Genomic DNA, 72089 nt, shown 5'->3' with positions numbered 1-72089 from the left:
AAAATTTTAACTCTAAGGGTATTGTATATCTATAAACCAAGAGACCAGCAATACATTTCTAGCCCAGTTGTGTTTTTTAACTTAGCTAGTTTGAGACACAGTGTCCCGAATAATCTCAGCTCCATCAATCAACCAACCAACAAGTATTTATTAAGTATCTACTATGTTCAGGCACAGTTTGGGGTTACCAGCAATGTGAGCTTGTTGGAGGTATTGACTGTGTATTTGCCGTTTTTCTTTTGTATGTTCAGCACGTAGCACAATGTTTTTTTTGTTTTGTTTTGTTTTTTTTAGCAGATTTGTTGTTGTTATTCAGTCATTTCAGTCTGTCAGACTCTTCATCCCTTTTGGAGGTTTTCTTGGCAAAGATACTGGAGTGATTTGCAATTTCTTTTTCCAGTTCATTTTACAAGTGAGGAAACTGAGACAAACAGGGTTAAATGATTTGTCTAGATTCACACAACTAGTAGGACCTGAGATTGAATTTGAATTCAGGTCTTTCTGACTGCAGGCCTGGCACTTTAGAGATACAAAGACAAAAGCAAAAGAGTTCTTGTCTTCAAGAGACTTTATAAACATTTGTTTTCAAAATTAATTTTTAATGAGCAAGTTAATTCTTTAACAAGTTCATCCTTGAACTCCTCACTTGCACACTTGTCATATTTAATTAACCAGTAAATCCGGTTGCTCTCTCCACAATATCTCTCCAAGCAGTTATCCTTCTATTTCAGGCCCTCATCAGCTCTCACTGGCACTGTTGCAATAGCCTTCTAATTGATCTCCCTGCCTCAAATCTTTCCACATCCCAATACATTTCCTATTAGCTACCAAAATGATTTTTCTATCATACAGGTTTGACTATATCCTCTCTCTCCCACCACATTGTTCAATGATCTCCAGTGACTATTATTTTTAATTGTTTTATTTTATTTTTAAATTATAAAATAAAATAAGCATTTTCACAATGTAATATAATTTAAAATGCATAGGAAACTACAAATCTATTGTGTACAACTTGACATTCCTTTTAATATATAACAAATTTATTGTGTAAATTTCCTCCTTTTTTTTCTTCTTCCTCCTCCTTCCAGACATGGCTATCTTTATCTTAATATATATATGTATATGTATATGTATATATATATATATATATACACATATATATATATATATAATCATTGTATATTTCTGTTTATCAGTTCTTTTTCTAGATGCAGATAGCATCTTCTTTCACATGTCGTTTGCAGTTAATTTAGGTAGCTATAGTAGTCAAAATGACATTCCCTCAAAGTTGTTCTTAGAACCATATCACTGTTACTGTATGTAACATTCTCTTGGTTCTGGTCATTTCACTTTCATTATTTTCAAGATCAAATATAAACACCTCTGCTAAACCATGGAAACGCTTTATAACCTTGACTCATCCTAATTTCTAGTCTTCCGTACACTTTATTATCCTCCACACATCCCATGGTTCAGTGCCTGGGGCCTAACTACAATCCCACAAATATGATACTCCATCTCTGAATGCCTTGGCAATGGTTTGTCTCCATGAGTGGAATATTTTCCCCCTTTCTGCCTCCTAGCTTCCCTGACTTTCTTTAAGACTCAGCTCAATCCCATCTTTTACAGAAGACATTACCTGGTGTCTTTTTGCTGCTGGTGCCTTCCTTTTTGAGATTACCTTCCATTTACTCTGTATATTTATGTATTTATATACACCTTGTATATAAATAAGTCCATAGAATTAAGTTTTATTTGATTGTAAGCTCCTTGAAGACCCTGTCTGTTTTTGACTCTTTGTAACTTAACACAATGCTTGACAGCACATAACAAGAGCTTAAGAAATGCCTTTGATTGATTTATTGAAAGTTCCATATGTGAATATACTTTTTTTTTCCTTTTTCCTTGTTGCCACCATAGTTGTTGGATCCCTAATTGGATCCTAATTGGAGTGGGAAGTAAATACTATTAAATAATTAACTCTAAAGAGACTTCACAACAGGATAAATGGACTTTATTTCATTTGTCAGTGTGAGGTCAACAAACAACAATTCTTATTGAAAAGACTAACAGTCTCACCAAGCTATTGCCCCAGAGGCAGAATACAACTCTATCTCTCTCTGACCAGATCTCAATTTCTCTCTTCCTTCTTATCTCTCTCTCCTCTCTATCTCTCTTTCCTTTCTCTCTTCTTCATTCCTTCTTTTCCCTCTTCTTCCCTCTCTGGCTTTCCCTCTCTCCTCCTTCTCTCTCTGTCTCTTCCATATCTTCTTAGGGTCTTAGAGGAAAACTCCACCTCTACCTGACCTTTCCAGATACCTCTCTTTTCCGCTCTAATTTAATATACTGGTCTGAATGCTGAGGTGCTACAGTGATAGGCGCCATTAAAATGAGTAGAGAGCAATGGAGAGATGTATCTTTATTTGATAAGTCAAATCAGATTAAGCTAATGACATTCAGAGATTTTCTGAATATATATTTTTTTCTCTAGAAGACTTTTATAATAAGATTGATTGCCACTTGCCAGGCTAGAATAAGGAACCTCTGGCCAGTAAAGTCTGGTGTCCACAAGGTGATATTATTGTTGTTGTTATCATTATTAGTAATAATAGTATATATTAATTTAATAAATTTACATGATACGTAACATATAAAAGCAGTGGCTCTGAAATCAGAGGACCTACGTTCAAATTCTGACTCTGATATAAAGTACCTATCTGACCTTGAGCATTGTCTGTCAGACAATCAATAAATATTTATTGAGCAAACCTTCCTGGGTATTTATTTTTAATCTGTAAAATGATGGTCTTTGACTAGACTAGAGAGTTTCTGAGAGCCCTTTCAAATCAAATTGTATGATCTGAGGAAGAAAAAAGGAACAAAAGAAAGAGGGAAGGAACAGAGGGAGAGAAGGAAGAAAAGAAAGAAAAAAGAAAAGGAAAGAAAGAAAGGAAGTAATGGAAGGAGAGAGGAAGAAAGGAAGGAGAGAAGGAAAGAAGAAAGGAAGGAAAAAAAGAAAGAAGGAAGGAAGGAAGGGAAGGAGGGAGGTAATAAGGAAGGAAACAAGCATTTATTAAGCACCAGATACTGTGTTAAGCACTTTACAAATATTATCTCACTCTTAAAGAAAGGAAAGGGACCTGTATGTGCAAGAATGTTTGTGGCAGTCCTCTTTGTAGGGGCCAGAAACTGGAAACTGAGTGGATGTCCATCAATTGGAGAATAGATGAATAAACTGTGGTATATGAATGTTTGGAATATTATTGTTCTGTAAGAAATGAGCAGCAGGATGATTTCAGAAAGGCCTGGAGAGACTTACATGAACTGATGCTGAGTGAAATGAGCAGGACCAGGAGATCATTATATACTTCACCAACAATACTCTATGATGATCAATTCTGATGGACGTGGTCCTCTTCAACAATGAGATAAAACAAATCAGCTCCAATAGAACAGTAATGAATTGAACCAGCTACACCCAGCGAAAGAACTCTGGGAAATGAATGTGAACCACTACACAGAATTCCCAATCCCTTTATTTTTTTCTGCCTGCATTTTTGATTTCCTTCACAGGCTAATTGTATACTATTTCAAAGTCCGATTCTTTTTGTGCAGCAAAATAACTATATGGGCATATATACATATATTGTATTTAACATATATTTTAATATATTTAACATATATTAGTCTACCTGCCATCTCGGGGAGAGGGTGAGAGGGAAAGAGGGGAAAAATTAGAATAAAAGGTTTTGCAACTGTCGATACTGAAAAATTACCCATGTATATATATCTTGTAAATAAAAAGCTATAAAATAAAAAAAGAAATATCATCTCACTTTTTCCTCATCACAATGCTGGGAAGTACTAGATATCATTATCTCTATTTACAGAGAAGGAAATTGAGGCAGAAAGAAGAAACTTTCCCAGGATCACACAATTAGTAAGTATCTGAAACTGAATTTGAACTCAGATCTTCATGACTCCAGACTCGTGTTTTTCTCCCTTACCTATAACCATTAGATGAACTTGTCTTTAAAAGTTGATTTGTGAGCATATTTTGTGAGAGGTATAAAAATTGCTACTTGCAGCTATGCTCTCTGGCACTCTTGTTAATCTGGGGGAAAGGTGGGAAAGCCCCAAGTTATGAAGGGCTGTAAATGACAAATAAGTTTACATTTGATCCTGGAGGTAATGGGAAGCCACCAGCATTCACTGGTGAGTAAGAGAAAAAGGGGATAAATGGTTTTATTGCTTACTATGTACCAGACATTGTGCTAAGCAGTTTTTTTTACCAATATCTCATCTGACCCTTAGAGTTGAGGAAATACAGAAATAAAGTGACTTACCAAAGGCTACATAGTTGGCAAGTATGTGAGGCTAGATTTAATTCTGTTCTTTTTGCTTAGGCCTATTTCTTTAGCCATTACACTACTCAATTGCCTCTACCTAGAGGGGTGACATGCTCAGACATATGCTTTAGAAAAATCATTTTGGCAGAAAAATGAAAATGAAATGAATTGAATTGGGAAGACATGAAACAAGGAGGTTAAATAGCAAACTGTGTGCAAATTATTGCTTCAGGTATCCACATTCTAAGAAACTTCTTGTGGCAAAAACAAAATGACCCAAAATATCATAACCAAAAGAAATCCTTTTTCAAATATTACTGCAGCTTAATAGGAAACCTGAGGGTAGCAGAGATGAAGCATAAATGTGCTTTTCTTTTTAAGAAAGGTAATGTCATAGAAAGGAAAATATCAGGGAAAGATATGAATTGGAAAAAAAAGATTTTCAGAAATGGAAGGAATGAAGGGCGAAGAGGAAATGGTTGAAAAAAAAGGGAAGAAATAGAGAGCTAAAATTATAGATGAATTTAGTAATCTCTTTTTGCTTATTTATTAATTTTTGGTTATGCCTTGTTAAATGCTGAAGGTTCTATGTCAGATTTTATTTGTTATTTTTTGTTTTTTGTTATGTATGTATACATGCTATATATGTGTGTGTGTGTGTGTGTGTGTGTGTGTGTGTGTGCCTATATATAGACACACACAAATGTGTATGGAGCTTGTATCTTATAAAGAAGAGAATGAAGAATGTGAGAGATCCCAGGTAGGTGATTGACATTGGAGGGACACCTTAGGCTGCTATGTACCCAGAACAGATGGAGGCTAATTCAGAGAATTTTTGTAGGCTGACTCCCAGAAGACTCTAGTGAATTATGGTTAAAGTGTCTGGCAGAAGAACAGTTTTGATGTGAAATTGAGGGTTGAATAAGAGATACAAAAAAGATGTTACTTCCTCAGAGACCAATACACTGAAAAAAAAATTAACTATGGCCTTACACTAGAGGGAGGAAGCAAGGTGAACTTGCTTCCAGAACAGTGATCTGCTTGCTGTGGGTTAGAGCTGGAGTAGAAGTCATCTAATTGGAAAGGAAACAAAACAGAAAAACTGGAAGTGATAAATCAATGCTTTAAACTTCTACTTAGTTTTATGAGTAATGGGTGACTATCATAATATTATATATGTGTGTGTATCAATATTACATATGTGTGTATATATTCATCCATTATACATATGCATGTATGTACTTTTCAAACAATGGTAACCTAGATATGGTTTGCCTTCCCAGTTCTCTTGAGCTAGGCACTTTAAAACAACTTGATAGCATGTGCTGTGCCATATTAGATATTATCAGGAAAGGAATGAGAGAGAACAAGGAAAAACCAAGAATCCTAATTCCAAGAGGAAAAATTCACTCCTTTCAGTAATGACAGCACAAACAGAACACAAAAGAAGCAATGGCAGCTATCCCCTTCCTAGTGGAAATCTCTTTGTCTAGGATAAAAGCTCACCTTTGACAATACCTGTTCATTAATGCCATTTGTTTTTTTTTTAATTAAATTTTTTTTGTAATTTTTGTGTTGTATATTTATATATTCATGTAATAAATAGAAAAATTAGAAGATATTATTCTTACTCCAATACTTTCTTTTTTTAAAAAAACCTCTTTTACAAAGATAAATTTGCTTCAAAAATACAGGAAGAATAAATGTCCAAACTTTTTCCTCATGATCTCAGAAGCACAATCTCCCCTACAACATTTTTTCTCCCACTTAATGGTATTTAACTTTTTCCAATTACATATAAAGAAAGTTATCAACATTTACTTTTATAACATTTTGATTACCTTTTTTTCCTTCTCTGACTCCCTTTCCCCCTCCCCAAGTCAGTAAGCAATCTGACATAGGTTATATATGTTCAATAATATTAAAAATATTTCCACATTTCACTAATGCCATTATTAACCATTCACTAAGACCTCTTGGACTCTGAAAATGCCTTCCTCTTCTTTGATTTTCCTGGACTTGGTCTCTTAACTGCTCAACCATTAAAAACTACAAGATGTGACCAGCCAGCCTTGGTTTAACACTCAATAGCCACATAATACTAAAACAAGGATTGAGTTTTTTAAACGGCTGGCTGAATATGACTAAATGTTTTGGCACTATGGAGCTTATGGTCAGATAGCTAGGTGGCATAGGAGATAGAATATTAAGTTTGGAACTGGGAAGACTCATCTTCTTGAGTTCAATCCAGCCTCAGATACTTACTCAAAGTGACCCTGGGCAAATCATTTAACCCTGTTTGCCTCAGTTCCCTCATCTATAAAATGATCTAGAGAAGGAAATGGCAAACCACTTTAGTGTCTTTGCCAAGAAAACCCCCAAATGAAGTCACAAAGTTGGACATGGCTGAATGACAACAACAGTAACAGCAACAAAGCTAATGGTTTCCATGTAATCAATCAATACTTTTAAATACAGACATGTATATCTGTCTGTGTGTGTATATATGCTTATATACAACATAGTATAGTAGAGAAAGAGGGTTGGTTTTAGAATCAGAAAGAACTAGGCTTGTATTTTTGCCTCCAATATACAGAGGTTCTCTAACTCTTAGCAAATCATTTAATTTCTCAATATTCTCTAAAGTGAAGAGCAGGTGCCAGCCTGCATTGATGGAGAAGCATCCTCATCTAGAACTTGCCAATGAACTTGTTGGTTCAGTCTCTCTGTATGTTCAAATATATTTTAATGTTTCATAGATGCTTTTTATTTTTAAACCACAGTCATTTTCTAATACATTTCACCCCTAATTAAACCCTCTATTATACCAAGAATAATTGGTTTAGCGAAACCAATCAGCATAGTAACTTCATCTGATAGCACAGTCAGATTTTACTACCTATACAGCTACCTTTATCAGTCACATTTATTGGGCTTCTCCTATTCTGGGAGTATTGCAAGAAAACAGCAACAAGACACACACGTATCCAAGAAAAAAGACAATTCACCTCTACATCTCTTGGCTCCATTTTCCTCATTTGTAAAATGAAAAAGTCAGACTCTGATCTCAGAGATCTCTTTGTGCTCCAAATCTATGATTCTCTACATACTGATAAAACAATGTAGAGAGGCGTACAGATAAATAACTTGAGGCAGGAAAACTTCCCTAAGTCAAATATCCAAGTATCTCTCTCTGAAGATTCTGCTTAATAGTTGTCTATATGTAGGTAGTTATTTATTCATCTGATAAAATGTGTAACACAGAAGTGGATGGTCTGAGTAAAACAGATTTATAGACAGATCTGAAATGCCCTTCTCCCCATCTCAAGAGACTAGCATTCATTTTTATGGGGACAGGGACTGAGTGATCCTTCATTTTATCCTGTGTAATTGGGGGTAGAATTATACTGATATACCAATCATTAAATTTTCAAGTCGAACTATATAATTGTTTTGAGGGGTTCCAGAGACAAAAAAAACCAGGAGAGTAGTTCCACCCCAGATCTAGAAGATAATGTATTAATCTCAGACAATTAAATTGTACCTAGACTAAAGGGAGCTCTGTGATCCAGGGATGAGATGAAATCTCAACTCAACTGGAAAAAAAAAATGATTTCACTCAAGTAATCCAATATCAGCTATCTCTGTAGGTGTAAGTGCTGGGAATCAGTGGGCATGTTGAGGTACTGACTTTCTCTTATTTGCTCATGGCTTTGAGAGAAGTCAAATTCAAGTCCATTCAAAGTCCATACTTTCTTTTCTCTTCTTGTCCATTGTTTCTTAGCCAATCAGGAGTCATCTGTCCATACACATGCACAGCATCCCAGGGCTGTCCAGGGAGCTGCCAAGCCTGCCTGAGTATAATGCTACATGTAGTACAAAGCCCCCAAAAATGGTGGTTTTCTGAATATCTGTGATGTGGCCCTTTAGTAGTTTCTCCCTTGGTAGGTAATATGTTATGGGTACGAATGGAATGAAACATTATGATCACACTAAGAAATAATAAATATGAAGACTTTAGAGAAATGTGATAAGATTTATATGAATTATGTAGGGTAAAATAAACAGAACCAAAAGGACTATATGAACAATAATTACAGTAATATAAAAGAAAAGAACATCAAAATGAAGTTGGATTCTGAGTAATGGAATAATCGATTAAAGGTCCTGGAGAAGAGAAATGAACAAATCATATCTCCTACTTCACAGTAGACAGGATGGGGGTGGGAGGGAGTAAGGGGATGCTGCTAAGACAGACTTTTACCTATGTTTTCAGACAAGGTTCCTGTATCAGATATTTTTGCCTACTTGATTTTCTTTGTCACAGAGGATAGCTCTCTGTTGGCAAGAGAGAAATGGAAAAAGTAATTACTATGTTAAAACAAAAAATACTGATGAAATGAAGATTTTCAAAACTGCATTTGAATAACATACACAAAGCAAAGTAAGCAAATCCTCATGACCACAGGCTATTAGGCAATTCCTAGGGACTCAGTCCCCACTTCTCCCCCTCAGTGCCTTGAAAAGTCCAAAATGACAGGTTAGCTCATAGGCCACTTAGACAAATGGCCTGTTGTTCTCTCAGGGAAATCCAGCCAAATTTGTTCCCTGCTGTATAATCGCTGACCTTTTATCTAGTCTGCCTCAAATCTGTTTCTATGAAGAATGTTGCTCTGAATAAGAGGAAATGCTCTGAATCTCTCCAATTCTAATAAGACCTATATGTGAGTTGACATCTTGTTCAAGCAACGTGGGCTCTGCTATGGGACTCTGGTCATCTCTGTTGCAGACTAAACTATGAATCTTTTATTCTCCAGAGAGGCAAATTTAGGTGATCCCACCACTTCCACCTACTTTTATGCACTGGCTGAGGCTACATGCATGAGTTCAGAGTAGGAGTTTGGTGGAGGCTGGGAGGAGGGAGACCAGATATGCTGAAAACAAGCCAATGGTACAAAGAGAGTGAGCTTTGTTTCATCTCTGATGTTAGGCGCTTCCTTCTGTTCCTTCTCTAGGTTGGTTGGCTTACTTAAGCCTCAGAAAACATTTGAAATTCCATAACCATAAAAATAAAATCATTTTCACCAGACTCCTGTGTCTCAGATCTATATCACCATTATTTTCATTATTGTTATGCATTTAGGATCACAACATCTCACTATGATGCCATAAATCATGGACAGAGAACTGGGCATGGAATCAAGAACTGAATTACTATCCCACCTCAGATCCTTGGCAAGTCACATCACTTTTGCTCTCTCCAGTTTTCTCAACTGAAGCATCATAATAGCATCTATTTCTGTGAGGATCAAATGAGATAATGTTTGTAAAGCATTTAGCACAGTGCATGGCACATAGTATGCACTCAGTAGATGCTTGTTTTGTTCTTTACCTCTTCCCCTTCCCAGGCAAGCCAGTGGAGGAGGTAGTGTGGGCCCTAAATGTTGGGACTTGACTTTGAATCCTACTTCAGGTACTTACTTGCTGTCATTTAACTGCTCTGATCCACAGATTCTTCATCTATAAAATTTTGGATTTAAGGGACTCAAAGATCCTTTCCAGGACCTAAATTAATGATTCCCTGCATTCTTATTCCTAAGCAGCTTCTTTCCTCCTTGACCTTATCCCTGGAGGGACTCTGAACTTCTATCCTTTACACCTCACTTCAGTCTGTCCCAATTTAGCCCCAAGTACCAGAATTCTCAGTAATGCATTTAAGGACCATGGCCAGTTCAAGGATGGCTGAGTGAAGTGAAAAGCCTGGCCCCAGGAAGATGTGGAAGAAAAGTATTAAGGCTTGAGTCCAAACTATAAGACTAAGCAAATTATTTCTCTTTTCTAGGCCTCAGTTTCTCTCTCTTTTAAGTGGAGAGATTGAATTAAATGATTTATGAGGTCCCTTCTAACCCTAACATTTTTTGAAAATAGTTTTTTTTTAAATTTACAAAATATATGGAAAGATAATTTTGAACATTCACCCTTGTAAAACTTTGTGTTCCAAATTTTTCTCTCTCTCTTTCCCTCATCAACTCTCCTAGACAGAAAGTAATCCAATATAGGTAAGACATATGCAATTCTTCTGAACATATTTCCACAATTCTCATGCTGCATAAGAAAAATCAGATCAAAAAGGGGGAAAAAAGAGAAAGAAAAGCAAGCAAACCTGACAAATCTGAATACAGTCTATTGGAATTGGCCTGAATCACCTCATTGATGAAAAGAGCTACATCCATCACAGTTGATCATCAAACAATCTTTTTGTTGCTTTGTACAATGTTCTCTCACTAACCCATATTCTACAATATACAACTCCCATCCTAAAGTCCATGGGTCTCCTCATGGTTGAGATGAAGGCCCAACTCTTTATGCAGGGCAGAGCACAACTTATAAAAGCTTCAGTTCTCAGTCTGTCCTTTGAGAGTCTTCTTCAAGTCTTTTTTGGGACTACCCAAGATCAGCTTCCACCTTCAAGAGAAAAAAAATGGAAGAAACAAATCATCCTTCAGGTTGCTGAAGGAAATCAATCTAGGAAGGCATGAAAAGAGGGGTAGTCTTCATTACGTCCCTATTCCCAGCTTGCTGCCCTAAGTACTTTGGGGAGTTTCCCTTTGGGTCACTTGAGATCTAGGGTACTTTATCTTGAGCTGAGTTATTTCTTTCCTAACGGGAGAGCTTCTTCATTCTGTATTGTCTGATATATATTGTTCAATATATGTATATCTTCCTTCATTTATAAATTATGTTTTGCATAAATGGGCTTCTTTGCTATTGACTAGGTATGTTCATTGTGCAAATGTTATTAGTGGAGAGAGTACAAGCTTTAGATATAGAGCCTGGTATCCCCTTCTTCCCAGAAATGACAAAGAGATCAAAAGTTAGATGGAACCTGATTACAACTCCTAGACTAATGATATTTAAAGGAGCAGATAGATATCCTTCTGCCTCAGTTACTCCTCTCTCTCTGAGGTAAACAATGTTGGCCTCCAGTAACAGCTTTCTGTTTCCCCTTCTAACACAAGTGAAAGTTCTCTTTGGAGAAGAGTGGGGATGTCTATTCTGTCTCCCTTTGGATCACAAACTACAGCATCCTTAGCCACACATGCAAATCTTTTCCCTATTCATATGGGACCCACATTTTTTCCTACTACTACAGACACTAAGGTAAATTGTGAAATAAGCAAAACTGGTAAAATAAGCAAAATTTCTGAAGCTTCTACTGTGTCCCTAAACTCAAATTTATGACCTTAGGCTTTTTCCCCTTTAACTCATGAAAGCTTATTCAAAGATAATTTCATAGATAAGGAAGTCTAAATGATTGATAACAGCTTTTTCAGGAATTCCATCTTAGCAGGAAATGACACTTAAGTAAAGTTAAATGGAGATCTAGTGGTAAAATTACAAGAGTTGGTCAAAAGAGAACAAAAGATTTTAAGGGAAATAAAATTGCAACATGGAGATTTATCAGGATTATATCTGTTTTGCTACTGTTTGTGTAGTCTCTCAGGCAAATCACTTCATCCTCTAGTTGTCACTGTCACCAACTATACCACTCAAAGAGGTATAATAAATGATATAGCTCAAAGGTTTCTTCTGCTCTCCTATGATAATAATCTTAGAAAGATCTTTCTTGCTTCCTTTCTTGCTTTCCTGCTTCCTTACTTCCCTCCCTCCTTCCCTCCTTTCTTCTTTATTTCCTCCTTTTCTTCCTTCCTTCCTTTCCCTCTTTCTTTCTTCCCTCTTTTTCCTTCTCATCCTTTCTCATCTTCTTCCCTCTCTCACTCCTTTCCCTTCCTTCCCTCCCTCCCTACTTCCTTTCTTCCCTTCTCCCTCCCTCTCTCCACCAGAATAAACTGCAGCTCATCTGAAACTTATAATTAAGAGAATTGCCTGCAACATTGATATACTTGCGGCAACTTTGCCCAGGATCACATAATAACTAGGTAGCAGGGCTAAGACTTGATTTCATACTATCAATTCCATCTCTGAAAAAATAATAACTAGCATTTATTTAGTATCTTCAGGTTTACAAAGCACTACAAATACCTCATTGTATTCTCACAACAACTCTGGAGAAAATATTCTATTGTTATCTCTATTTTCTAGATGGGAAAACTAAGGCAAACTTTTTTTTTTAATGACTTACATAGTCATACAGTTAGGAAGTGTCTGAGGACAGATTTGAGCTCAGAACTTCCACTCTCTGGCCCATTATTCTATCTACTATGCCATCTAGCTCCATGATATATTTATTGCTTCCCTGGCCAATATCCCAATAGACTTTTTTTTTTGAGGCAATTGGGATTAAGTGACTTGCCCAGGGTTACACAGCTAGTAAAGTGTTAAGTGTCTAAGGATGCATTTAAATTCAGGTCATCCTGATTTCAGGGGCAATGCTCTATCCACTGTGCCATCTAGCTATCCCCCTTCTAGACTTCAAAGTGGATGTCCCATAGACATCTCAAATTTACCATGTGCATCTATAGCATAGTGCCTATAACATATTAAGTGCTAAATAAGTAATCTCTCTGTGTATGTATATATGTATGTGTGTATTTATTTATGTATGTATGTGCAAAACAAAGCTCATCATCTTTCCTCCCAAATCCTGTTTTTTCCCTCAGCTTTCCTTTTACATTCGGAACATTTCCATCCTTCTTGTCAATGGGGTTAACAATAGAACAGTGTTTTTCACTCTCTTGCTCCCCCTATCCTCCCCCTTCTCCCATATCCAATCAGTTGGTAAATCATATCTAGCTTATGTGCCCTTCTCTTTGCTCACATAAATATCACCCTGGTTCAGACTTTTATCATTTTTCACTTGGACTATTGCAATAACCAAATCTCACCCACCCCAAATTGCCACATAGCTATTGAAGCAATTTTCTTAAAGCACAGATCTGATTAGATCATCTTCCTACTCAAGAACATCCCTATTACCTCTACGATACATTATAAACTCCTTTGTTTGATATTTTAAAGTTTTCTCATCCTAACCTAATACAAACTATTTCTGTAGTATTGTGTTTTTTTTTTTAATACATTACTGACTTCCACACTTTACAGGGGTCCTCAAACTACAGCCAGTGGGCCAGATTCGGCAGCTGAGGATGTTTATCCCCCTTACCCAGGGCTATGAAATTTCTTTAATCAAAGGCCCACAAAACAAAGTTTTTGTTTTTACTATAGTCCAGCCCTCCAATAGTCTGAGGGACAGTGAACTGGCCCCCTATTTAAAAAGTTTGAGGACCCCTGTAATCTAAGATCTGTACAACTGGGCTACTTGCTATTCTCCACACATAATACACATGTCCCTCATCACCTCTGCCTCTAAGAATCCGGGGCTTCCTTCAAGACTCACTGCAACTGAGACCTTCTGTAGGTGGTCTTTTCCTGGTTCCTCCACTTATTAGTGCCTGCCCCTCTATACTTGATTCTATACTTTATGGATCATGAATACAGTTATATATGTACATATTGTCTCTCCATTGAAATATAAGCTTCTGATAGACAGGAACTATTTTGTGTTTGTCTTTGTATCTTTGGTGCTTAGAGTAATGCCTGACACATTGGAAATACTTAGTAAATGTCTTAACAAAGGTAGGTTCTAAATACAACTATTAATAATACATTAATAGTCTATTATATATTGTAATTAATATATTATTATTAGGCATTATATATTCATATATGATATGTCTAATAATATATTGACTATTTTATAATAATATATTACTATTAATTATGGCTATTAGATAGAATTATAATAATACAATATAACATTACTATTAATAACATTAATTTATTGATGTTTATATATGTTGACTATTGTATAATATATAAACAGTATACTAATATAATATAACATGATATGCATAATATAATAAATATAGCATGTATTATATTACTATTAAGAATATATTTACTATCATATAATATATTACATATATTATATATGAATTATGTAAAATATTACATATATATGCAATAATATATAATATAGCAATATGTTTTATGATATATAATACTTTATAATAATATATGGCTAGTAATAATGTTGACTTATATGTAATATATGATATATGATGATGTGTGATCATTACTAATATATTAACATGATATATGATTGTTAATAATATATTGGCTTTTAGGTATATTATAATAATATAACACATCACTATCAATAACATTAATTTATCGGTGATTACATATAATATATCATATAAACAGTATATTCTATATAATGTAACATGGTATATATTACATAATAAAAATAGTATATAATATATTAAGGTATATTGGCTGTTATACATAATAACATATTGACTATGACATAATATATAGCACATATGATATAATGCCTACAGTAATACAATACAATATTATGTTATATATTATGTAATGATATATAATATATGACTGGCAATAATACTGTTATATGCATTATACATGACCATTAATATATGATTATTAATAATATATTGACTATGACATATCATGCATTACTATTAATACACTATTACATAATATATCTGACTGTTGTTGTTTAATTGTTTTTCAGTCATGTCCAATACTTCGTGACCCCATTCAGGGTTTTCTTGGCAAAAGTCTTAGAATGGTTTGTCATTTTCTTCCCCAGCTCATTTTGCAGAAGAGTTAACTGAGACAAGCAGGGTTACACAGCTAGCTAGGAAGATCAGCGTTCCTGACTCCAGGCTCAGCGCTCTAACTATTGTGCCCTCTAGCTGCCATATGTGATTATTAACAATATAATAATAATGACCAATGATAATAAATAATATTCTAACCTCTTTCTAGTTGACCTCCCTTTATCCAGGCTCTTCCTTCTCCAAATCCTCTCCCTCATATCTGCCAAACTGATAGCAATTCCTGAAGCCCAGGATGGTCAGATTCTTAATGAAGAATCTCCAGGATTCCCTCTCACATCCAGGATAAAATATCAACTCCTCTGTTTAAAACCCTTCCAACTGAACTCCAGCCACTCCTTCCAGTCTGATGGCATCCTCCCCTCACACACACTCCATTTAGACCAAACTGACATGCTGGCCATTAATCATATACTCCATTTTCCCCTTTGCCATGTCTCTGCATAGTCCTTACCTTTCCTGGAATGTTCTCTTTTTTCATTTCCTCTTGGAACCTTAATTCCTTCCAGGCTAAGTTCTAGTGTTCTCTACTACAAGAAGCCTTTCCTTGTTTCTCCAGTTGTTGGTGCTTTCCTTCTCCCCCAATTAAATTAATTTGTGTTGATCCTGTATATGGTGTTTATTTAATTGTGAATATGTTCTCTCTCTATGAGAATTTAAGTTCTTTAAAGGGAAATGCCTTCCATTTTTTATTTTTAATCCTCAATACCTTAGCACAGTGCCTTGCACATAAGTGGGCACTCAAAAACTAATTCCTTATTATGTTCTGTAAGAAATGACCAGCAGGATGAATACAGAGAGGTTTGGAGAGACTTACATGAACTGATGCTAAGTGAAATGAGCAGAACCAGGAGATCATTGTACATGGCAACAACAATACTACATGATGATCAATTCTGATGGGCGTGGCTCTCTTCAACAATGAGAGGATCCAAATCAGTTCCAATTGATCTGTAACAAACAGAACCAGCTACACCCAGAGAAAGAACACTGAGAAATGAGTATGGACCACAACATAACATTTCCATTCTTTCTGTTATTGTTTGCTTGCATTTTTGTTTTTTTTCTTCTCAGGTTATTTTTACCTTCCTTCTAAATCTGATCTTTCCTGTGCAACAAGATAACTATATAAATATGTATACATATATTGTATTTAACATATACTTTAACATATTTAACATGTATTGATTTACCTGCCATCTAGGGGAGGGGATGGAGGGAAGGAGGGGAAAAGTTGGAACAGAAGATTTTGCAAGGGTCAATGTTGAAAAATTACCCATGCATATGTTTTGTATATAAAAAGCTATAATAAAAAAATAAAATTAAAAAACCTAATTCCTGTTAGTGTAATAATAGTCAATAATGTGATATGATTTGACTGACTCAAGGAAAGCCTCTTACAACCAATCTCGTTCATCCATATACTACAATGTCTGAACTTTAATGAACCACTTCCTTAGCCCTTTTTTCCTACTCCCCATTATTAGAATGCAAATTTCCTCTGGAAGTAGTAACATATTGTCATCCCTCTATGAATTATTTTATTAGTTGACTTCCTTCAATGACTGTATTGGGAAAAAAAAAAGAGCAATGAGGGTGGGGGTTACAAGTGTTGTACAGAAGATACCTAAGGGCTGGAGAGAAGGGATAACTATAAGGAAGGGGAGCTTGGACCACAAACTAATTATGAGTTGTCCACTCATAACTTTGCCTAGATTGACTCTGAATATATACATAAGTAAGGAACATTTTGATCAGATTCATAATTTAGTTTAGCATTTTCATTCAATTCAACAAACATTGATTAAGTGGTCCACTAACACCATGACTCATCTAGATTTTCAAAACCTTTCCTGTGAGCAAGCCTATTTATGAATAACACTTAGACTTTAAATGACAGGCAATGTGTGCATGTATATATGTGTGTGTTCTTGGGCAGCAGTGGACTAGCTATATATGAATTGTAGTAGACCCTTGGTCCCTAAGTAGCACCTGGCTGTGATTACTCCTCATTTTTGTCTCTTTTCATGACAGGACTTCCTATAATATCTAAATGATGCCCCAATGCTGCCTGCTGTCTGTGCTGAGCTCACAGCCAGGCTGGTGATTGGGAAGTGCAAGAATATGCTGGAGAAGATGCCTGATGCCTGAGCATTGTGTTTCCTTCCTTTCTCTTCCTTATCCTCCCACTCCAGATTTAGGAGGGCTTTAGGATCTCTTAACTAAATAGCAAAAAGTAATGGTGATGATGATGGGGGTCAGAAAAGCAGGGGAAAGGAAGAATAATCAGTGAAGCAGGGTTCTGATTGGGGTTAGCATTAAAAGTAGAGGATATTTACTTTATATCTAAGATAGATTTTTTCCTTCCTCCTGATCCTAAAGGGAAGGAAGAGAGTGTCATAAAGGGAAGGAAGAGAGTGTCAGTAAAGATGGAGAGAAATCTGAGGTTTTAAAAAAGGGAAGTTGAAGGAAGATCATTCAGGCCAGTTCCAATGCACTTGTGAAGGAGAGAGCCATCTGCATCCAGAAAGAACTGTGGGGACAACATAGTATTTTCACTTTCTGTTGTTGTTAGCTTGTTTTTGTTTTCTTTCTCATTTTTTCCTTTTTGATCTGATTTTTCTTGTATAGAATGATAACTGTGAAAATAGATGTAGAAGAATTGCACATATTTAACATATATTGGATTACTTGCTGTCTAAGGAAGAGGATGGGGGAAGACAAGAAGAAAAAATTGTAACACAAGGTTTTGCAAGGGTGAATGTTGAAAACTATACTTATATTTTGAAAATAAAATGTTTTAAAAAAGAAAAAGAAATGTTAGCTTTAGCAATAGAAGAAGAAAAATATAAAGGAATTAGAATAAGTAATAAAAAAGGGAAGTCGAAGATAGGAATCAGATGGAGGCCATAGGTCTTGAGCTTGAATAGACCTCAGAAGCCATCTAATATGACCCCTTCATTTTAGAGGGAAATTTAGTGATGTTTCCAAGGTCATAGAGGTAGCAAGCAGGATTTGAACACAGGTTCTTAGACTCTACTGTAGTATCATGATACCTATGATGCTAATATCAGATTTCACACGATTGTTATAAAGACAAGAGAAGAGAAATATCTTCAAGAAGCTGTAAGTCTTTAAAACATTGAGAAGCCAATGAGGGAAAGTACCAGTCTAAATATGATTCTGACTCATAACTAGAAATAGGTTGCTGAAATGGAAAACATGGAGAATATGTGATCATGCCATCATAGAATTCATATTAGTCAAAGCAGGAAAAGGTGAGCATGGTCTGACATATAGTCTAAGTCCAAGGAGAATAGATTTCATAAAATGCTGAAAAAGGAGAGAAAGGATTCCTTGTCTAAAATTCTACTGGAGACAGACATCTCTCAGGAATGAAATTCTGATGCACAAAAGTCAAGTCGTCAAATATTTATTAAGCACTCACTATGTGCCAAATACTGTGCTAAGTACTGAAAATATAGGAAAAGGAAAAAAACAAGGTCTCTGCCCTGAAGGAGCTCTCATTTTAATAAGGAAAATGCATTTAAATAATTAAGTACATGTAGATTTGTACAGAATAGACTGAAGGGAATAGAGGGTATTAGTAACTGGAGGAATGAAGAAAAAACTCTTGTAGAAAGTTGGAAAGAAGGGATGGAACATATTTATTTTTATCAACTACACATAAACATTTTAAAATTTTTCATCTTTAAAAATTTTGAGTTCTGGGCAATTAATTGGTATAGTGGATAGAGCACCAGCCCTGAAGTCAGGAGGACCTGAGTTCAAATTTGACCTTAGACACTTAACTCTTCCTGGCTGTGTGACCCTAGGCAAGTCACTTAACTCCAATTGACTCAGCCAAAAAAAAAAAAAAAAAAGAGTTCTAAATTATCTCCTTCTCCCGACTGTCTTCTCCTTGAGAAAGTAAGCAACTTGATATAAATTATATATGTGCAGTTATGAAAACATTTTCACATTAGCCTTGTTGTAAACACACATACACACACAGAAAAATAAAGTGAAAAATAGTATCCTTTGATCTGCACTTAGATTCCTTTCACCCATTATTTCTCTAGAGATGAATAGCACTTTTCATTATAAATTCTTCAGAATTGTCAGAGATTATTGTTTTGTTGAGAATAATAATAAGAAGAATTGATCATCACACATCATTGCTGTAACTTGTATATGGTTTCCTTGGTTCTGCTCATTTAATTTTGCATCAGTTCAGATAAGTCTTTAAAGGTTTTTCTAAAACTATTTTCTTCCTTATTTCTTATTGCATAATAGTATTCCATGATATACCACATTTTGGAACAAGCATTTATTAAGCCTCTGTTATGTGCCAGGCACTGTGCTAAGTATATTATAAATATGATTTCATTCAATCTACTTAACAACATTGTATTTTTATTATCTCCATTAAGCTGAGAAAACTGAGGCATAGTTTAAGTGACTTGTCCAAGGTCACACAGTTAAGATCTGAGGCTAGCTTTTCCAAGGATCTTGTGATAAAGAGAGCCATCTACACCCACAGAGAGGACTGTGGGAACTGAGGGTGGATCACAACATGGCATTTTCTCTCTTTTTGTTGTTTTTTGCCTGCATTTTATTTTCTTTCTCATTTTTTATCTGATTTTTCTTATGAAGCAAGATAATTGTATAAATCTGTATGCATATGTTAGATTTAACATATGTTTAACATATATTGGATGACTTGCCATCTAGGGGAAGGGATGGGAAGAAGGGGGGGAAATTTGGAACACTTGTTTTGAAAATGTTAATACTGAAAAATTATCCATCATATGTTTTAAAAATAAAAAGCTTTAATAAAAAAAAGATCTGGGGCCAGATTTGAAGTCAAGTATTTCTGACATCAGTCCTAGCACTCTAATAATGAAGGAAAACTAAGAATCAGAGATGAAAAAGGGAAAACATTCCAGATAAGGTGAAAGACTATGCAAAGGCATGAAGATGGAAAATAGAATGTCATGTGCAAGTAAGCCAATATGACTATACAGCAGAGTATGGGGAAGAATCTGAAGTACAAGAAGCCTGAAAAGATAGCACAAAGCTAGGTTTTAAAGAGCTTTAAATGCCAAATATAGAGTTGAAGCCCAAGTAGAATGGGGATATTTTAAGACAGGATCTAGCAGGCTTCCAAATAAGCTCAACTTAAACTAATCTGTACAGAGAATGTAGATTACTGGTGTGTCAAAGCACTACAAGAAATAGAGGGTATGAATATTGAGCCATTGTTGGTAATGTCAAAAAAAATCATGGTGAATGAGAAAAACTTTGTAGGATTAACTGAATGTTATCCCATTGGATAAAAAAGGAAAGTTTTAGAGTCTTCTAATGATAGGTCAAAAGCAGAGTCAGACTTGAAGTCAAGAAGAATCATCTTTCTCAGTTTAAAACTGGCTTTAGACACATTGGCTATGTGACCCTGGGCAAGTCACTTTATCCTATTTGCCTCAGTTTCCTCATCTGTAAAATGAGCTGGAGAAGGAAATGGCAAACTACTCCAATATCTTTGCCAAGAAAACCCCAAATGGGGTCACAGAAAGTTGGACATGATTGAAATGTTTGAATAGTCTCAAAGAGCTCACAGTTAAATGGAGCAAATGATATGCAAACAACTATATACAAACTGCAATAAATTGGAAATAATCAGAGAGAAGACACAAGCATTATGGAAGAGCAGGAAAGACTTCTTGTAAAAGGTTGTATTTTAGCTGGAAATTTAAATTTGCTAAAGGGAAGTAGAGGAAGGGAATCAGAATTTATAAAGCACCTATTTTGTTCCAGGCACTGTGCTAAAGGCTTTATTATTTATTATTTCATTTAATCGTCACAACACTCCTGGAAAGTAGGTACTGCTATTATCTCTATCTTACAATTAAGGAAACTGAGGCAAACAGATATTAAGGGTCACATAGCTATTAAGTATCTGAGAGTTGATCTTCCTGATTTCATGCCCAGTGCTCTATTCATTGCACTACTGACTACCTATAGGTAGCCAGGAGAAGGAGGGAAATTGAGGAATTTCCAAGTAGGAGGGACAGGAAGTCAAAATGTCTGATATTGGGACATGGGATGTTGTGTGTGAAGAACAAGGAGGCTATTGATACTAAAAGAAAGAGTACATGGAGTGAGTGAGGTGTGAATAAACTGGAAAATGAGGAAGGGACCAAATTATGAAGGACTTTAAAAACAAACAAAAAAGAAAAGCATATAAGGTAAGGAAAGAATTGTAGATAAGGAGACCAAATGTGGTGAGGGGTGATCCTCGTGTGACTTGAAGGAAGGCAGCGTAGATTGTTTTTTTTTTTTTCCCCTTCTCCTCCCTTCTCCAAATGAGACTTTTATTCCTACCAGGAGGAGAAGCAGGAGGGTAGGTTTGAAGGCCATCACCCTGTCTTCCTAAGAGAAAAGGACTAGTGGGCTAGAAGTACATTGCAAGCAAAGAGATCCCTGTAAGCTTCTTCTGATTTAGCTGTTCAATCCCCTTACTCTTTGTGGGCTGACCTCTGAAGATAATGGCAACTAATTCAGAGGCTTCTGGTTTGCTGGGGCCCAAAATGTCCTGGCTTGGCCTGCACTAGATTTTTTTTTTAATTATTATAGCTTTTTATTTACAAATTATATGCATGGGTAATTTTACAGCATTGACAATTACCAAACCTTTTGTTTCAATTTTTCCTTCCCCCCATCCCCTCCCCCAGATGGCAGGTTGACCAATACATGTTAAATATGTTAAAGTATAAATTAAATACAATATAAGTATACATGTCCAAACCGTTATTTTGCTGTACAAAAAGAATTAGACTCTGAAATAGTGTACAATTAGCCTGTGAAGGAAATCAAAAATGCAGGAGGACAAAAATATAGGGATTGGGAATTCTATTAATGGTTCATAGTTATCTCCCAGAGTTCTTTCACTGGGTGTAGCTGGTTCAGTTCATTATTGGCTTTAGACACAATGGAACTGATTTGGTTCATTTCATTGTTGAAGAGGGCCAGGTCCATCAGAATTGATCATCATATAATATTATTGTTGAAGTATATAATGATCTCCTGGCCCTGCTCGTTTCACTCAGAATCAGTTCGTGTAAGTCTTTCCAGGCCTTTCTGAAATTCTCCTGCTGGTCATTTCTTACTGAACAATAATATTCCATAATATTCATATACCCCAATTTATTCAGCCATTCTCCAATTGAGGGGCATCCACCCAGTTTCCATTTTCTGGCCACTACAAAGAGAGCTGCCACAAACATTCTCTGCACTAGACTTTTTACCCCCCTCTACTCACAAGGCATCAAACCTTTCTTGCTGACCTTCTATGTTATTTTTGATGTCACTGGATTGAGAGTTAGGAAACCACCCTTGTTGCCACTAATTCAGAGGTCCCAAGGACTTATGGTTTGTGGGGGCAGTCATTGTACTCTACTTTTACCCTCCTGATCTATGTTGTCTTCAGCAACAAATTGCTTCACACCATCCCTTTGTGGGTTCTGATGTGCTAGAATTTGGTTAGAGTCATTATTTGGAGGCATTTCAATGAGTTTGGGGGAGAGTTCAGACGAGTTCCTGCCTTTACTCCACCATTTTGGTTTCATCTGCTCTTTTTAGATCCTCTGAAAGGGTTTCAGAAACCTCCAGAATATGATTGGATTCCATCTAACTTCTGATTGCTTTGTTACTTTGGGCAGAAAGGGGGACTCCAGCTTGGTCACTTCTTCACTAAGTACCAGTTCCATAGTAAACACATATAGAGAAGAGTAAAGAAGTCCATTTATCAAAATCATAGCAGAACTGAAATCAGAAAAAGCATACATAATATATGCTCAGGAAAATAGAAGAAGAAGCTCTTCCATTGGGAGCGGATGACTCAATTCAACCAAGACAGAATGTCATGAATCTCCCCCAAGGGGACACTCCCCAAACTCTCCAGTTTAGCAAAATGGAAAGAGGGACATGATGCAGATTACCCACTTTAATCATGTCTTACCGAAGATTTTTCCTTCAATGACATGAAGTAGAATTAGCTCTTCCATTTTCTCTCTTGAAGTTAGAAGCTGACAACATTTAAAGAAAACTTGAAAATTAATCAGCTTCAAAGAGGACACTGTTAAGAACTGAATATCTCTCTCACTAACTCTAACTTACTCCTCATTTAAGTCAGGGCCTTTATATCCACCAAAAAAAAAGAAAGAGTCCCCTATCAATGAGTTTGAGACAGGGTTACTAAAATAACTGTTGTCAAAGGTTCTTATAATAATTGTTTGCTCATGGAAATCAGAACTTGAAGCAATATATTCGAACTATAACAAGGCAGATTTTAATTTTAGAAAAATTTCTTCAAAATTATCCCAATGTGGAATGGATTGCTTTAGGAAATAATAACTTTTCATAATATAATAATAATAATTGTTATTATTATTATTATTATTATCTTCAAGAAGATATTGGGCAAATACTTATTACAGAAATAGGAGGGGGCTACTGTACTGATTTGAGTTGGACTAGATGTTCACTAGGTCACATACGAAATTTTGTGGTTCTTTTTGAATGTTGTTCTATGTGGAATAATAGTCCTTTCTTTTTCACACGAAGGAATATGGTCCCAGTTAAGCATGTAGGAACTCAAAAGATCTGGCCGGAGTGTTACTTTCATATGGTCATATATATCGTGGATTTTTATTTTTTCCTCTGGCACAAAACAGCCATTTATATTATTGTGCTAAGGGCCATTACCAAAGGTTTCTATCCAAGTGTTTCTAAGAGAAGGAAGGGAGACCAAAAGGAGAATTTGGGAGAAATAAACACATAAGATCTAAAACTAAGACTTTGAGTCAGGGTTTCCTAAGAAAGATTGAATCAAAAGAAAGGAAAATGGGACTTAAGTGTTCCCTAAGGCAGGCCAACATATCAAAACTGTGTCATTTAGAATCACTTCAGTGTCCTGGATTCTATTTGCAATTTTTAAAATCTTAGTTTCTTAATAAAGGTATTTTAAAAGGAAAATCATGCACTCACTCAAACACACAATCCTCCATCTCTTCTCTCAGGTAAATTGAGAAAAAAAGAACTATCCTCTATTTTAGAGGGTAGGTAGAAGAACCCATTTCTCAGATCTGGGTCAAGGGATTATGGGTAGGAAGATGTTACCTTGTCCTAGAGTCTGAAGCAAGCCTTCCCAATTTTAAGACAATAATAACAATGAAAGTTAGAACACAGGAAAAAAAAGTCAAAACCCATTGTGATTGACAAAGAATGTGATTTATGTGAAAACAATTTGAGGAAACCAGTTTCCAATACCAGCTCTACCATTTACAAAATGTGTGATGTTGGGAAAGTCCCTTCATTTCTCTTGGGCTTCAGTTTCCCCATCTATAAAATGTGAATTAGGAAAAAATTGAGGTCTTTTTCAGCATAACTCCTTTGATCCTGTGACATTAACTGTTTCTTTTCTAGTACAGAGAATCATACATGTAGAGCTAGGAAGAAAGTCTAAATACTGTGTAGTTCAAGTTCCTTCTATTACAAATGAGGTTCATCATTTTTCAGGTTCATCAAGATGAAGTGACAGCCCCAGAGTCACAATCTAGTAGAGAAGAAGAGTAGAATTTTGAATTCTCTTACTACAAAACTAGGGCTCTTTTCACTGTTTCCAAATGTTAATGATGATGCTAACTGATCATTTTCCTCTTTTGTATCAATTCTCATACCCTGAAATGTGCTGTTAAATAGGTGTCAAATAGTGAATAGAGTGTTGGATCTATAGTCAAGAGTTCAAATTCTGCCTCAGATACTAGCTGGGCAAGTCACTTAGCCCCTATATGTCTCAGTTTCCTCAACTGTAAAATGGGGAGAATAGTAATAACTACTTCTTAAGGTTGTTATGAAGATCAAATGAGGTAAAATGCCTGGCATAAAATAGATACTTTTAAATGCTTGTTCCCTTTCCCCTACTTCTCAGACTAAGAATACTCAGATATTCAGAAGGTTTACTTGTACAGTGCACAAGAAATGCAATGCCCAAGCTCAAAGTGCTGGATAAATACAAAGAAACACATCTAGTAGCAGGTTATCCTTAAGAATACCAACCATTTCTTTAGTCTACTATTCATCCCAACGTAGACACAGGCAACTTTCAGGAAAAACAGTTCCACAGTGAGAAGTATGCCCATCTAAGTACTCAAATACAATTACTAGCTCTTTCAGCCAACATGTAGGCAATAGCAGCCTACCTATTTCTATTTATTCATGCATTTCTATGGGCCTATCACCATAGTATCTATGGCACTTAGAACCTCAGGACTCAGGCAGGTGACCAGTCTGATTGTCCTTGGTTTACAGATTTTAAAAAGTATGAGAATGAGGTTAAGTGGCAACCTAGATAACATGGGAATAGCAGAGCTGGGGTCCTGCCCTCGTGCTCCCAGTTTCTTTGTCCATGTACCTTCTATTTGATCACACCTTAATAGACAAAGTTTAGGATAATAGAGAGAAGTAAATTCATACACTGTAACTAAATGTCTTTCCATAAAATAGCCTATTCATGTATTGTCTAGAAACCATATGTGTATGAAAAGGATGGTGTGTACAATGAAACTAGTATTAGCAGCTGTATTATCAGAACACAATTCTTTTTCTAGTCAGTATTCTATTATTTATCCATACAGACCCACAGGGCCACACCTGAGAAGTGGAAAGATGTGTATGTTTTGTGTTCAGTACTGAGAATAGACTATCAGAATGATTTGAAAAACCTGGCTGGGATTTATCAAGCAAATGGATTGTAAATCAATTCAACAAGCACTTATTAAGCACCTACTATATGCCTATGTTTCACTGAATTAGGCATAAAGAATGCAAGGATGGAAATGAATATAGTCCTTACCTACCTGTGAATTGTGATCCATGGGAAAGACTGACTGTATTTGCTACTGGATCATATCCCTCTCTGGCTTAAGGGGCAAGGGACCAATAGCATGGAAATTGGGAAGAAAGGTGGGACAGTGTTGGAGAGTTAGAAAAGTCTCTCAGAGCTAGACAGCTCTAGTTACCGAACCCGGGCTAACAAAGCTTCTAGGTTTTTCTTCTCAGAAGGTATCACACTAGGGAATCTTGGAGATTGGAGATGGGAATTAGGAGAATCCCAGTGGTAGGGGGATGAGGACTGCTTTGTAAAGAGCCAAGAAGAGGGATGGGGTGAACAGAAATGAAGGTGAACGGTCTGAGTACCCGATCTAACCCGAACTCGAGAGTAAGGGGAAGAAATAATGAGAAGAGGTTTGGGGCGGGGTACAAGGGGGTGACAGGCGGCTGTGCGTCGTAGGTAATGAATCGCAGACACAGTCTCATCATTGAAAGACTGGGAATCTGGATGATGTTCCGAGATCATAGAGGTAGCCCCCGCCTACTCTACAGACAGACGTCAGTCTGCTGAAGTTGGTAGTTTAATAGCACCCCCTCCCATTTCACGCCCCCCCTCCCCGATTTCCATATAAATTCGGGTTAGTAGCAGCGAGAGCAACTAGCGTCAGAGGCGGTGGTAGCAGCTCCTCCTCCCCTAGTCATCCTCCTCTTCTCCTACCCCAGCCTCTGGAGGTAACGGAGTACAGAATTCGAACTTGGCACCCGGACTCACCGCATCGAACAGATTCCAGATCTCTCCATTCCCGGGGCCCAGGCAGCGGCGCTACCATGCGAGGCTGCGAGATCTCCCTGGTCCTTTTGGTCCTGGTCCTCTGCGAGGCGCCCTGGGGGACCGCGGCTCCCTTGCAATCAGTTAGCGTGGAGAATCTGATGGCCAAGTTATACCCGAGGGGGAACCACTGGGCCGTAGGTAAGTGTCCCAGCGCTGCACCAGCTCTTTTTCTCCGCAGGGACTTCCACAGCAGGGGCTGTTTTACTTAACTTGCCCGGTGAGTCCTCTCTCCCCCCCTTACTCCGCGTTCACTGTTGGACCAAGGCTGAGCGCTTCTCCAGCCGTACTTGTGCTAGCCCTTCCATTTAGATACATACCCCATTCATCCTAAACCCCAGTAGCATCCCTTCTTGCCTGTCCCTCCAATCCTTTCTGGGATATCAACTGGTTCCTAGCCGTTCGCACACGTGTCTACTCAGGTACCATCTTCCGCGAAAACTCGCTAGGATCCGCTCATCACCTGCCTGTCACTCAGGACTGGCAACCTCTGAGCTTCTATCCTCACCTACGCCGTCAGACTTGGTAAACCAAGTAAAGACCCCTTGGAGTCTCCCTCAAAATGGCTTTCCGCTTATAGATCCACTTTTAGATTTTTGTATATGCACTCCATTCTTCCTTCCCCACCCCCCAGTACAACTGTAGAGTTTGACTCGGTCCGTCGGGGGGGTCGGTCTGCCACCTCCCAGCCCCATTGTAGGCGGCGGCTCAGACTTTGCACCGGGCTCCTATAGAGAGAAGCGGCTCTTTAGCGGTGCGCCAAATCATTGTGGGGTAAGCAAGAACCGGTACGAAGAGTTCTGGAGCCCCGGCAGAGGGATTTGCTATTTATGGTTCCGTTTCTGAGTTTGGTTCTTTGTTAGTTGCTGCTGTTCCGCGTCGTTTCCCGTTTTCCTTCCTTTTCCCCCAGTTTACAAAGAATTCTTTTCTCAGGAAGATATGGCTCATCTTTTCCATGCCAACCAGAAGACGTCCAGCGGGATCTGGGAATGGGGAGGGGACGCTGCTTCTTTTGCCTTCGGAGAACTCCTGACTGGCCTTCGCTCTTTTTTCTTCCTTCCTAGCCTTTTCCCTTCCTCTTTTCATGCGAGGTTTCCTTTCCCTTCCTCCTTTACTGCCATTATCCCGCAGACAGTTGCGGGGAACTGGGTTCTTGTCTCCTTCCGCATCTGGGGATCGGAGGAGAGAGGGGACCTGCGGGATCCGCGACAGAAGGCAGTGAGGCTTTAGAGGCTTTGTCTACTAAATTCGCTCACTTTCCGCCCCAACCAGATACCTCAGTTTTGAGCCTTTCCCTTAATGTTGCCCTTACTCCGTCTCCTGGCTCCCCTGAAAGGAAGCAGCTTCTTCAGAGGTATAGTTGTTTATTGTCTTCAGCCAGGAAATCTCCCTTGCTACCTGACCGCTACCAACTTAGTAGAGAGGCGGGAAAGCAGTGGGAGAGCAGATACTTCTGTTCAAATGTCACAGAGCTGAAGGCATCTGTGTTTCTTCCTACTTTGAAACAGTTGTTGAGAACATGGGAAGTGTTGTTTTATTGGACAGTTCCCGGTGAATTCCAGGAGAAACAAAGCGAACACATTCCCCAGCTGTAGGTGCTTCAATAACATCATCCCCTGCTTCCAAGCCAAACCTACCGCTAATTAGTAATTGTATCATAACATCTTAGGTGTCATGTTACCTGCTAACATCCTTACCCCCAGGGGACCTTAGAGGTGATAGGTTTGGGAATGATCAGTCAACAAACATTAAATGTCTACTGTATGCCAGGCACTGTGCTAATAAGGTCTATTAATAAAGAAAAGTCCCTGCTCTTGAGAAACTCACAATCTAATGGAGAAGAAATATGCAATAACTTATGTTATATACAGCTTAAAGTGGAAATAATCAACAGAAGGAAAGCACTAGAATTAAAGGGGGTCAAGAAAGACCTTCTATAAAAGATGAGGTTTTAATTGAGACTTGAAGGAAGCCAACCGACAGCAATGAGGAAGAAGAGATTACCTGCATGGGCTATAGCCAGTGCAAATGCCCAGTGGGGAGATGGAGTGTTTTGTTTGAAGCACAGATGTAAGGTATAGGAAGCCCAGAAAGAAGGTGGGAATTTAAGCAAGTTTTATAGAGATTTGAACTAGAGGATTTTATATTTGATCCCTGGAGATTACAGAAAGAGAGCTGATGGAGTTTATTGAATAGTAACAAGACATGGTCAGACCTGCATTTTAGGAAGATCTCTTTGGCAGCTGAATTGAGTATTGACTCGTGTGGGGAGAGGTTTGTAACAGAGAGACCCATCAGGGGACTCTCCTAATAGTTCAGGCATGAGGACCTGTAACAAGTGAATGCAGTGTCAAAGGAAAATGGAACCTATAGGAGAGAAAGATTGGAGATAATAGGTAAGGAAGAGAGTTCTTGAAAAAGCTTAGTCAGTAGCAGATCATTGTGTAATGCTTGTATTTTTTGGAGAATATATTTGTTTGAATTTGTTTGAGTAGATGTTGACCTTTTGCTATAAAATTCTGTCTCCACAACAAGTCTATGATCTTGAGATTCGGCAGCAAAAACATTTTTTGGCAAACCTGTAATTTTATCAGTCCAGAGAACTCCTGGGAGAAATCGAAAAGTTTTAAAGTCGCTTAGGAATACTGAATGGTTAAGTGCCCAGGCCACAGTAGATTAGTGTGTCAGCGGAGGACTGAATCCATGTCTTCCTAACTCGAAAGGTGGCTCTTTCACATTGCCTCTGGATTAATAGTGATGGGTCACAGTTGAGCAGCCCCTTACAATTGTAGGAAGCATTTTCTTCACAACATCTCTGTAAAGTAGGTAATCTATGAATTCAGGTTCTAACTCTAAAACCACTGGGTTTTCTACTACATCATATAACTAATTATTATAGCTGCTTCTTCAATGGATTGTACTGCAGAGCCAATGAGGATAAAGGGTTTTGTAAATTTTAAAATACTATGTAAATATCAGCTACGGCTTTTATAATATATATTTCTATTATATGGGAAAGAAGTATTATAAGCATTCAGGACACTTCACCCATTCTGCTCCATTCAGAAACCAGGAAGTGTTTGTTTAGCCCATAGAAGGAAAAATTTATATAGAGGGAAATAATAGGAGTTAGAAGTTTCTTCAAATTATTTTTTAGTCCTCAGGTAGAAGAAAGCACAAGAGTCAACATGATATAATGGAATGAGACAGCAGAGTAATATGATGGCTAGACTGCAGGACTTGGAGTCAGGAAGACTTGAATTCAAATCTCATCTCAAATACAATATGACTCAGAACCTTTTATTTTATAGAGGAGTAAACGGAGGCCCCAAAAGGCAAAGTGACAGCCCAAAGTCACACAAGTAATAAGAAACACAGGTGTCTTTATCCTAGATTTTCTGGTTCCAAGTGCAATACATTTTTCAGTGATGATAATTATAATAATAATAATTGTGTGACTCTGGACAAGCTTCTTAACTTCTCAGCCTCAGTTTTCCTATATGTAAAAAAGAAATAATAATTGTAACTGCCTCACAGGGTTATTGTGAGGACTACCTGAAATAACGTATGCCATTTAGTCAGTTATTTTTTATTAAGCACCTACTATGTGCCAAGCACTGTACTATGTTCTGGGATTACACAGAAAAGTAAAAAAGCAAAGCAGTCCCTGCTCCCAAAGAGCTCACAATACAATGGGGGACACAACATGCAAACTATTATGTATAAATAAGGTATGTAGAGGATATATTGGGAGGGTATAGAGAAGGTCCAGTGAGAATCTTGTGTCAGGAGATGGAAGTGTTACAGTGGAGGAACGACAGGACCATTGTCACTATATCCCAGAAAATGAGTAGAATCGCCTCCAAAAGAGACTGATGGTTATATAAAGTTTCTCCTTTCCATAGAAAAGAGACATGTATTATAATAACAGTAGATGATATTTACATAGAATTTTTGACCCGTCCTGCAGGTCATCAAAGTGCGGGTCCCAGGACTGGAATTTGTCTGTAAGGCTATGCCTGAAACGTAATGGGGTTAGAAATGAGGAGGGAGACCAGTTGGGGTGAAACAAAGTCTCAGTTTAATGAGTGAAGAGAGTCCAATTATATACATTTCTGAGTGGGGGGTTGAAAGGGTCAGGGGTGTCGCACCAAATGTGTAGCAGACATCCTGGAGCCTGGAAATTATCTTGCACCTGGGCTGATAGGGGCAATTTCCTGGGACTCACATTATCTTGTCTCAGGAATTTAGGATGAATAGTTTATTTATGACAAGGTTATAGCTTCAGTGTTTGTGTGGGAATTTCCTTAGCTGATTGATTCCCAGGGCAGGCAGCTCTTTGATTCCAAGGACATGGTCTCTGGCAAATTTTAAAGTATACAGAGTACTTTACAAACAGAGTACTTGGGGAGGGGCAGGGAGAGGTAGTAAAGCATTAGAAGACTGGAAAGGTAGGAATCCCCTGGGTTATGGAGGGCTTTAAAAGCCAAACAGTAAATTTTATATTTGATTCTGGAAGCAAGATAGAATTCCAGCACTTTTCAAACCTTAAGGTGCTATATGTATAAATGCCTGTTGTTATTGTTATTGTTGTTACTGTTATCATTATTATTGGGAAAATGCATTGGAGTTGGAATTAGAAGACCTGGGATCTAAGTTACTGGTGCTACTTACCAGCTTTATGACTCTAGACTGTCACTTTCCCTTTTTAAGTCTGTTTCCTCATCTGTAAAATAAGAGGTTCTGACCAGGTGAATCAGCACTAAAACTCTATACATTAGATTTGTTCTATGTAGCCTAAGAAGGCAAAAGTAAGAACAATCAGTAGAAAGAACTAAAGTCAGATTTGATCCAGTAAATGGAAAAACTTATCATTTAAAACTGCCAAATAAAATGCAGTGGTCTGCCTCCAAGTGTAGTGTGTCCTCTGTCACTAGAGAGGGGTTAAGTAGATGTAAGTCTCATCCCTCAAGAATGACGTTTTAAGGTTTCACATGATTCTAAGATCAGTTACTGAGAATGAAATTAATTCACAACCAAGGGAATGCCATCCTTTTAACTGATTCATTTCTGTGTCCGACCTACAGTTCAAGGTTTATTTGAGCTTGCAAAGAGTCATTTGTTAGGGTCTTTTAAGACTTAAATTCCTTTAAATCCATTCCCAGAGTCTCTAAAATAATACCCAAAAAGCTTTCTTGGGCTTTCTCATGGAGGAATTCTTGAAAATGTAGCTCTCAAAGGCTTCATTGAAGGCTATCATATTTGGTATTGAAGGCTTCTCTGTTTTTCCTTTCCTGACATACGTAAACAAAAAAGACTGAGAGCAAAAACTAGGGAAGGAGAAACATTTTCTAATCCTGTAGGGGTTGGAAAAAGCATGGTTTGTATAGACTAGGCCTATGCTGAATTATTTGAAGATACTGATGAGGAAGAAAAATGGTGGTAGAATTTTAAATTTAGGCCCCCAGATAAAACGAGCAAATGCCATATCCTCTTTCATCTCCGAAGACTCATAATTTAGTTTTAATTACATCAAACTGTAGTTATATATTGGTGTCCAAGAGGAAGTCATCAGCGTGTATTTGCTGATTTGTAAGTGAATTACTCCTTCAACCTGAAAGAAACATGATAGCGCAATCTAAACTGTTAATGGAGAACAAGTTTCCAAATTGACAGCTTAATACAGCCTCATTTGGCTTGATATTTATAGGAATGTTTTGCTTCTGAATTGAAAATGTACATCTGAGTTTGAAATTGGAGAAATACAGCAGAGATTCCTTCTGACACTTCTTGTCAATAGACTAGCTCAGGACAAAGAAACCTTGGAGCCAGTCCCAAAAGTCTTGTTTCCAAAGGATCCAAAGGGTTTTGTTATGGTGCCGTTTTTATTAGTAACAGTCTCATAGCATAGACTTTACAGGGTCAGACTTGTCCCAAGTCCTGGGACTGGATGGTAGTTATTACCAACTTGTTGATTGTAGGAATGTTCATTCTCTAATAGTTCCTCCAAATTGCACAGGCAAGGATTGCAAAAAAATCTATTAAGTGCTTTTATCTACAAGGAACTTGGAATATAAATAGAGAAGCAAAGATAGCCCCTGCTTTCAAAGGGCTTAAGTTCTAATAGGAAGTTTCAGCTGCAAATCCAATGGAAAGGTTCCCATGATCTTTTGAATACATTGGCAAAACACATAGTAATGCACCATCTTAATGCTATTTCCACTGACAAAACTATATTCTTTTATGATGTTGTCAAGGACTTTTGTGAATGATACCTTTCTCACCCCCAGTGGATAGGGCAGCCCCTGTAGAGATGGATAACAGGTTACATCACCCCAACAGTTGCTTTTGTGAATGATGGCTCTTGGATAGGGCTGGTGGTTTAGGGAGAGAAAAGGCACTACTATTAATAGGATCCTGAGCTCAGGCTTCTGAGTTGTCTCTACCTTAATTGGAAAGGAAGTGATGGTCGAGATGGTAGCAGTAATTGGATTAGCTTTGCAATTCCATCTCTTGTCTCTTCTACAGGGTAAGTGCTGCTATATGCAACTAAGCTGGTTTGCTTACCCTGTGGGCAGGCAATTGGTAAACATGGTAGGTCCCTTCTTCAGTGAGCTTGCCCCTTCTAATGATGGCAAGAGTGGCTGATTCAGAATCAGAGCCAGTGGTCTATTATGTAGCACTGCTATTCCTGGTCTCACGAACTGGCTTGTGCTAACATCATTCCATGATACAAAGTGAAGATGGTAAATGAAAGCTTTGTTGGAAATAAAGTTTTTTTTCTAATGTTGAATTCTTCATATGTATAAAGTGGAATCATCTAAGAAATGGCTTTTGGTGAGAAATGAAATATATGTTATTGGTACTATAGAGACAATTGAATTTTTTGACACTAATGAAACCCAAAGGCACAAAAAAATAAGAAATCATAGTGGATTCTATTCAAATTCTTGAATTTTTACAATATAAACATTATGAATGTTTATAATATAAACAAAGCTGGGGAAAGTCCAGAAGGGATCCAAATATTTGTGCACACTCATAAGGAACTAATATGACATGAATTTTCATATAGAGTGCTTTGTAAACTATCAGACTTATGGATAGACAAAGAATTTATGAATAAACAAGAGAGAGAGCACTGCAAGATATAAAATATATAATTTTTGTTACATTAAATTAAAAAGGTTTTGTCCAAATAAAACCTACTATGAAACTAAGATTAGAAGGAAAACAGAAAATTGTGAGAAGAGTGAATTTTAAAGATAGTTTCTTAGATAAAGAGTGTGAATCTCAGATATAGAGAGAACTTTATCAAATTTGTAAAGGTATGAGTTATCCTTCAATTGATAGTCAAAAAAAATCAATATGCAGTTTTTGTTTGTATAAATCAAAGCTATATGTAGACATAAAACAAAATGCTCCAAATCATTATTGATTAGAGAAATTTAAATTAAAACAACTTTGAGATATACCTATCAGATTGGCTAGAATGATAGAGGGGGGAAATGACAAATATTGAAGAAGATATGAAAAAACTGGTACTGTGAATTGATCCATCCATTTTGGAGAGAAATCTTTGGGACCATGCTTTAAATATGTATCTTTTGATCCAGAAATATCATTAATTAGGTCTGCTTCTTAAGGTAATTAGGGATAGAAAGGAAAAGAACCTATACATTCTAAAAAAAAATTATAGTGATGGCAAAATTTGTTCTGGCAAATAACTAGAAATTAAGAGGATCATCATCGGGAGAATTATTAAACAAGTTGCAGTATGTGATTGTAATGGAATACTTCTATGTTATAAGAAATGGTGACTAGCAAGCCATTCTCCAATTGGTATATGGTCAAAGGATATGAACAGACAATTTTCAGATGAAGAAATTGAAACAATTTCTAGTCATATGGAAAGGTGCTCTAAATCACTATTAGTCAGACAAATGCAAATTAAAACAACTCTGAGATCCTACTGCACACCTCTCAGATTGACTAAGATGACAGGAAAAGATAATGACAAATGTTGGAGGGGATGTGGGAAAACGGGGACACTGATACATTGCTAGTGGATCTGCAAACAGATCCAACCATTCTGGAGAGCTATTTGGAACTATGCCCAAAAGGGCTATCAAACTGTGCATACTCTTTGATCCAGCAGTGTTTCTACTGGGCTTATATCTCAAAGAGATCTTAAAGGAGGGAAAGGGACCCACATATGCAAAAATGTTTGTGGCAGCCCTGTTTGTAGTTAAGAAACTGGAAACTGAATGGATGCCCATCAATTGGAGAAGGGCTGAATAAGTTAGTATCTGAATGCTATGGAATATCATTGTTCTACAATTATCAGTGAAATCAGCAAGATGATTTCAGAGAGGCCTGGGGAGACTTACATGAACTGATACTAAGTGAAGGGAGTAGAACCAGTAGAATATTGTACATGGTAACAAGAAGGTTATAAGAAGATCAATTCTGATGAACATGGCTCTTTTCAACAGTGAGATGATTGAAGCCAGTTCCAATGATCTTGTAATGGAGAGAGCCATCTACACTCAGAGAGAGGACTATGGGAGCTGACTGGGCATTACAACATAGTATTTTCACTCCTCTTATTGTTGTTTACGTGGATTACTTGTCATCTAGGGGAGATGGTGAAGGGAAGGAGGAGAAAAATTTGAAACATAAGGTTTTGCAAGGGTCATGGTTGAAAAATTATGCATGCATATGTTTTGAAAATAAAAAGCCTTAATAATAATTTAAAAAGGAATGATAAATAGGCTGATTTTAGTAAAACACTAAAATTGCATGAAATAACAAAGAATTAAATGAGCAGAAAAAAGAGAATATTGGTGATAGTAACAACAATATCATTCAAAGAACAACTGTGAATGGCTAATCTAATCTGAGTGTTATAAATATTTAAATCAACAATAAAGGATTTATGGAGGAAGGTGCTACATGTCTTCAGAGAAAGAAATGATAAATAGAAGTATTCATAGTATGGTTTTACATATCTATTTGTCTATATCTAGCTATCTATGTCAAATGATGGTCTTCTCAAACGGTGGGGAGGGAGACAATTCAGAAGTTAGTAAAAATAAATAAAATTAATTTTTAAGCAGGGTCCTTTGTAAATCTTGAGGCACTATATAAATGAGTCACCATTTACTTTTAGACTGGATTTGCAGATTTGTAAGTGAATTCAGTTTGAAAGAAGCATGATAGCAATTTAAAGTGGTATTTTTCTGTTTTTTTTTTTTTTTTTTGTATAGAGAATTAGCAACGAGGAGGCTTCCTTTAGCAATGCAAATTTACAATTTCTCTGCAATTTATTGGTCTAGAGAGTTACTTGAGGCATTGAGAAGAAGAAAAGTAACTTGTCAAAGTTGTGTCAGAAGCAAGTCATGAATCCAGGCTTACCCTCTCTGATGTCTACTCTTTATCCCATATATGACATGGCTTATATTTGTTGCTGATAGCAATTATTATTATCATTATTTAACCATCTAATCTATTATACTTCTAGGAATGATTGCCACAACTATTTAGATTGAAGAAAATCTCTTCTTTGTAAAGATCTTTAGAGAAGATAAGACATTCCAAGTTTCTTCTAACACATTTCAGGTTCCTTTAGTTTTCATTGTTATGAATTCTTTCTTATAAACACTATGTTTTATGTTGACTCAGATTGTTCTTGAAGAGAGGATAAAATATACCTTTCTTCTTTCTGATGTCAGGAAGGCAAAGATTCTTGAGTTTTGACCAACTACCTGCATCTTCTATGGATGGTATTGGACTCTAGAAAGCAAGCATAGAAAAAAAAAATTATTGGAATCCCCACCTACTCCCAAGAGCTGAAAACTCTGTTATAGTTTTAAATTCATGGTGACCCCATTTCCTCAATTCTGCGTAAAGTTAAATGATACTCTGCCTTCTGAAAAGTCATATGGATTATTCCCTTCTATGGATATCTTAACAATATTAAAAAGAAGATAGCTAAAGAACTTTTCTAGTCCAGAATTTTCATTTTATGAATGAGGAAACTTGAGGCTTCACATGGTGGAGTCCAAATTTATCTAGTTCCTCATGCCATTAGCTAGACCCATTGTCTGGAATTCTGACTCAGGCCAATGTTCTGGTCTTTAAAACATGTTGTTGATATAAATTACAGGAAGAGCTTTGGGATTTAGAATTTGTGGGTTCAAGTTTGAATCCTAGTTTATTATCAGTCGTGTCCAAAGCAAATAAAATTAACTGACCTGATTTAATTTATAGTTTGTTTAGTTATGCTAGAAATCTATATCCAGAAACTACTGAGTGAAGGACTAAACCTTACCTTAGTGGTCCTTAATATTCCACATAGTTAATCATAACATGACACATTGTGCCTAACATATAGATACAATGTGCAGACGTCATCTTCCCCATTGTACTGCAGAAAGTTAGTAACAGTTGTTATCCTTTCTCAGACACTGCAATTTCTGACATTTTTTAGAAAAAGGAAACTTAGTGGAATTTCATTTGATGATCATTTGGAAGTGATGGAAATTCCCTTGTAAAAGAAGTCATTGCTTTTTTAGCCAGGAGTGGGTGGATCAGTAGGATAGAAACCTTTTTCTAGTTATAGTGGAGAATGACTTCTCAAACACTCACTACTGGAAGTGTTGTCTCCCTCCTTAAATGAGGCTGACCATGAAGCAATTCAAAACTAAAATCACAAAGAGCTCTTCACTTGTGAGTCTTAAATCAAAAGCATATTACATTTCTAAATATGACCAGCCTGGCTATGCTGCAGAACCCATCCCTGTATATCTAGAGCTTCAGCAAGTCCATTTAGGAAAGGAAATGACTTAATGCAAACATATTTAGTAGCTCAATCTATCAACAATCTGAACCTTGAAAAGAAGACTGAACATGGTATAATTATGTTGACCGAGTTTGTTCTTGAAGAAAAGATGATGAAATGTACTCTCTTCCTTTTTTGCACATGTGGAGAAGAGGGGGAACAGGAGAGGAATTGACTATGGGTATAGAACTTAGCATACACTGTCAAGCCCAGTTGATGTTTCGGATATTATGATGGTTAGTTTTTATGAATGTTTTTTCATTTTTTTCAAGCATTTATTAGGCACTAGGCAAGTAACTGCCATTTTAGCCTACGTGTTATTTATCAGTATTTTCGTTGAAGAAACTGAAAGTTTACTTCACTTGTGAGTCTTAAATCAAAAGCATATTACATTTCTAAATATTACCAGCCTGGCTGTGCTGGTTAATGATTTACTCAAGATCGCACAGCTAGTAATTATTTGAAGTTGGACTTGAACTCTGGTCTTCCTGAAACCAGCTCTACTGTTCTATCCAACTGTCATCCAGCTGACTCTTTTTTTTTTTTTTTTTTACAAGGGTTGGCTTGAGACATGAATTTGTACAGGAATGAAAGCATCAGAGGAAAAAAAATGCCAATAAGAATGTTAAAAATTGAACAATCTGAATCTCAAATTCAATAACCTTATCTGAGATAGTCTGAGCTGCAACAAATCTCATTCCTCATGCTTGGTAAATTTCCATCCATTCAGTGAATTCATCCACTTCATAGAAGCCTATCTCTCAATCAGACATATGCTGTTGGTTTGAAACTGGGTCTTAAATAGATTGCGTCAGAAATAATCACTAATGCTTTGTGTGAGGGAAGCTTTGGCCAGTTTTTCCTTCCACTCATTATTACTTCCTTAAAAACTGTCAATTCCTTAAAAACAATGGATGAAATTTCCCAAATTCAATCTCAGCCACAGTGTCAGTATACTTTAAAGGAAAAAAATTCCTGTGACAATTTGGATTACAGAAAAGTAGAAACACAACAAAACACAACTTTTCTTTTTCATCTCAAAGAAAAGCTTTGAGTCTTATTATCAGCAGTAATTCAAAAAACAACTAGGGAAAACATTCAGACAATGGCATTATCAGTTGGGAATAGAACTTATTACATAGAGAATTGATCAGAGGATGCTATAGTTAGAAGGGATCTTGGAGATTATAAAAAAATCCAAATACTTCAGTTTTACCAAGAAGGAAATTAAGAACTTGAGAGGAAGAATAACTTGACCAAGAGCCTACAGATACAGAAAGGACCTCAGAGGTCATATGGTATAATGGGAAAAAGATTGAGTTTGGAGTCAGAGGACCTGGTACTGTCTATGTGACCATGGACAAGTCACTTACATAGGCTTCAAGTTCCTCATTTATAAGATGGGATAGTTACATCTGATGAGCTTTAAGGTCCCCATGACTTTTATGGCCATGATCATGGTCCAAGATCATGATCAGAACTCAGGTGTCCTAATGTTCAGTTTGATATTTTCCCCATGATGTTTTTGTCAGGGAGCCTTAGGAGGATCAGTCAATAAAGAAGCAACCCAGCTTATTTAAAAATTGGCTTTATTTTCTGGTTAATAGAATAACCCTAAATAATCCAGTTACTTTTCTTTTTCTTTTCCATTAACATTTTGGTTAAGTAAGTGGTTTTCTAATTTTTTTTTTTTCTTCCTAGGACATTTAATGGGAAAAAAGAGCACTGGAGACTTCCCATATGCTTATGAAGGAGGAAACAAGGTACCATTTTCACCCATGGTACCTGACATTTCCAAGCCTCTAAGTGAATTCCTGCAGTGGGAAAAAGTGGAGAAGAATTTATTGCCCCTGTTAGAAGGAAAGGATAGTAGAAGCAGTCAGCTACTTCGGCAGAGTCTCCTGGGCTACCCTCAGTCCACTGGGGACTTAGACAGTGATGGCAGCACTAAAGATGTAAGTAGAAAATGTAAAGGTAAAGTAGGTTTAAAGGGGGAGGTTGGATGGGAAGGAAGTGGAGAGGGGTTGAATTGTTTGCTTGTTTTTTCAATTTGGTACTCCATAAATTGAAGAATCTTTGGGGGTTCACAGAATTTGGAGTATTGTGCCTATTTCCTGCACTGAATTGCACTGGATTCAATTCTGGGAAGGGTTAGGTTCCCTTTACTCACAGTCTTCAGCTCCTTATTCCACTCCCTCAGTCTGAGCACTATGGGAATAAATTTACTTAAGATTTCTCCAGAAAGGGAAGTTAAAAAGATACTCAGTATGAATCAATTATGGAACAGTTATTCCTACACACAAAATAAAAGCTAAACAAACATAAGACTCATTAAATGCATTAACAAAATGACTTAAAAACAGTTATTGAATTTGTAGCTACTCATAATCTTCTGGGAGGTTAATGCTTAAACCTTATCAAATACATAAAGCAATTACAACTGCTGAGATATTTGATATTTCACCTTAGTCCTGCACTATTCAAACAACTCCTGGTACATGTCTTCTGGTTACAAATAGCCATGCTTGGGCCAATTTTCTAGTGGTCTCTCTTTCTAAAAGCTTTGGGATAAGTTGCTAAAGTCTTCTTCCTTTCAGCTCTTTATCAATGGATCCAGAATCTCTGGATTTACCAAACTCAAGTCATCCAAGCCAAGATATGTTCATCTTGGGATAAATGCTCATTCCCCAAGTTCTGGAAATAGAAAACAAAGTTTTAAAAAAAATTTAGAGGCCCAAGTACAAGGTCAATTCATTGAATCTCCATGCATTAGATGCCGTGATTGCCATGATCATGGGCCTTAATTTCTCCTTCTGTAAAAGGAGTGGGTAGTACTAGATCACAGTTTTAATTTTGTGATCTGAGGGATTCAGTACATTTTTTAAAACTACACCACCACTTTAGCAATAAATGAATCAGCACAAATGAAATTTTTTTCATTGTCATCTGGAATAATCTACAATATTTTGATGTAATTATAGTCTCTAGTGAGAACAAAAAACATTAAACTCATTACAGAAACCTCAATCCAGACATTATCTTCTATTTTTCTGATTGGGGATAGATGTGAACTAACAATGGACATAACCATTCCTGTAGATTTATTCCTTAAACTGAAAAAGAAACTTCTAAAAGATTTAGAACTAATCACAACATATCTTTATAAAGTAATGAGACTCATAGTGTATCAGTTCATCCATTTTCAAGTGATTCTTGCCTCCCATAAATGTCATGTTTGAGAAGGTATATTCTTATTCATTTCAAAAGTTCAACAGTGTCCCTCTGTGCTAAGCACTAGGAAGACAAACATGAAATAAAGAGCTTCTACTCATCATTTGTAGGCTGCTGCTCTTGCTCAAAATATCATGGGAAATGCCCACTGAGAATTCCCTTGACAATCCAGTAGGGAAGATAAGAAAAATGCGCAGACAAGCATGACGCAAATTAGAATATGTAACAACATTACACATTAAACTAGAAGAACACATTAGAAGTAAGAAAAATACTGACTTTATAATTGCAAATTGTTTTTTCTTTTTTTAGACAAAAAACAATATTCCCAGCTTGATCACACTCTCTTTGGAATAAGTTGCCAGGGTCTTCTTCTTTTCAGCTCTGAACCAACAGGATACAGAAACCTCTGGCCTTACCAAACTCAAGTCCTCCAAGCCCAGATATATCACACTTAATCACTCATAGACTCGGATCTACATAATTTTTCAGCCATTCCCTAAGGTCAAAACTGTCCTCAAAGGGCAAACATTTGCCAGCACCAAAACCATTCTAAATATGTCACTGCTTCTGAAACCTATTCTAAAAGAGAAATCCCAGAAGTGCATTCAGCAATGACAGCATTAGCAGATTAGCCACGTGATCCCCTCAGGGGATGACTTTGAAGGATACAAAGCTCATTTGGATATCAACTTTTCACAAAGCACATTCAAGAACTAGTCAGTCTATGGGATTATAAGCAAACTTCATCATTTTTATTTTCTACTAGAACAAGAATAAAACTTTTTTTAAAAAATTGGAAAGCTCTTTCCCTTTATTCTACTAGATAACAAATATTTGTTCCTGGTTATATAAGTGCCAAGTCTTTTTTTTTTTTTTTCTTAAAGAGAATTTCTCTATATTTTAACTCTTAGACAAAAAAAAAAAGTGTCATTTCCTTTGTGTAGCTAATTTTCTGCCTATTATGACAATGTGTTTGTCAAAAATTGGTTCCATATAAAGTTCTTCTATTCACATAGAGGGCATACTTTGAACATAGTCCACAGGCCTCCCAGTAAGAGTTAACAGTGGCATAGTAGATCAAATTGGGATCAAGAAGACTGGGTTCCTGCTTGACCCATATTGGTTGTATGATTCTGGGCAAGTCACACTTCCAAACAGCTTTCTATTCAAATGGGTCATTATGGACAAGATACCCATCTCCTTGGTTGAGAGAATGTCCACTATAATAGTTCTTTACAACAAAAGAATCATAGATCTGATTTCCCCCAAAAAATGTCTCTTTGTGATCCCAGATGATGATATAAAGAAGCTATAAAGTCACTGAGCATTTCTAAAAGGTATAGTTTTCAAGTTGATCTACACAGAAATATTCTAAAGATGAAGAACTTCAAATTTAAAATTATCTTCATTTTTATATCAAAGAAAATTGTTCTCTCTTCCATGGCAGGTGTAAAGCAACATGTCCTAGTGCTGGCTGTCCCTGAGCTGCAGTGCATATTGGGAGCCTCTCCTTGGTTTTGATTACATACATTTTTCCTCAGCTCTGGGAGGAAGACTGCCTGAGACTATAAAACAATGAGTGTGTCATTGAGAACAAGGCTCAGGGGCTTTGGGCAGGCCTCTGCCAAGTTAATATTGCAGTAATAGACCCCAATCCTCTCATTTTACAGATGAAGAAACTGAGACCTGAGAAGTAGCAAACCTGTGATCTGAATCTTCAAATATATGCTCCATCCAGGATTTCTGAAACAGCTTTCCAGAAATCTCAGGAATATGTAGCTGAGTCCAACTTTATTCTAGGGCTTCATTGTAAAATTGAATTTTCCTTTGCATGTAGGTGTGTCCCCAGAGGAATACCTCAAACTTTTGTCTCTGGTGACCATGGGAAGAAGAGGATGGGCAGCTCTTTGGAAAAGAATCAAGAGAAAGAGAACTGAGCTTTGCAGATTCACATCTGCAACAGGCCCCTGTAGATTGACTCACTGAGTGACTTTGATTTATTTCTTTCAGTTGTTTGAAACCAGAAAAGCTTTAATGACTAGAAAACTCAAAAGCAGCCATGAATCATTCATATGCATTTTAAGTGGTCTGGTCATTCTTGTAAAAAAGCAGAATCAATTCTCCCAATTGAAAACATGCTCATTTTTTTTAAAAATAGAAATTTAATTTAAAATTTTTGTAATAATACTTTATTTCCCCCTCAGTAAGTGTAAAAGCAATTTTTAACATTCACTTTAAAAAAATTTTAGTTCCAAATTTTCTCTCTCTTTCCTTCACCTATCCTCTAAGAGTATATTCACTTGTAATATCCATGCACAAATCTATGAAAACCTGTGACTTCCTCCCACTCAGGATCAGGGATTCAGAGCCAGAAGAGACTTTGGAGATTATCTCATTGAACCTCCTCATTTTGTACATGAGAGAGTCCAAAGGAAGGAGCAGAGAGACAGGTAGTAACCAGTCAAGCTGAGATTTGAACTCAGATTCTCTAACATCAAAGCCAGCTCTCTCTTTTTCTCAACATCATACACAACAAGAAACTTCTTTTCAAAAAGAATTCTGGCTCAGAGGCCTTTGGCTTTGACCACCCTCTCTGTATGTAGGGTTCATGAATAGTATGATTCTCTTTTTTTTCTCTTCTTTAATCCACTTAGGCCAGACATGAAATCAACAGCAGGACGTCCATTTTGTGACAGTGATGGATTTCTATTGATCCATCCATTCCCCCTAAAATTGTTCCTCTTTGTAACCAATGGCCCACATTTGCAAGATGGATGATATTGATATTGGAATATGGCTGGCAGGGGTTAGTAGTACAAGTTATGGTGATGGAAGAGAGGGGAATTTAATTGGTCGATATGGGGATTGAACTCAGGACTTTGTCACCCTGAGCAAAACAGTCAAGCCACAGACTATATAATAACATCACCTGGGATATCAATCCTTTATTTATTTGCTAGCAAGATATTAATTGCAAGTCAGGAAACCTGAATGGCCTGGATATCTTAGGAAGATTAATGAGAGCATGGCTAGCAGGTGCTTTTTCATCTAAATGGATGAAGTGTTCTTTAGGAACAAAGTAGTATTTTCCCATCATAACTACCCATCCTTTCTTCAATATAGTTAATCTTAGCCAGCTACAACTGAAACATAAAAACCCAAGTGAATTCCTGTTCCCAATTGTCTTAGCCACAATAGTCTGCAGTAATAAGTAAAAGAACACTTGCAGCCCTCTCAGCTGAAAATATGGTATGGTGAAATATGGTATGGTATGGTATGGTGAAAAGAGTGTGTTGGCCCTAGATCAGAAGTCCCAGCTTTGTCTGAACATGACCCTGAATCAGTCAGTTTATCTTTATTATTCTCAGTTTTTTCATATATGAATTGAGGGAATAGGCAGGTAAATAGTGGATAGAGCTCTGGATTTGGATTCAGAATAGAATATAATAATTCAAATCCTGTCTCAGCCACTTACTAGCTTTGTGACAATGGGCAAATCATTTAACATCCCTTAGTCTCTCTTTTCTCATTTGTAAAATGAGAATAATAATAGCACTGCCAGGATTGCTATGAGTTTCAAGAGATTATACAAGTAAAGTTCTTTGTCAGCTTTAAAGTGTTCTATAAATGATAACTGATCACTATAATTGTTACTGTTGTCAACATTAATGGATGATCTCTAAGAACCATATTATTGGAAAAGTATCTATTAGTGATTTGTTCTAGCCTCCTCATTTTATAGACAAGGAAACTGAGGTCCACAGAGGTCAAGGTTTCTCTTAAGAGCACACAAGGACAAAGCAGCTGTCAAGTTTAGATCTTGGGTCCTTTTGATTTCAGAGCCAGTGGTCTATGGACCACAATGTACAACTTTGTTCCTTAGTGAAATTGAATCAAATGGAAACAGATGCCATTTCCCTTCTGGTGCAAACCTTATCCCCCGGGTGTGCTAAAAATGATCCTACTTCTGAAGTCAGAAGACGTAGATTCAAATTCTTCCCATGCTGCTCTCTGCTGAGAGCTCATACACTGTACTTGTGTGACTTTAGGCAAGTCATTTATCCGCAGTGGTTCTGGAATTCCTTATATGTAAAGAAGGGAAGGGAATTTGAACAAGATGATCTCTGAAGTTGAACCCAGTCTTTTTATGTATGAGGAATCTGAAGCCTTGGGAGAGGAACCATTTGCACAAGATCACGAAAGTGGACAGTAGCATAGGCAAAATGTGAATCGAGGACTTCTGGCTTCAAGTCAAGAATTCTTTCCAGTGTACCACAATTCCTTTTACCTAGGAACTTATGAAGAAAAAAGATTTTGTCCTTCATTGAAGACACGGATGTTGACTTGGTTACATTTATGAGTAATTAGAAATTCTCATTGTAACTGTGAAGATGCCAGGGTTTAAATCCCATATGCCTTAGGGTTCTTAACACTTTTATCAACTATGGAGATGTATGTATGTATGTGTAGTTTGTTTTCTGAGAGGCTATTAGGAATGAGTGAGTTGCCCAATGTTACACAACTAGTAAATGTTTAAAGTAGTTCTTTCTTACTCTAGAGCATTGACAATTGACAATAATGACAGTATGTCATTAAACATTGCTTTCATCCTGTCTTTCTTTCTTTTCCTTCTTTTCTTTTCTCTCCTTCAAGGTGGTGGAATCTTTACTTCAGGTTCTTGACATGAAGGAAAGCATCCTGAGCTGAACTGGAGATGGTCTCTTTCAAAGGAACAATATTCTTATGCAACTATGGTCTATGAGCACTGATTGTATCAGATGACAATGTTGTTTGCTTTGCGTAAAAAAGATTTCTTTTGAGCAAATTATGTCGCGTTGTATCTTTCCACCTTGGCTAAATCCATGGGTTTTTTAAGCCGCATTTTGTTTGAACTGCTTTGCTGTCAATAATTGTCAAGGAAGCATCTGCTGATCTTTACATTTTCCCAATCCATTTAGTCTGTTTGCTCTTTCTTTTTGAGACTCCTGATATGTCAACATTCAATAAAGATTAAAATTCTTTTGAAAAGGCAAGTTAATGCTATTGCTTTAGTTAAGAAATGTTTGGTTATAAGTTTCATGCTAATCCTCAATATTTTCAGTTTATATAGTCTAGAGAAAGCCAGTTACCTAGCACTTTAAAAAAAAAAAAAAGTCTGTATTACAGTTGCTACTCAGCTTCATTTCCGCTTCTGCTTCAGACCAACCCAAACTACTTAATGGGGACACACTAAAGTTGGATAGGCTGACTATCAGTTGCTAAATATTAACTCACAATTTACTTCCTAAGTTCTATATGATTGCTATAATCAAGTATCTGAAAAGTTGTCTTATGGAAGAGGGATCCAATTTGTTTTCTTGGGCTTCAGAGAGTAAAATCTGAAGTAATGACTATAACTTGAAAAGGGATGAATTTTATCTTCAAGTCAAGAAAAATTCCCTAATGAGTGGGAAAATGGAAAGGAATGTCCACATATTGAGTATATTGTAGCAGGAATTCCCTTTTAGGGAGAAGTTGCAACTGGAAAGATTGGGAAATAGTTAAATATAGGAAGGCTATAGTCTATGGGGTTATGAAGATTTGAATATGATTGAATGATGGAACAACACGAACAAATCCTCTCCACTAAGGTATTAGCTAATAACTTAAATTGTTAGGCCTTTCCAGAATACATAAAAGCCAAGAGAATTTGAAGATGGAAAGGCCAAAGACAAACATCAATAATAGTGTAATTTCAGACACTATGACAAATATTAAGGGCCACAGAAAGTCTTATCATCATCTACCACGTTATATTCTGACATCTAAGGTTATCCTTTAATCTTGTGTTCCAGCAGTTATCACTCATTTTTCATTTGTTATTCATTTGTGTCCAACTCTTCATGACTCCATTTGGGGTTTTCGTGGCAAAGATAGTAGTTTGTCATTTCCCTTTCCATCATTTTTAATAATTGCCCCCCAAAATATGAATTGCTTATGCAAACCTTCTAAGCAACACATTAGTGACTGGAAGTTAGTTAGTTTGTTCAAGTGCCAAATTGAGGTTTCTTTTTATGAAAGAGAAGTTTACAATTCTACTATCCAAAAAAGCCATCCCAGAACCTCACTTTCAGGTAGAACCAGAATTGCATTTGCCTTGTTTCTAGAACCTAGGATGCTTCTTTGCATTACCTCATATCAACTCCAGAGAACCATTTGGGGTTACATAATAACCTAGAGCCAAATTCTGTGAGAAGCCAGGCCCACTGGGCAGACTCAAGATAGCTGTGGGCCACAGAAGGTATGCAGTGAGAAAAGAAGGGTGTATTAAAAAGAAAGGGTGAGGCAGGTTAGAAATCCTTTTAGCCGAGCAGGGTAATAAAGAAGAAAAACACTATAGGGAGGCAATAAATGTTTTTCAAATATGTTCTCTGAGCAAAGCCTTGTATTGTGTGGGACAGGGCTGGCGACTGTGGGTAATTCAGCCCGTGGTTATGATCAGAGGTGCAACAACAGACACTTTAGGCAGCCCATTACAATTTTCTAGCCCCACAAACCCCACCTTGGATTTTCCTCTGGGGGTAGTTAATCATCAGAAAACACTTTAACCCAGCTCAGACACACATAGTATAATCATCAGTGAAATGTAGGAAAATATACTATTCCCTTTTTTAACCATAGATGATCTTAATCAGGAAACAGGAGTGCTTTGTGGAATAATTCTTCAAGGAAAATAACAAAACCACTCATTCTGAAGGCACTTCTGGTAACTAATTACCTTGGATGAGAGGAGTAATCATGCTTACTAAATGCAACAAATGCCTGGAGCTGTATATGTTTTTTCAGTTCCTAATTCCTTTCTATCTTTTAGTTTGTTCCCTTAGCCCTAAATAAAATTCTAGAAACAGAACACTCCCTTAATTTTTCTTATCCCCACCAGCTTTAGAACTTTTTTTTTTTTAAAAAGAAACTTCCCTGCAGATTTGAAAAAAAAAATTAGAATCATGACAATCAATCAAAAAGCATTTATTAGGCATTGGAATACAAAAAATAAACATCTCTTACTTTCAAGGAAAGAACATGTACACAGATAAACAAATTCTCTCTCTCCTCTCTCTCTCTCTCTCTCTCTCTCTCTCTCTCTCTCTCTCTCTCTCTTATATGTGTGTGGTGGGGGTAGAGGTTATGACTCCTTAAATATGCAAAATGAATACAAAGTGAATTTTTTTTTCAGGAATATGAAGCAGGCACAAGGACTTAGGAGTGAGGATTCAAGGAGAAGGAAGAAGGAAGTAGAGGGAAAGGTCTCCTTTAAAAGTGATGATTGAAGGGGCAGCTAGTTGATATAGTGGATAGAGCATCAGCCCCAAAGTCAGGAAGACCTGAGTTCAAATGTGACCTCAGACACTTAACATTTCCTGGCTGTGTGACTCTGGGCAAGTCACCTCCAATTGCCTCAGGGAAAAAAAATGATGATTTCTAAATCCTGGATCTGACACTTCAAAGTTATATGACTTTTTAAAAATATTTTATTTTATTTTATAATAACTTTATATTGACAGAATCCATGCCAGGGTAATTTTTTTACAACATTATCCCTTGCACTCGCTTCTGTTTCGATTTTTCCCCTCCCTCCCTCCACCCCCTCCCCTAGATGGCAAGCAGTCCTATATATGTTAGATATGTTGCAGCATATCCTAGATACAATATATGTTTGCAGAACCGAACAGTTCTCTTGTTGCACAGGGAGAATTGGATTCAGAAGGGAAAAACAAAAGTTATATGACTTTGGATAAATCCTTGTCCATAAAATAAAGGGTGGGGGGACTATATATCTCTAAGATCCTTTATAATGTTAGATCTTATGGATCCTGAGGTAAGATGTCCATTTAAAATATTTGACAGATAAGATCAAATCTTGATGGGCTAAGAGAATCATTTCAATGGTATACATGGAATCACCACATTATCATGGTCTCTGAAAAGCATCTTGCAAAGCTAGTGGGAAAGCCCCCTGGTCTCCAAGGAAAGAAATGAGGGGGTTGCTGCTAACTCTTCACTTCTGACTGAAAGACTTCATACAAAGCATTTCTTCGTTCTGCACCAATGAAACTTGAATGGCATGATCCTTCCCTGGAAGTACCTGGCAAAGAAGCATTTGCACAATATGACTACAAGATAAATGTCATTTGTGGTTGCCAGTCATACCTCTATCAGGCCAACCGCATTTCACAGCTAAGAAGATAGCCTTGATTCGGAAGCTCTAGATGACATGCAGAGAAGTTAGTTCAATGTTTTGTCTTTTTGTTTCTTTGTTTGTTTGTTTGTTTGTTTTCCCCTTGCCCTAAATTCCTTACTCCCTTTGTCCTGGAGGATGAGGGCAGAGTTGGTATGGATGAATGGCCTATGACAGTTCATGATATTGAAACTGGCAGAGAGAGTGAGGTAGATGTGAATGACAATCATTTTATTTTTTAAAAGGGGGAGATTATTAAGAGACTTGTTGTCCCAGACTTGACTGACCAATAAGGAAGAACTTGTTACACAAGTACAACATACATGAGCCTTCAGCAAAACTATCTCAGGTTCAAGGTATTCTTTAGGGCTGTACCCACTCAAAAACCATAGCTCAGGAACCTTCACCAATTGGTTAACTTAAACACAGCACACAATTTAAAGGAATTTAATGCTCTACTGTAGTAAGAAGAGTACTGAAAAGACATTCTTCCACATAAACTCAGTACCCACTCTTCCATAAACATACACACTATTGTTAGGAATACTACATATGCAAAGGGATCATGAAGGCATATGAGTGACACATAGAACATTTGTGAACAAGTCATACCTAAAGTTGCAAATAAATAGGGAGCATTTGTGGCTAGCTCAGATGAAAGGGAAAATGATTTTTTTCCTATTTTTTATTATAGCTTTTTATTTACAAGTTATATGCATGGGTAATTTTTCAGCATTGACAGTTGCAAATCCTTTTGTTCCACTTTTTCCCCTCCTTCCCCCATCCCCACCCCTAGATGGCAGGTTGACCAATACATGTTAAATATGTCGAAGTATAAGTTAAATACTCTCTCTCTCTCTCTCTCTCTCTCTCTCTCTCTCTCTCTCTCTCTATATATATATATATATATATATATATATATATATATATATATATATACATATACACATGTCCATACAGTTATTTTGCTGCACAAGAAGAATCGGACTTTGAAATAGTGTACAATTAACCTGTGAAGAAAATAAAAAATGCAGGCAGACAAAAAAGGAAGGATTAGAAATGCTATGTAGTGGTTCATAGTCATCTCCCAGAGTTCTTTCCCTGGGTGTAGCTGGTTCAGTTCATTACTGCTCTATTGGAACTGATTTGGTTCATCACATTGTTGAAGAGGGCCACATCCATCAGAATTGATCATTATATAATATTGTTGTTGAAGTGTATAATGATCTCCTGGTCCTGCTCATTTCACCAGGATCAGTTCATATAAGTCTCTCCAGGCCTTTCTGAAATCATCCTGCTGGTCATTTCTTACAGAACAATAATATTCCATAACATTCATATACCACAATTTATTCATCAGTTCTCCAATTGAAGGGCATCCACTCAGTTTCTAGTTTCTGGCCACTACAAAAAGATCTGCCATAAACATTTTTGCTATGGGGCTGGATCAAAGGGTACGCACAGTTTGATAACTTTTTGAGCATAATTCCAAATTGCTCTCCAGAATGGCTGGATGTATTCACAATTCCACCAACAATGTATCAGTGTCCCTGTTTTCCCACATTCCCTCCAACATTCCGCATTATCTTTCCCTGTCACTCTAGCCAATCTGACAGGTGTGTAGTGGTATCTCAGAGTTGTCTTAATTTGCATTTCTCTGTTTAATAATGACTTGGAGCATCTTTTCATATGTCTATAAATAGTTTCAATTTCTTTGCCTGAGAATTGTTTGTTCATATCCTTTGACCATTTATCAATTGGAGAATGGCTTGATGGGAAAATGATTTTAAATCCTTCCTCATATACTAACTGTGTGATTCTGAGCAAGTATTTCTGTTTGTCTCAATTCCTTATATGTAAAATAGGGTTGACAATAACATCTGTCTCCCAAGGTTGTAAGGATAAAGGAAATGAAGTGTAAAGTAGTTTCACAAGTGGTCTCTAACACTGCAAGACCACTAGTACCTTCTGTACCAGAAGCCTCCATTTCTGTCTATCTTTGTTTCTGTCTGTTTGAATATCTGTCTCAGTCCTAGGGTCAAAACTCTTTCAAAACACAGTCTAACAAGTCAACTACTTAGACTAAAGCATTTAGTATGTCTTTTGAAGTTACTTTTCCCCTGCTGGCAGTAGCAATGTCCCTGTCCTGAGACTTTCTCTTACCCCCAGACATTTCCTAATCATCAGCATACATTACCCCATTTAAAAGGGGTGCAGTGGGGCGCTGCACACTGTAAGGGATTTTGTAGGTTTTTACAACTTCTCTTCATTACCAAGAGCCACTTTGAGTCAGCTATGCAGGAAGGTACCTCTAAACCTCTGTGGAAACAAATGATATAATAAGAAAGTTGACAATTCATCTTTTACTAGGAGCAGTATAACACATTTCTTCTTTTCAATTGCATTTCAAATTAGGTTCAAATGAGTTAAATTCTATTATAATAATTGAATTTAGTCTCTATGGAAAGGTAATGAGTTCTTTGGTGCTATTTTGAGAAGGGAAGCAAAATTGGAATCCAAGTGAGTGCGAACACTGTGGGCCATTGAGATAACAAATGCTTTATCTGGGAGATATTATGGAGCTCTGGCCAACTCAGCATGAGGGAAATATCTGGTTGCATTTGTACATGATCAGTTGAGAGAACTGCTGTGACTCTAGCTTAGGTTGCCACCTTCTGGCCTTCATAAATATAGCAAACTGCTATAGCTGCTTTAAACTACCTCTCTTTGGGTCAGAAATACCATTCCCATGGAACCCCAACAGAGCTTAAAGTTTAGAGTTTACAAACATGAGCTTGTTTCAGTCTCACAATAATCTAATAATATGTAGTAAAAATATTAAGATTGATTTTAGTCCTGAAATTTCCTTTACAAAACACTTTAAAGTTTATAAAACATTTTCCTTACAACTTTGTGCAGTAGATAGTAAAAAGCGTCATTCTTCTCATTTTACTGATGTGAAAACTGGGCTGAGGGTAATTGTGTTACCCATTATCACACAGGTAGTAAGTGACACTCAAATCTTCCTGATTCCAATGAGGCAAGCTATCCACACAGGATTCTACTGCCTTCACACCTGTTTCTATTCCTCCTCTTTATCATTCCACTACACTTCAGTATGAAGTCAGGAAGACCTGGTTCAAACACTGTGACACTCACTAGCTACATGAATGTATCATTTAACATCCTGGAGTCTTAATTTTCTCATTTGCAAAAAGGGATTAATATTATCTGTTTTATCTATCCCTACTAGCTTGCTCTAAGGTTCCAAAGAGATAATATATAGAAAGCACTTTATATACCTTAGAACATTACAAAAATGATAGTTATTTTTTACTACCACTCACCTAGACTAGTATATTAGCCTCCTAACATTGCCCAGTTTTCTCTTTCTTTCCCCTGTGATCAGTCCACTATACTTCTGGTAGAATAACCTTCTCAGCACACAGATGGGCCATGGTACATCTCTGCTATAAAATCTTCAGTAGCTCCTATTGTCTGCCAAGTAAAGTTCAAATTCCTCTTTGGGATGCAAAACTTTCTGTAATTTAGTCCCAGCTTACTTTCCCAGACTTCTCTCCTATTGCTTTCCTCCTTGCACAACTCTACGTGCAAGTCAAACAACTCACAGACCCTCCTGAAAATACCCTGTTCTCTTTTATCATGATGTCTTTTCTCATTCTACTCCAAATGTCTAGAATGTTTTCCTTCTTTCCCATTCTTTGTTCAATTCCTATACAACCTTTAAAGATGATTGGAAATGAGCTGATGCATTCTGGAAAGATGACAGAGTAGATCAGAAATTTGTCGTCTCTCCAAATTCACCACCTCCTTCAAGAAGGCTCCCTGTTGATCTTCCTGAGTACTGAAGACTTGGGATTGGTGCTAAAGGCCTGTTTTCAAATCCTGGTTCTCCTCCTTATGTCTCATATAAACTTAGATAAGTCTTTTCACCACATCTGTCTCATTAGATGATCTGTAAGTTCAGTATACTAGACACTAACCTTAGTATTTTATTTTTCTCCTAATGCACCTAAAATAATACTAATATCTATCATTTACATACCATTTTTATATCTGCAAAGAACATTATATACATTATTTCAGTTGATCCTCACAAGGCCCTCTGAGATAGATACTGTTATTACCCTTAATTTACAGATAAGGAAACTGAGTTTTATCGAACTTAAGTAACTTGATTACACAGCTTGTAAATATATGCAGCAGGATCTGAACTCAGGTCTTCTTGAGTGCAGGCCTATGACTCTATGTATAGTGCCCTATCTCCCATGACTATCAATTCTTCAAGAAATCTAGATATATCATCTACCAATTGACAATCTCTCAAGCTTTCCTAGTAGATGAAATGTGAGATGATGTAGAGTTAAATGACTTCAGTTCTGATTGAATGACTAGATCCACAAAGTAGATAAATTGAAGATTCAATGAAAGCCTGAATGGAGGCTCTAGTTTATTACCACAGGGAACTAATTACCCCTAGGTCTGAGCTACTCAATGAGCACTTTTAGCAATGACTTGGATTGAAGGCATCACATTTTCAAATACTTCAAAGCTAGGAGGGATAACTTATAGTTGGGTGACACTTAGTATCCAAGGAGATTTCAATTGGATTTTCTAAAAAATGGACTGAATGTCACAAAATGAAGTGTAATACAGATATATGAAAAATTCAAGTATCTGATGGAGCAGGCATAATAATAATAAATAACATGAATAAATAAATCTAAGCTAGTCAAGCCAATCTGCCTAGAAGATTTTTAGTTATCTTAGCATGATGATGTGAAGAAAATCAGAAAGAAGACAGATCACAGTATAGTTTTGAAAGACACAGGTTAAATTTATTAAATAAGAAAATCCAAAAAAAGACAGATCACAATATAGTTTTGAAAGATACAGATTAAACTTATTAAATACTTCAGAAGAAAATCAAATTGTATGTAATAGAGAATTTAAATTTTATATAAAATCTTTTTTCTATTCTACTATGTATAGGCAAATGTCCATTCTATTGGGTAAGTTCAAAATAAAAATTAATTTTAAAAATTTTCTTGTGAAAAATATATAGAGGTTATAGTGGATTATAAGGGAAATAGGAGTCAATGGTAGGGCTTGTGGGGATTAAGTATTTGTCAAAGTATTCCCTAGATCGTGGCCCCCAGAACTTGACAGAAATGCACAGAGCTCACATCTAGGAATCTGAAGAAGACAGAATAGTGTACTTTAAAGACTTAATTTGTCAATAAAGAACCTATGTCTGAATATTATCTCTCTTCTAATTACTTTGTGATCTCAGGCAAGTCTCTTAACTCTCTCAGTTTCCCAGTTCAGTGAACAGGTTGAACTGGCTGATCCTTGTTTCCCCAACTTGTGACTCTGCTGACATATTTCAAGTTCTGGGGGCCACGATCTAGGGAATACTTTGACAAATACAAATTTGCCAAGAGGAGGGTAAGCAACACTGTGAAGGTATTGAAAACCATACCATAGGGGATCAGCTGAAAAAAGTAGGAATGTTAAGCTTGACAAAGAGAAGATGTGTATGTGTGTGTGTGCATGTGTGTGTGTGTGTGTGTGTGTGTGTGTGTGTGTGTGGTGGGGGAGGAGATGTACAGAGTGCTATCTTTAAATACTAGATATGCAGGCAATAAGGAGAAGTTGTGGAAAAGCAGATTCTGATTCCACATAAAGAAAAAATTACTAATAATAACTATAGCTAGAAGTTATACAGGAAATTCAAAAAGTTTATAATTTATATAATTATATATATATTATATTAAAGCTTTTTGGGACGCCCAATATAACACTTAAAAGTTTGCAAAGCTTTTTGTATATTTCATCTCATCAGAATCTCATGGCCACCTTGTAAAGCTAGGTGTTATTGTTATTTCCATTTAACAGTTGATAAAACAGAGATTTAGGGAGATTATGTAATTTACCTGAAGTTAGGATTTGAATTCAGGTCCTCCTGACCTCGAATTCAGAGCTTTGTCCACTGTATCATTTAACTTCCTTACCAATTAGAGCTATCTAAAAATGGAACAGAGTACTATTGTTGTTATTGTTGTTAATGTTGATGTTATTGTTGATGATGATGATGATGATGATGATGATGATGATGATGGGGATGGGGATGATGACTTTGGACTAGACCTCTGATTTTAATGGTATTGAGAACTGCCAATGAAGAAAATATACCTATCAATGCAATTTGTATGTGGACTTTCAATTTCAGTGCTTGGAGTTAATGAAAAATTAAGTGACTGACAAGTCTAGGATCACAAAACCAGTATGTGACAATGGCAGGACTTGACTGCAAATCTTCTTTATTAAAAGACTTGCATTCTACCCATCGTGTGTCTCTCATACCCATTTTACAGATGAGAAAATGATCTGAACATAATCATAAGGCTTAATAAGGCAGATTTTAAACCCATGTCTTCTGGCTCCAAGTCTAGAACTCTCTCTACAGCACCATGAAACTAGGGACCAAACTATGCTTCTCAACAATAACATTAGCATACACCAAAATAAACTTCCAGTGGATAAATTGCAGACATAAAAGGTGATATCTTAAGCAAATTATGGGGACAAAGAAGAAATTACTCTTCAGATCTATGGATAAGGGAAGCGTTTATGACTAAAAAATAGAGAATATCACAAAAGAGAAAATGAACAATTTAGTTAATATAAAATTGAAATGCTTTTGCATAAACAAAACTAGCATAGCTAAAATTAGAAGGAAAACATGTAATTGGGGGAAATCTTTGTATCAGATTTCTCTGATAAAGGCTTTGTATTCAAAATACATAAAGAACTGCTTCAAATTTATAAGAACAAGAGTTATTCTCTGATGCATAAATAAATGATCAAAGTATATAAAGAGGCTGTTTTCAAAGGAAAGAATCCAAATTGTCAACAACTGTATTAAAAAAACTTCCAAATCACCAATAATTTGAGAAATGCAGGTTAAACTAAGGTAACTCTGAGTTTCTACTTCATTTCCATCAGATTAAAAAAGATGACAAAAAAGGAAAATGTCAATTGTTAAAGGAACAGAGGAAAGACCAGCATAGTAGTATACTCTTGTTGGAGTAATGAATTGGTTCGAGCTTTCTGGAAGCAATTTGGTAATGGGCCCCAATAATTAAAATTTTCAAATCTTTGATTCACTTTAACTAAAGTCCTATACACTAAACCTATAGACAAAAGTGATCAAAAAAAAAAAAAAAAGGAAAAGGATTCATCTGTACAAAAATTTTGTAGCAACTTCTTGTGTGTGGTGAAGAACTAGAAACTAAAGGAATGCCCATCACCTGGGAAAGGATTAAACAAATCATGGTATTTGAATATAATTAAATTTTATTTTACATAAGAAATGATGAAAGAAATGGTGAAAGAGATGGTTTCAGAGAAAGTTGGGAATACATATAAATGGAGGAAGAGTGAAGTGAACAGAATAAGGGAAATTATTTATATAATAACAACATTGTAAAAATTTTTTTTGAAACACTCAAGACCTCAATGACCAACCACAATGTCAGAGAAAAGATAACATAATGCTATCCACATCCTGACGACGAAGTCTCAGTCCATGAGGATGTACTTTTTTGAATATGGAAATTGTGAGAATTTGTTTTGCTTGACTATATATGTTACAAGACTTTATTTGTCCTTTCTCTCTCTGTTTCTTTCTCTCTCAAACAAGAGAAATGTATATATATATATGTATATATGTATATATATACATATATATATACATATATATACACATATATGTATGTATGTATGTATGTATCTGCAAAATATAGAAAAGTGTGGAAGCATTTTAAGACCCCCCCAATTCTCTCTTTTAGAAATATTAAGAAATAAATATATCTTTTGTAGGAAATCTTTCTGATTTGTGATCAAGTATGTCACTGGAATTAAGAAAAACTTAGCACTTAATTAAGCTTCTGGGAAAATAGTCCTTTTTTACATCATTCTTATCAAAGATCTAACCATTTTGTAAGAAGAGAATTCAGGATAGCCCAGGAAAGATTAGGAGTGATTAGGGGAGAGAAGAAAGAATTCTAATTGATTTAGCTAATAGAAAAATCTCTTGACTTCACATTTGACCTGGCTGAGAAAAGAAATTGTAAAAAAGAAATTGGTGAAAATGGTTTAGAAAAATGATTCTCTAGGAATAGCTAGGATTTTAATTAACTATTGTTCTATTTTAGAAATGAATACTATTGCATGTTTAACTAGTCTCTGTCACTTAGTTTTATTTTATTGTGGAAATTTTCTTTGTTTAGTAATGTTGTAAATTTCCAAAGATAGGTTGGATTTCTGTCTGGACTCTTTCTAAAAGCAGAGATGTTTAATTTGGAATAATCTAATTAATAAATTGTTCTTGGCAGGCTAATGCCTAAAACACAATTTTGTCTAGTTTGATCCTCACAAACAACTATATAAAGTAGATACTATAGTTACCCCCATTCTCACAATTCAGAATTTGGACTTGAGAAAGGTTCGTGCCTTACCCGGGATCACAAAGCTAATCTTTGTGTGAGTTAGATTAAAACCCAGTTCTGATATCATCTAATTCCAGTGCTTTCTCTACTATGTCATCATCGGAAATCATCATATAGTAGAAGCTGGATAGATATTTTTCTTTTTTTTTAATAACTTTTTATTGATAGAACTCATGCCAGGGTAATTTTTTACAGCATTATCCCTTGCATTCACTTCTGTTCCGATTTTTCCCCTCCCTCCCTCCCTCCCTCCACTCCGTCCCCCAGATGGCAAGCAATCCTTTACATGTTGAATAGGTTACAGTATATCCTGGATACAAAATATGTGTGCAGAATCGAACAGTTTTCTTGTTGCACAGGGAGAACCGAATTCAGAAGGTATAAATAATCCAGGAAGAAAAACAAAAATGCAAGCAGTTTATATTTATCTCCCAGTGTTCTTTCTTTGGGTGTAGCTGCTTCTGCCCATCTTTGTGGATGGATATTTTTCAAGAATTTTGTAGATGGGATCCCTGGTCATTATGGTAGAATTCTCTGAAGTTTCTTCCAATTTTGAGGGGCTCTGATTTGTAATTTTCAACTCCTTCTGCCCCGCCCCCATTTTTGTTAGATCTATGTCTTGAGTTCCTTAAAATGACATACTCTTTAAAACACAGGCAAAGAATTCAGATTTCCCTTTCCTGTAACTTTGATAAAATTTAATACAATCCAGTATGCCTCCTCACATCTCTTTTAAAGGTATTGTCAGGATAGATTGTTTTATGTCTGGTGTATTATTTCAACATGAAAATTTCTCTAAAGTGACTATTTTTCTACCAGACCTTTAAAATTAATTCACTTTTAGTGAAGTTTAAAAAAATCATATTTCAATATATTTTTAACTTTCAAATTATTTAAAAATCAATCTAGACATTAAATAATATTATTCCATTTCCAAATAAATGATGGTCTTTGTTATGTTTTATATCTTTTAAAAAACCATGCTGGATTTGATTTGTCTTAGATTTCAACTGTGCTATTTATTATCTTTGTCACATTGGGTAATTCACTTGACCTCTATGGGCCTTGGTTTCCTCATTTTTAAAGTGAGGAGGCTGGTCTAAAGAACTAAAATCCCTTGTAGCTCTAAATTTTTGATCCATTGACATTACTGTGTTTTTGGAAAATGTGGCATTTTTAGCAACTTCAGCTATTTACAGTCTCAAAGAAGAAAAAGACTTTGGTTTGCTTAACATTACTCAAGAATTTCACAAACAAATCTTCAGGGTCTAGGCTCTCACTATTGAATGTGAAAGCATACCCACAGGATCTTTTCTGAACATGATGAATTTTTTTAAAGCATTGCTCCAGTCGGCATATTTTCTCCATGTCCTCTATTCTCCTTCAGCTAAAAGGATTCATTTAGCAGATGAATAACAGGAATTTATCATGGTCCTAAGAGAAAATTCAGCTTTCCTCTTCTTTAGGAAATTTATTCAATATTACTAAATCAAAACCATAAGATTCTTTTTCGTTTGGAAAGAGCCTGGCACTTTGGACTAGAGTTTGAATCCCTTCTCCATTGTCTTTATATACCATTTTGATAATCCCTCTGCTTCCCAAAAAGAAATACACCAATAAAAAGCAATTATGGTCAGTCATAACTGCTTATCCAAAGTAAGCTGGTTTTAAAGTACTAATTAAATAAGTATTTTTTTTTTTTTTTTTACAGCTAGGTGACTCAGTGGATAGAGCATGGGACTTGGACTCAATAAAAAATGAGTACAAAACTGGCCTCAGATACTCAATAGCTGTGGGACTTCTGAGCAAGTCACTTAACTCTTTTTGCCTCAGTTTCTTCATCTTCCTAATGAGCTGGAGAAGGAACTGGCAAACTACCCAGCATCTTTTGCCAAGAAAACCTCAAATGGGGTCACAAAGAGTCAGACATAATTCAAACAGCAGAACAAAAAAAAAATAAGAAATTATGAACAGATTTAAAGAACAGAGAAAGCTGGAAGCAAATATCTGCTGTCTCAGGCAGAAGAAGCAAAAGTGAGGAGAATGAGAGCACATCCCTAGCTTTCTCATTCCTCTCAGAGAGAAATAGTTTGACAAGCCTTGCTATATTCCAGCCACAGCTCTCCTGAGCATCCTGCAACATCCTGTTGTTGTTGTTATTGCTGTTGTTTATCCTTCCTTCTCAAGGAGGACCATGACCATCCAAGTGAATTGGATTTGAGTGAGGGAGGACTGAGCAAAGTCACCTGCCTCACTTTCCCCTCCAGAGCCATCTGGATCCGGTGGCAATACAGAGATCAGGATCCCTTCCTGAAAGATATAATTAGAGGAAGTGGCAAGTAGAGACAATTCACCTCCATATCCAGCTTCCTTGTTCCCATTCTTTCAATTGATAAATCAATAAACATCTGTAAGCATCTAGTATGTGCATCATACTAAACATTGGAAAAGAAATTCCAGAAAGCCTAAAGTCAAAATCATCACTGATAAATAATTGGGGCAATTTGAGGAAAGTCTTTTTACACGCCCCCCTTTAAAAAAAAAACTCTTATCTTTTACTTCTTTTTGTATCCCCAGTGTTTAGTATGGTGCCTTCAAGCCCTTTAAGCCCTGATTACCTTAAATTGTGTCTTCAAATTCCTCCCCATAACCACACTTAAAGTGCCTGCAGATTTCTGGCCAGCTCCTTGTGAAGTCTTATACTGAATGGAACTTACTAGTGTTTCTCTTTAATTTTACTGATCATTGCTTAATCTTGTGCCCTTTAAAAAAATCTCTGCTGGCATATATAACTTATATCAGATTGCTTGACATCTTGGGGAAGGGGAAGGGAAAGGAGAAAGCGAGAAAAATTTGAAACTCAAAATCTTACTAAAATGAATGTTAAAAATTATCTTTACGTGGAATTGGAAAAAATACTATTTAGAAAAAAAATCTGTTGGGTTATTTTTAGAGGAGCTGGGCGGAACCAAAAACTTTCATTTTTTCATTTGAACTAGAAGTCTTTTCTGCATGTGTTTGAAAGGCTATTATATTATTGAAGCATTTGCCTCATTCTTTGGGACCCCAAATGGCAGAAGTGGGAGCTGCAGAGAAATAAAAATTTGACTCCATAAGAGAAAAACAATTTTCTAACTATCTGAGTAATTCAAAAGTGGAATGGGAAACCTAGTGAGGTGGCAAGCTCTTTTTTTTAGTAGAGGTCTTCAAGCAGAGGTTGGTTAACCTTCAGAATGCTGTAAAGATTTTGGTTCAGGTAGGATTTGAAATAGATGGCCTCTGAGATCGATTCCAACTCTGGAGTTTTTTTGTCTCTGTCATTCTGTAATTATATTATTTTCTACATTTCTGTGTACTGGTATATTGACCTCACAAAGCCCTGGCTGGTTCTCTCAGTAATCAGTACAGCAATTTCATAATTGCTGCAGTAATCATTATTAAGTATAATTATTCTGGGTCCAATTCTAACCTCAGATATACTCCCTTTTGATATTGTTTGAGTATAGCACTTCAAGGACATGAATCAATCTATTTACCTTGTCCTAAAATTGTGGCTGTAGATAACAAACCATTTCTTTTTTTTATTCTAGGCTTCTTTCTTCTCTTTGCCTGGCATAACAAGTGACCATCACTGTGACAGTTTTGTGGCTCCCACGGAAATACACAAATACAAGAAAATGAAGAATTTTCAAATTGTGCTGCTTCCGTCTGGATTTAGCCCAAAAACCCTGTTTGGGGACTAGTTGGAAAGTGACACAATGGAATAAAATTAAGAAATGAGGAACAATGTAATGGAATAGTTTTCATATAGCTTCTTGGCTGGAGCAAGACAGAATATAGTGGTGATCTTGACAATTTAGGCTATATTCAAAATTCTCCACTCCAGTTTCTTGTATCTTTCCCTATTCCCCACAAAAGCAGTGGTTCCAATTTAAAAACATAGTGAAATTTATCTTCCCAGGGATGAAGTCAAAAGGTAGGATGATAGTTTAGGTGTAAACCATTGTCATGGACAATGTTTTTCCAGGAGAAGGATAGTATGGTCCATATATGTCCCAGCTATGGGACAAAGCTAGATGCCCCTTCTGGCCATTTGAGGCTTTTCCTTGAATGTGGCCAGAATAGGAGAGGTTTCTGAAAGGCTAGAGACCTTGGAGGCCATGGTTGCCATACAAGGGCAGACCCCTGTTGTTGCTGATACTATTGCCCTTCTGGGGAAGAGTCAAGGCAGAACTAATACTGATCCTGGAGAGTTGTGCTGAAACTAGGCAGGGATCCAAAGCTGGGGACAGGTCAAGGGGAGATTAACTGGTAAGAGGAAACAGACAAAAAAAAAAAAAAAAAACAGAAAAATTTGTGACCCACCTTCCCAACCTTGAGGAGATCAAGGAATAGATAATTGGTAATCTAAGGACTTCTTTCCTGCCTCTAATTTTCAAAGTACTTTCCAAGTAAGTCTTAGTAAATTTTGAACTCTCAATCCCTTTCTATTTTTTTTTTAATAAAACAAAAATTTTTAATAGGCATATGTTAAAAATTAAGATAATACAAAATTGTTAATAGGCACACATTAAAATTAATATATAACATATAACACAAAGATTGTTAATAGGCACATATTAAAATTAACACATAATATATAACATAAAAGTGTTAATAGGCATATATTAAAATAAACATATATAACACAAAGGTTGCTAATAGGCATATTAATAAGGGCATTTTGGGTGGCACAGTGGCTAGAAGGCTGGTCCTGGCATCAGGAAAACTTCTCTCTGGTTGTTGCTCAGTTGTGACAGCCTTGTCCAGCTCTTGTTGTCCCCATTTGGCCTTTTCTTGGCAGAGATCTTCCCTAGTGGATCCAGTGGATCCACTTTGTCAGAGGTAAAATGACTTGTCCAGGGCTAGGCAGGATGTGATGCTAGATTTGAATTCAGTTCTTCTTGACTCCAGGTCCTGTGCTCTATCTTTTTCTTTTTTTCTTTTTTTGTGAGTGGGTTGGGAAGGACCAAATAAATGTTGGTCACCCCAAATACAGGATTTGGAGGCACAGGAGTCAAGGGCATATTACAGTGTGCCTGACCATGGGAAGCACAATGGCAAGTGAAAAGAACATCGACTCTGAAGATAGAGGGCTTGAATGAAACACTTGAATCTTGCAGTGTATCCTTCAATTTCTCATCTTTGTTGAAGTAGTTGTAGGAGGAGTTGGGTTGAACTGTATTCTCTTACTTTACTATGTTGTCTAGTTTCTCCTTTTTCTACTTCTCTTGATTCCTGTTGTTGGAGATCAAATTTTTTGTTTAAGTCTGGTTTTTTCCTTAGAAACAGATAGAATTCCTCTGTTTCACTAAATGTCCATCTTCTTCCGTGGAAAAGAATACTCAGCTTAGCTGGGTAGTTTATTCTTGGCTGCATTCTAAGTTCTTTTGCCTTTCGGAATATCTGATTTCAGGCCCTTCGATCCTTTAATGTTGAGGCAGCCAGATCTTGCGTGACCCTTATTGTGGCACCTTGGTATTTGAACTGTTTTTTCCTGGCTGCTTGTAAAATTTTTTCTTTAGTCAGAAAATTCTGAAGTTTGGCCACAATATTCCTCGGAGTCTTTATTTTAGGGTCTTTTTCAGAAGGTGTTCAATGAATTCTTTCAATGCCTATTTTCCCTTCTGGTTCTATTACTTCTGGGCAGTTCTCTTTGATGATTTCCTGTAAAATAGTATCTAGGCTCTTTTTTTTCATCATAATTTTCTGGTAGTCCGATGATTCTCAGGTTATCTCTCCTAGATCTATTTTCCAGGTCTGTTGTTTTTCCAAGTAAATATTTGACATTTCCAATCTTTCATTTTTTTGGTTTTGCTGGACTGATTCTTGATGTCTCAATTAATCAGTCATTTCTATTTGTTCAGTTCTGATTTTTAGTGAGTTAATTTCTTCATTAGCTTTTTTTACTTCTTTTTGTATATGTCCAATTGAGTTGTTTTGCTCTATGGAATTTTTTTCCATTTCACTAATTTTTTTTTTTTTTAGTGAGTTATTTTCTTTTTCCAATTCGCAAATTCTGTTTCCCTGCACTTCTTGGGAGTTTTTTATCTTTTCCAATTAACATTTTAGGAAGTTGTTGCTCTCTTGCATAGCTTCTCTTTCCTTTCCCCATTTCTCTTCTAGTTCTCTTTTAAGGTTTTTAATAGTCTCTTCTAGGAGAGCCTTTTGTACTGGAGACCAATAATTGTCTGGAGACTGTCTGCTATTAGTCTCTTCAGGGTTGAAAAGCTGTTCTCTTTCTGTGTAGAAATTATCAATCGTTCTTTTGATTTTTTTACTCATTTTGTTAAAGCCTGTAGGGTCTGCCTTCAGAGCCAGGAGGTTACCAGCTTCCTCTGCAGAGCAGTGAAAGGTATATGGACTGGTAGCTGTCCTGCCAGCCGGCTACAAAAAGCAGTGAGGTACTGGAATGCTCTGGGAAAGAGTTCCCCACCCGAAAGTAACTCAGGCCTGCAGGGCCGGGCTGGGAAAGTGCCTTTCAAAGAACCCCTGCTGTGTGAGATAACGACTGCCCTGGGGCTAGACGCTTAGCAGTGAGAGTTTCACTGCCCCAAGCCAAACCCTGCCCTGGGGCTGTGAGTATTAGCAACTGAGCAGTGAACGGATTTGCAGGGACCGAAAGTGTCTGCCCGGGAAGCTCAGTCAGCTGCGGAGGTTCTATTGCCCCAGGCCGAGCCCCCCACTCTGCCGATCAGAGGCTGCCCAGGCTGTGCCCCCTTGCCGTGCAGATTAGTAACTGCCCCCGCAAAAGCCCCGAACTGCCGGATGTGGCCACGGGGCTGCGGTAAAGTCTGCCTGAGTCACTTCCGGTTTGAGGGGTTACAGCCAGATCTCGTTAGGGTCTGGCGTTTTTTAGAGGACCCTCTGTTTTAGGCTTTAATTCCTCTGCCAGTTTACTGCTTTGTAGTCAAGGCAAAGCAGTTAGCCTATAGCAGAGTCGTCTCTATAACTTCTCTAGCCACAGAGATCACCCCCGCCCCTGGTCTGCTCAGATGCTAGCCTCTCCCTGCCTGTGCTAGTCTGTTCCTGGCCCCTCAGGACAAACCTTTCCTGGTGAGCTTCTGGATTGACTTTGCTGGTAAATTGTAGTGCTTCTCATCTTCATGAATTTAAGCAGTGAAGAGCTATTTTTGAGGCTGGATTAAATAGTTGCTTATGAGGGGAAGGAAAGGAGCTCAGAGAGTCGTGTGTGCCTGCTCCTCTCAATCCCTTTCTTGATCCACTTCCTCATTTTCTGGCAAACAGAGAGTAGAGAGCAAAAGGATCAGAGGAAAGTCTATTTTTTTTTTTTTTTGATAAATCACATGGTCATTAAAAACTACACAATTCTGGGTTCAAACCTGGACCACTTGCATGTGACTCTTGTAATTAGTGGAGAGAAAATGACTCAATGTTATGTGTCTATGTGAAGGATAGAGAAGAGAGACTTTCTTCATTTCTCAATGCATTGAGAACATTCTAGAAAAACAGAAAAAAAAGAGAACAGACTATAAAAGGCAAACATATAGGGAAATCATGTATACATATATCCCTCTTGAGACCTTATCTGTTATATTATAACCAATACCAACCAATCTGTCAATATTTATTCAATATTATCAAAATCAGTGACTACTCAATACCCAGAGATGAGTACTCATCTTCTAGGCAGATGCACAAAGGGTATGCCTTTATATCAGTACTCAAAAGAGTATCAAAGACTATTATTCTTAATATCAATGATAGCTAATTAACACCAATTAACGTTTACATAAATATTTATGGAGAGGATATTCTTAGGATATTGATTTCATATGAAATAAAAATTTCCTAAATCAGGAGCCAATTCTCTTCTTCCACCTTTTGCTATGGACACTGAACTCAAACTTAAAGTTGTTATTACAAAGCATTCCCTTTCATCTAGTTCAAAGTTATTCCTCAGGGCTGGCTCCTCACCAGGCCTGACTGCTATGGCCATGGCAAACTTTACTATAGACTCCAGTTGTTAGACCTCTGTTGCTTTTTCTGACTTTCTAAATTCACAAAATCACTCCATCTCTGATACTGATTCACCTGGGATCAAAGAACAATAAATACAATAGAAACGTAAGGGAAAAGTTAAGTAGAACAGTGGATAGGGCCCTGGAGTTAGGAGGATCTGAATTCAAATCTAGCCTTAGATACTTAACCTAGCTGTGTGACCTGGTCTACTTTAAGACTTGCACATTTTTTTCGCTCAATAGTTATCAGTGGGAGATAAGTAGATTTTATGTATGAAATCTTTTATATACATACTCATTTTCAGCTTAGAAGTTAATTAAAGGGGGAACTAAGAAGCATAGTGGTTGGAGTACCAGACCTGAAGTCAGGAAAACCTGATTTCAAACTCAGCCTCAGACATTTACTAGCTGTGTGATCCTGGACAAGTCACTTAATCCTGTTTTCCTCAGTTTCCTTATCTGTAAAATAAACTGGAGAAGAAAATGATAATATCAAGAAAACCACAAAATGGGGTCATGAAGAGTTGGACTTGACTGAAATGATTGAACAAAAGCAAAAAATCAATTAAAAGACTTTTTATCCCCATGAAATAGCCCAATAGTAAATGGTCATAGAAAAATTATACAGCTCTGATGTTGAGAAATCAAAGACCACCCCTCCATCAAGTACTTCAAGAAGCCATTTTACCAAGTTTTCCCATGATAAGAAGCAAACACTGTATGCTCCAAGGATTGTTCCTTAATGATCAGTCTCCTTTATTAGGTATATATATATACCTAATATATATATATATTATATATATTACACACATATATATGTGTGTGTATGTATGTATATATATATATATATAATTTATATGTAATATGTGGATATAAGAGGGAAAAGCTATGTATGATGGGAGAAAATTGCAGAGAGGTAGAGTTAGGCTTTACTGTAAGGAAAATGTTCCTACATTATTTGTACAATTATCTTTCCATTTTAAAAGGGTACTTCTGAGCATTATAGTATAATACAGGGGTCCTCAAACTACGGCTGGCAGGCCAGATGCGGCAGCTGAGGACATATTTATCCCCCTCACCCAGGGCTATGAAATTTCTTTATTTAAAGGCCCACAAAACAAAGTTGTTGTTTTTTTTTGTTTTTTTTTTTTTTTACTATAGTCCAGCCCTCCAACAGTCTGAGGTTACTGGCCCCTATTTTAAAAGTTTGAGGATCCCTGGAAAACCATAGGCTTATGTATCCAGGGGTCCTCAAATTTTTTTTTTTTGAGCGTCAGCTCTGCCTCTGTGCAGGCTTGGGAAAATCTTTTTGCTCTTCAGATCCCACTTTCCTCATCTCTAAACAGTTAAAACAGTTGGACTAAATGATTTCAACTAGTCTCTACCAACAATAAACTATGATCTTGTTATAGAGAAAGTCTTAACTCAACAGAATAAATTTCCAGTGATAGAATTTCAGGTGCTGAAGCAGACTGGTAGAAGTTCTCCTTTTAGGGGAGAAAAAAGGAAGACCTGAGGTTTTTTTGCCCCTTAGAGTATATCTGGATGGAAGGGATATTAAAATATTGCCTTATTTGTAATTCTAGCTTCCAGAAAGGAAAAAAGAGAATTCTTTTTGAAATCTTGTGCCATTTGTTTTCAGGTTCTCTGTGATGAAGCAAATTAGGGAAGTCCTGTTGTCATCAGTGTGGCTATCTCTTGCAGCTGTAAGGTATAACAATTGCAGCTGGGGCTCTTTTTCTGATGAGAAGATTTGAATTTAGAGACAGAGCACTTAGACTAATTCTACAAGCCACATTATCATTGCACACATCCCTTCCCTGATATATTCTGTGTCCTAATTCCAAAGCAGAGCAGGACCCTACTGAGTATCCACTTGCCAATAAACCACTCATGTGGAATATTTGTCTCTTATTGCCTTCAAAAGGAAATAAAAAAGAATATCAGGTCACCAGATTAAAAAAAAAATTGGAAACTTCCCAAACTTTACTTAATTGTTCACTCTTTTACTTTCCCAAGTACTACACTTTGAAATTCATAAAGATGGACTACTTATTCAATTTTACATCAGCATCCAATATAGTTTGAAGCAATTTTAAATACATCATTTCCTTAATTCACATATGGGTAGAAATTCAACTTGGTCTCAACTCTACTCTTCCATCCTAGTACCTATTGTTAATGGGTCCCTATATCTCTGGGGCTCAGTCTCCCAACTTGTACCCAGGTTAGCAGATTGGTTCTCCTAAGGGATGACTACTGCTATTTTAAAGGTTCTAGTAAAATCTTGTGAATGGTTATTTATACTCACTTACTAATGTAGCTCTTGAACCCACCCACCTTGAATGTCAGTGCTTTCCATGGGTAACTCTTAATTATCTATTGTTGAGTCATTTCAGTTGTGTTAAAACTCTTTGGGACCCATCTGGGGTTTTCTTGGCAAAAATACTGGAGTGATTTGCCTTTTTTTTTTTTCAGATCATTCTACAGATGAGGAACTGAGAAAGAAAGGGATGAAAGACTTGCCCAGTATCACATAGCTAGTAAGTATCTGAGATTTAGATTTGAATTTGAATTCAGGAAAATGAGTCTTCCTGCTTCCAATTTCAGTGCTTCATCCACGGTGCCTCTTAACTGCCCATTATTTATTTATATTTAAATGAATAAAAATTACTAAATATACATTTTATTAACAAATGAGAGCAACAACTCTCATTGTGTGAGTATAGATACCTGGTGACCTCCTTTCTCTGGGAAACTAGATCTATCAGTGTGAGTAGTCCACAGAATGTAGGTGTCACACTGTATATAAAATGTGAGGCAGGCAATAGTTGGCCACTATCTGCATGTGTGACATCTTGAAACTTTAATATTATTCAATGTCACTCAAGATATTAAATATATCTTCTTTTCTTAAAAAAGGACTGTTTTTGCTTTTTCTTTATATTTCTAGTACTTAGGGCAGTATCTGTCATATAGTGATAACTTAATAATTGTTGATTAATTAATTGGTTAAATTCTCTCCTTCATAAGTTGAAGTTGAAGATAGCCTATCTAGATAAAACTCTTTATCTTGTCTTTCTCTTAGGCTAACACTTTTAATAGTCTCTTCATAGGCAAAAAATAAAGAACAAAAATAGCTCCATACAGTCTCTCTACGACTCCAAATGGAAAGCATTCAGAGTATAAATATTACATAGATCGTCAGTGATCACAGATAAATAATACTCTTCCCTAAGTACTTAGGGGAGATACTTCAAACAGCTTCATATCAAACCATTTCTCAGATGTCTCTCCCAGCTACTAGAACTAATCATCATCATTCTCAGTTCTGTCAAATAGTTACCTTAATAATGGCTCAAATCTTGTTTGGTTCTTAAAGAGACAGTAATTTTAGAGAAAAAGTGAATAGTCTTTATATAGTCAGTCAATGTGAATTCAAAGAGAGGATTTTACTAACATAACCAATGCTTATCTACCATGTTTTCTAAACTTGTTTAATTTTTATGGAGATGCTAACTTACCAGTTGGGCTGTCCATCTGTTGGAATCTTCTCTCTTGATATCTTGACAATCAATCCCTGACTACTGTGAGAATTATAACTTCCAGTGTATAATTCACACTGTGAATTACAGAACATCAGAATTGTAGAATCTCAGAGTTGGAAAGAACCTCCGAGAAAATCCTAGTCATATGATCATAACTTTAATGGTAGATAGATCAAACCTCCTCATTTTATAGAGGAAAAAGGCCGCCCATAGGTAAAAAGTGACAGAACCAGAATTTTAAACCAATTTTAAATTTAACACACTTTCAACAGCATCACACACTGGACATCTGTAGCATGTTTTCTACAATATCCAACAAAACTCCAGCCTTTGCTTCTAGTGAAGAAAAACTCACTCTATGGCATTATGATAAAAACCCATTCCACTTTGGGATATTTCTAATTGTTAGAAAGTTTTTTTCTTTTCACAAGAGTAAATTTGCCTCTTTGAAGCTTCTTTCCATGGTTCTAGTTCTAACTTCTAAGATCAAGTATACTAAGTTTATTCCCTCTTAGATACTTATCCCATCCTTGTTAAGTCTTTTCTTCTTGTAAACATTCCCACTTCAGTCAACTGAATCTTCCATGGAACAATTTTGAGGCCCTTCGTTATTTTAATCACCTTCTTCCAGAAATATTCCAGCTTTTCAATGTCCTTTCTAAACTGTGGAATCTAGAATTGAGTATAATATTTCTGATATGCTCTGATCAAAAAGCAGATTAAGATGGAATTATCATCACCTAAGTACTCTGGCTCCCTTAATGCAACCTAAAGTAAAATGGGATTTTGGCAGCAACATCACATTGTTGACTCATATTAAACTGGCATGCTAAACCTATCAGACTTTTTTGAGATGAACTGCTTCATAGTCAGACCTCCTGATCTTATACTTATGAAACTTTTTTGAAACTTAAATATGTCTTTAAATTACATTTATAACTAATACTTATTAAATTTGTTTTTTATTATTTAATCAAAGAGAAATATACATTATATGTCAATAATATTAATACATTTAGGGGCATGTCTACATATAGATATTTGTGTGGGTATGAATGTATATGTGCATATATATGCACACACAGATATTTATGTATATATTGTATGTGTCTCTGTGTGTGTGTGTGTAAATATATCCATGCTTAATTATTGTCTTCTTGGGAGGATGTAGGGAGTGGGGAGGGTTAAGGGAGAAAAGAATAAATAAAAAGTGTACAAGCAAAGAACAAAGCTATAATCTATAAGACAGCAAAAAAAAAGGACTGTCATGAATATATATAATCCTCATTATTATTATATATGCTTTCTTGAAATGGAAACTTATCATTATTTATTTTGAATCATCCCTCCTGTTCTGCTAGACACTTGACAATATTTTGTGTCATTTTATTTTTATTTTCATTTTCTATTTTTTCTTATTTTGTATTTGGTTTAAAAAAATAAAATAAATATTTCAAGTACAAAAAAAATTTGTTGTTTATTAGATTTGGTCCAATGTTATATCCAGTTTTTTATGCACTCTGCTACTAGACCATGCCATATGTTTGTACCAGTCTCGGGTTCCTTCTACATGCCTTTTAAAAAAATATAAATTCAACAATAGACTCTTGAAAAATCTCTCTGCATTTACTTTGATGTCTTTAGACACTGTTCTCTCTTTCTTCTCATTGAAATTTTTTGCATTTGTGTCTTTCAGATGTTATTCTCCAGAGCTTCCCATTCTTCCTACATTAATTTCCTCTGAAGAATTTTAGTTTACGATCTTTCCTTCCTCTGAATCCAAGGAAGGCTTTGCCCAGATCTATGGCACATCACAATCTATGTCCAACATGCAGTCTGTTCTCTTTTTTAATCACCATTTCTAATATGGAGAGATAATTTCCCTACAGAGTTCCCATCTTTTCTATTTTGGCAAACTTATCTATTGGGGAATTTTTAGGAAAGCAAATTTTGGAAGGTTCAGAGGAAGGAGAGGTTGGTTCTCATAAATCAAAATTCTACAGATGAAGTAAGTCCAGGAGGAATGAGAAAGTCTCCCAAGAAAGAAATCTGGAAGACACAAACATAAACCTTTCTACTAAGGAGGAAAAGGTGTGTGTATGTGGGTATGGGAGGTGTATAAAGAGACTGAGGTAGTCTGAAATAAAAACTAATCTCCTCCCACTCTTCATCTTTTGAAGTATAAAGGAAGAAAGAGGAAAAATTAACATGGATAAATATAAAGGGAACACCACAATTTCTTTTTATTTATTCATCTATTATTTTGGTGATTTAATTGGGATTAAGTGACTTGCCCAGAACACTAATTCAATGTTGGTTGAATTGTGAAATGATCCAGCCATTCTGGAGAGCAATCTGGGCTATTTATAGCCAAAAGGCTATAAAATTGTGCATACCCTTTGATTCAGCAGTGCCATTACTGGATCTGTATCCCAAGGAAATCATAAAAGAAGGAAAAGGACCTACATGTGCAAAAATGTTTGTAGCAGCTCTTTTTGTGGTAGCAAATTGGGGTGAACAAGTTATGGTACATGAAGGTAATGGAGTATTATTGTTCATTAAAAAAAAGGATGAAAAAGCTGATTATAGAAAGACCTGGAAAGATTTATAAAAACTGATGCTGAATGAAACAAGCAGAACCAGGAAAACATTGTACATAATAATAGCAATAATGTGTGATAATCAACTATGAAAGGCTTGGTTCTTCTCAGTAGTTCAATGATCCAAAGGAAAACCCAAGAGACTTGGGACAAAAAATGCCAGAACTAAGAAAAAAGAACTAAAGAAAACTGAACGTAAATCAGCTCATGCTATGTTCACTTCTTTTTTATGTTTTTTTTTAATCTCTCCCATGGTTTTTCCTTTTTCTTCTGATTTTTCTCCCAACATAATTCATAAAACAAAGTATTAAAAAACTAAAAAAAGAAGTGAAAAAAGTGATTTGCCCAGGGTCATC

The 72089-nt window shown here is 36.4% G+C and overlaps 1 protein-coding gene across 1 annotated transcript; it reads left to right on the top strand.

Annotated features, from left to right (window-relative positions):
- Positions 1–26371: 26371 nt before the first annotated feature.
- Positions 26372–45848, top strand: GRP (gastrin releasing peptide). Its single transcript, XM_051995230.1, has 3 exons — positions 26372–26879; positions 39283–39536; positions 45469–45848. The coding sequence occupies exons 1-3, from the start codon at positions 26738–26740 to the stop codon at positions 45520–45522; spliced, it is 450 nt and encodes a 149-aa protein (XP_051851190.1). The 5' UTR covers positions 26372–26737; the 3' UTR covers positions 45523–45848.
- Positions 45849–72089: the final 26241 nt, after the last annotated feature.

Source organism: Antechinus flavipes, chromosome 1, assembly GCF_016432865.1.
Source record: "Antechinus flavipes isolate AdamAnt ecotype Samford, QLD, Australia chromosome 1, AdamAnt_v2, whole genome shotgun sequence".
NCBI classification, from domain to species: Eukaryota; Metazoa; Chordata; class Mammalia; order Dasyuromorphia; family Dasyuridae; genus Antechinus; species Antechinus flavipes.
This window is presented reverse-complemented; position numbering and strand designations above follow the sequence as displayed.

What these genes read in the sequence shown, in the direction of transcription:
- GRP (XM_051995230.1), top strand. Translation starts at nt 26,738, where the DNA reads ATGCGAGGCTGCGAGATCTCCCTGGTCCTTTTGGTCCTGGTCCTCTGC. An exon ending in GGGGAACCACTGGGCCGTAG is followed by an intron (nt 26,880 to 39,282) that starts GTAAGTGTCCCA and finishes TTTTCTTCCTAG; the next exon opens with GACATTTAATGGGAAAAAAG. An exon ending in GTGATGGCAGCACTAAAGAT is followed by an intron (nt 39,537 to 45,468) that starts GTAAGTAGAAAA and finishes CTCTCCTTCAAG; the next exon opens with GTGGTGGAATCTTTACTTCA.